This window comes from Primulina eburnea, chromosome 6 (genome assembly GCF_022965805.1).
Source record: "Primulina eburnea isolate SZY01 chromosome 6, ASM2296580v1, whole genome shotgun sequence".
NCBI classification, from domain to species: Eukaryota; Viridiplantae; Streptophyta; class Magnoliopsida; order Lamiales; family Gesneriaceae; genus Primulina; species Primulina eburnea.
The window spans coordinates 29,443,908-29,514,781 of NC_133106.1; the positions used below are offsets into that span (position 1 = coordinate 29,443,908).

Genomic DNA, 70,874 nt, shown 5'->3' on the forward strand with positions numbered 1-70,874 from the left:
TTTGTGTATACTGTAGTATTGATTCCTTGGCTGTTGAGGAATATGTTGATATCAGAAATTTCTATGACATATTATATACTACAGTTAGATGAGGATGGGACTGGATTAGATTATGATGTACTTGTAATTGTCTGATTTGGATTGCATTATTGACATGTATATGATAAACAAGTACAGAAATATCGTAGAATGCGTTCCAGAAATGGTAAGATTAAGACCAGATCTAGTTGATAAATGAGGATTTTCGATCCAGAAGTCCTCAGAAAATTGTAGGGTTTAGGACTCGATTAGTACAGAAAGGAACAGATGGCATCCTTATGTATTCAGTAGATCCACTGAAATCGAGTCTAAAATTTGATAGTAAGATAATAGTTAACTGGTGTTTGCTTAGATAAGATGTCAGATGGGTTCTCTATTAGAGAGAATTGAAAGAATTGACAGATTAGAGTATGGGCTAAAGAATCCAGTTGATTGTGTATTTCTCTTGAAGACATTTTAGTTCTGTTTCTAGATTGACAGATTATGTGTTCAGGGGTATTTTGAAGAATTATGCTTGTTACGTCTATGATTCCGGGATATATCCACAGCATCTGATTGTTTATATTGAATATTTGAAGACTGGGTTAAATATTCCGAGAACTGTGATTATTGTATACAGCAATGGGTCAGGTATGGATCCGAATGCAGTTATTGATACAGGTTTATATTCAGACTATGCGGTATCAGGAATGTCAAAATTAGCAGAATGTCAAAGATGTCAGAATTTTATTAGCTGGTTTGAGCAGATTGTCTTCTTCTGATTTTCTTATTCTCGTATTGCTGTATATCTGCTGAGTATTGTTATTGTTCTAAATCAGTATTTGAGACATTTTATATTGGTTGGGAGTATATTTGATTTGCAGATGAGATATAGCAGTTGATCTGGGCAGTATGAAGATTTGGTCAGCCAGCCAGAATTTATTATGTTATGAGTATTTTTAAACTCACTAGATCTGTATAAGTTCTTTCTATTCAGAATTCGATATGATATTACCGTTATTGTGAATCAGTGTAATACAATTTATTGTAAACAGTTGAAATCAGAGCAGAGTATCATTTACAGTAACAGATATGTAACTTTGTGTTTGTATCAGACAGACTACTTCTATTGTGTGATGTCAGAATGTTTCAGAATTATTTATAGCTTTTGATATGGGTAGTCAGAGCCGAATGCCAGGTAGGTATTTCTTCATTATTTTATATTATTAACTGATTGTTTATACCGGATAGTTCGAATCTGAAGTCACAAGTAGTGTCAGAAACGCACCGCAGGGGATTCAGTTTTCATTCAGATTTCAGAATGTATGATACTCGAACAAATAGTGTTGGTATAGACAGATTTGATCAGTTATAACAGAATTTGTACTGAAAGGTTAGTAAAAATAGTACTGATATGTCTGGATCGCTAACAAAAGAAGCCAGAAAGCTAGGAATCAGAAGATGATTACCGACTTAGTATATTCCTGAATAGAAATGGGAGTACATTTCTATTACTTTTGTGATGAAATTACCGCCATTTTCTTCAGACTGGGATATGGTATGATCGTGATTGATAGATTGTTCAATCTATATCTAGTAGTTTGTAAAGATGATGTACAAACAGAACTAGGTGACAGAGATCCCTGTCAAAGAAATAGTCAGATTGACTAGAATGATGATTTCGAGTAGAGTATATCAAACTATGATTACAATTAAGTGTGTACTTGTGGTAGATTATATCATCAGCTCTCTCTGGCAGATTGTTCACAAAGTGACAGGTAGTCGGAGTGTCTAGTTCAGAGAGTGAAAGATATTGGTAGACCTCTAGTGCTGAATGTCAGCACTAGTGATCAAGATAATTCAGAATGGATAGATGTAGGAAACCAATGTCGGATGATGACGATTGGTATTTGAAACCGAAGATGGAATAGGTCCTTGATTGGGATAAAAAGATGGAATAGCAACTACAGGTGGTATTGCTTTGTTATGGATTGCAATTGGCGTATATGGGTGTTGTATAGCCAGTAATATGGGATTAAGTTGGCTAGTGAAATGAGTTTGGATGTGAAACTCTGTCATACAGATTTTCGGATAGATGTGGTTTGATGATTGGTGAGTTCGAGGACGAACTCAGATCTAAGAGGGGGAGAAATATAATGCCCGAGAATTTAATTACTGTAATCTGAAATGATTGGAATATGATTACTGTAATCGGAGATTAATCCAGAATGATTTATTGAATTAATCAAGATGATTATAGACAGAACGGATTGGACTAGAACACATGAGAAAGGTGTAAATGTGTGTGCCAAGAAAGAGCCCCGCGCACATGCGCTGTATGGATTGGCGCACATGCGCGGAGCTGGCCGAGGCTTGCGCGCACATGCGCGAGATAATGCGCGCACATGCGCGGCAAGGCCAGAACCAGTGGCGCATATGCGCGAGTAGAGTGGCGCATATGCGCGGGAGGGCCAGAAGGGGTGGCGCATATGCGCGGAATTAATGGCGCATATGCGCGAGTAGCAGTTTCGCCGAGACAGTAGGTCTCGCGCATATGCGCGAGTAGTGGCCGCGCATATGCGCGAGACGTGTTGCGCGAAGGACGAGCCATGTGCTTTGCTGCATGTGAGTGTAAGTATATATATATATATATATATATATATATATATATATATATATAGAGCTCGTTTTCCTTCAGATTTCAGAGGAAAAATCGAGAAATGGGAGAAAGGCTTTGTTCTTGATTTTAGAAATTGATTTTCGAGCAAATCGTTTATCAGAATTGAAATCCGACTTCGGTACTGTGTTACTATCAACGCAGGATATACAAGGACGTAAGTTTCATTACGTTTAGACAAGATTTGAATTTATGATGTTGTTAGAATTGAATATGATTCAGATATGGTGTTTCTACTACCGTATATATTGTAGAATCGAAGTCAGATTTAGAAATAGACTGGTTATGGCATTGTTATGAATTTTAGAGTGGATTTGATTGAGGTTGCTATCAGAATTATGCTGTTATTCATTCTACAAGGTACAGATACTGAAGTTATAGATTGTACTGAGATTTATTAGGAATTCTGGTAGTGTAATTGTGATGTTAAGACTGACGGGATTACAAGACTGTAGTGTTATGCCGTCTAAACATCAGTTGGTACAGATTGATCAGATTCAGTATTGGTTTCTGTTATCTTGTGATATGGTTGATATGAATCAGATTGTAGTTTATTCAGATATTGACCAGACAGATTTTGAATTGGATTATACATTGATACAGTGTATTGATTATTGTCATTTCAGATCAGATATGGACAAATTCGACTTCGAGACTTCGTCTTCATCAGACGGGGACGACAAAGGTATAATTCATGTGATATTCTGGACGAACAACTCAATTGAGATCGCGTTGAGTTGCCCAATAAATCACATACTATACTCTTATTATGTGTTATGTGATTATGCTATGATTATAGATTGTTATTCATGCATTAAGATAGGACAGTCTGGAGATCAGGCAGACTTCTAGATGTTCGGTGTATCTCAGCTTTGGAGTAGCTATTACTCTTATTGCAGCCGTTGATACAGCTCAGACCGAAGTCTAGGAATAAGACGTACAGCACCACGATTGGTTGGGTAGGTGACAGTCAGTGACGTCTTATTCACCCCGGGATCCCTAGAGTTATAGTTGAGTCGAGTCTAGACATGATTTGATTAGGACTGCATGCTCATATGGATGTGGCTCCTAGATCATGGGACCCATCGTTATTGCTTTCAGTTATGATAGCATGTTTGTATGATTTAGATTGTTTATGTGCATAATTATTGATTTAAATGGCATGCGAGTTTAAATGGATTTCGTAGATTAGGAAATCTATTATTTTGATTCTAATCATGATTTATTTTGAATATATACATGCTTACCATGTTTTATACTGGGATTTATTCTCATCGGAGTTATCCGGCTGTTGTCTTGTTTTGTATGTGTGCATGACAACAGGTGGGGCTGGATCAGGGTCAAGATGATGATGAGAGAAGATGAGTGTAGCGTGGTGATTCCGGACTTACAGTAGACTTGGTTTTATTACTGGACTTTAGTAGTTGAACCTTAAATTAGCTTGTTGTACTTTAATACTGAAATGTATTTTATACAGACATGTATAGTATTTAGATTCCATTACCTTCCGCAGTTATATCTTAAAACGAAAAATTTTTAGACCCTGTTTTATCTTAATTGATAATTAAATCCCAAAGATGATTAGCGTCTGGGTCCCCACAAGAATGCTTATAATGAGAACTTGTCTCCGGTATATCGACATCCAATCTTGTGCAAAATGATTTTACATACGAAAGAAGAATATCAAAACCATTATTTCTTAATCTCAAGAAAAGTTCTTTAGTCGTAGAGACCAAATCCATTGCATTTATGATATCAAGAAATTTTTGTTGCAAGGCACGGCAAAGCAAATTTGTCAACCCCATAATTTTATGCATCAAATGAAAAATAAAAATGAAATCAAAAGACTTCATCACTATTAATGAACCACCAGCTTCCCCGATTATTGAAGTAGAGGTTCCATCAATGATAATGTTTTCGAGCACATTAATAGTGGCATCATACATATCTATCAAACAGCAAATAGAATCAAAATGAGAGCTCCAACGAGTAGTACTTTCTCAATGCAAAGTACCAATCTGATTAGCTCCTCGCCCAGTCTCGCGTTCACCGGCAACAATTTGAAACCTATTCACCTGTCGTCAAACTTGCTACGGTTAAGACACTCTTGGCTCTCGCTGCTATTAACAATTGGGTTTTAGTTCAGCTCGACGTCAATAATGTTTTTCTTAATGGAGACTTACTTGAAGAAGTTTACATGGATTTACCTCTCGGTTATTCCACAGCAGTATCGAAACATATGGTTTGCAAGCTTCACAAGTCTCTATATGGTCTCAAACAAGCATCTCGACAATGGTACTCAAAGTTCTCTCATTCTCTTCTTAGCTTTGGTTTTACTCAATCAAAATCAGATTACACATTGTTCACCAAAGGCTGTGCATCGACCTTCATCGCATTACTGGTCTATGTCGATGGCATAATCATCGTAGGTCCATCTCAGACAGCCATTAATTCTCTTAAGGCCTTTCTCAAAACACAATTTAAGCTGAAAGATTTGGGCAACTTAAAATACTTCCTCGGCCAGGAAATTGCTCGATCAAAGTCTGGAATTTCTCTATGTCAGCGCCAGTATGCCTTACAACTATTAGAAGATACAGGCTTTCTTGCTGGCAAACCAATCACTACTCCCATGGATCCAACACTTCGGTTAGCTGCCGATGATGGAGATCCACTTGAGGATGCTTCTGTCTATAGACGTCTCATTGGTAGTCTATTGTACCTCACCATCTCACGGCCCGATATAACATATGTTGTCCACAAGTTGAGTCAATTTGTTGCTCATCCCCGATCCTCACATTTGACAGCCGCCCATCATCTACTCAGGTATCTCAAATCATCACCTGGTCAAGGAATTTTCTTCTCAGCCGTGTCCTCACTTCAACTCAAGGCATTCGCCGATGCTGATTGGGCGTCATGTCCTGATACTCGACGCTCCGTCACGGGCTTTTGCATCTTTCTTGGTAATTCTCTTATATCCTGGAAGGCCAAAAAGCAATCTACCACCTCCCGGTCTTCTGCTGAAGCCGAGTACAGGGCTCTAGCTGGCACCACCAGCGAGTTAGTTTGGATTATTCAACTATTGGAAGACTTTCAAGTACCTATCTCTACTCCAGTCGTCATCTTTTGTGACAGTCAGGCGCCATTCACATCGCCAATAATCCGACATTTCACAAACGTACTAAACACATTGAAATCGACTGCCACTTTGTACGCGAAAAGATTGTCGATGGCCTCATCAAACTACTCCCTATACGCTCACACTTACAGCTCGCCAACATGTTCACAAAGCCACTTCCTTTTTCTTCATTATCCTTGCTCATGTCCAAGATGGCCATCAAAAACATTTTTTGTCCATCTTGAGGGGGCGTATTAGCACGTGTAATAGTTAGTTAGTTAGTTGTCCAGTTAGTTAGTCAGTTAATTGGTTCATTAGCTGTCATTAGCTGTAAAGTCGTGATTAGCATGCATATATAAAAATCAATTGTACAGACTCGAGTTTTCAGTTTTTCAAAAGCAAGCAATACAGAAGTTCATTCTTCGGGAAATTTCTCTCCCAACTCCAATAATATTGCTTCTTCATACAATCTAATAAAATGAAATAAATTAATTAATTAAATGTGAAAAAAAAACTTATAATTGTAATTTAAATTAAAATAGTTTAAAAATCATAAAATGTATAAAAAGTGAAGATTAGAAGTTGTATTGAAAATCATTTGCTAAAAAAAATCATAAAAATTTTAAAAAGTAAATATATAGTATTTTAGACCCCTTATTTTTATAAATCAGACATAAAACCACAAACCAAAGAGGTATGTATAGATGTGCCTAAGTTTTAATAACATATGAGTTATATATGTTTGATTTTTTTTTAAATAAAAATGTTTTAGCCTATTAATATTTTTAAAGATTTTTATATCTTTTAAACTTATCAAAAGATGCTTGCAGTAACTAAATAATAAAATAATTTATTTTTTAGGATTGAAGGTTGAAATGAGATATATATTGTATATACTCTCAAGTACTTTATAATAAAATAATTTATTTTTTAGGATTGAAGGTGGAAATGAGATATATATTGTCTTTGTTGGGTAGAGCAATTGAGACATAATGTTTGAACTGTTGTACCGTTTAAAAAGATTTGAACTGTACTATTATCATCAACTATAATTTTTGGTAAATCAGCATGCGCTCAAACCTACAATTGGTATCAAAACCAAGGTCACTGGTTTGATTCTCATTGATCGCAAATAGTGCAATTATTGAGAGAGAGATTGTTGAATGCAATAACAGTCTCTGTTGGGTAGAACAGTCGAAACGTATTGCTTTAGCTGTTGTACGATTTAAAAGATTTGAGTTGTACATTTACTACCACTAAATATAGTTTTTGGTAAAACGGTAAGCACTCGTTCTTATATCATGTGATTGTATTTACACCGATAAATAATAATTTCATTGAATTCTTTATTTCATTTAAAAATTTATGATATATTTTAAAATTATTCAAGGTTTTAAGAAATTATTAATAAGCACTGTTAATAACATAGACAAAAAAAAATTTGTTATTTAATTTGCATAATATTTTTGTTATATAATTCAATGAATGATATTTACAACACAATTTGTGTTAGCACAATTTATTGATACAATATATATATATATATACACACACTTTTTACAATATACATTTGACTCTGTTCTTCAGTTGCATAAAGATATACAAGCAACCTTGAAACAGCACTAAACCCTATCTATTTATTTGCTCCAACAGGTTCTGTCTCAATTCCAAAACCAAAGCCAAACAATGGATCATAATTCTCATCCCCAACATTCATCGGAAGCTGATCCACATTCTTGAACCAAGTCCTCGCCAACTTTCCGGTGAAGCCGTAGTCCCCAAACAGCACATCCGCCACTCCCTGGCCCTCGGATCCGGGCAGCCATGCTGCCACTAGAGCATCTATCGATCCAAGATAAGGCTCGATTACCAAAGGTCGACCGGAGACCAGAACGACAACACATTTGGCATGGCCACACACATTCTTTAATGTAGTTAGTCCTGGTTCAGGAATGGTTAGGTTTGTGTTGTCTCCAGCTGTTTCTGCATAAGGTGGCTCTCCCACAACAACAATGGCATATGAGAACTTGTTTTCCTCGACGAAATCGACGTCTGGGTTTTCTGAGTACACTATTTCAGTACTGGGATCTACTGCTGACGATATTCCGTTTAGTATGGTGGACCCTGATTCAAAAGAGAAGATTGTCATGTCAAAGAATGAAATCATTGTTGGAGTATGTCTGGCTTAGCTCGATAATTTATGTATGGAAACGACAATAAATATTTATGTATGTGTATTTCACCTGCGGTGAGATTGGTGGTGTTAAGTCCTTGCCAAGTGATAGTCCAGCCACCACATTGAAGTCCAAGATTGTTGGCATGGGTTCCAGCAACTAAGATTCTTGATGTCGTCTTAGGGAGTGGAATTACAGGGCCATCACCCTTTTGTCCATTTTTCAAGAGAACCAGTGATTTTCTTACTGCCTCTCTTGCCAAATCCCTATGAGCCTGCTCAATTAGGTAGTAAAAAAACATTCAAAAATTGTAGTGTTTAATGTTTCTTGGGGATTAGAAGAAAAGGGCTATTGGCAATTTCTCCAATAAATCTCAAGAGAACAAGTTCAAGAAGAGGGGAATAAAATGGTCACCTGGCTCCCAAGATACTGAACAAAGCTATAATCAGCCATAGGGTTCTCGAAAAGCCCCGCGGTGAATTTAACCCTCAGAATCCTTCTAACAGCATCATCAATCCTGCTCACCGGGATCCGGTTGTTCTTCACATGGGACATCAAAATGTCGGTGAACTCGGTATAGTTGTAAGGAACCATCACCTGTATTTTTCGACACATTAACATCCACGTTTAATCGCTTCAACACACTGCGTCGATCACGATGTTAAAACTACAAACTTCTTCCCTATAAAAACACATAACAAGTTTTTTGATATATTTTTTGAATTGAAGCAAGTCACACTAACCATGTCAATGCCAGCATTTACTGCTTTCAAAAGGGAGTCTGAGTAATTTGCATGTATGGGAAAAGTAAGCTTGTCTACTCCTTGCCAATCTGAGATCACGAATCCCTGGTAAATTCCAAAACATCGCAAAATTAGCACAAGACGATTAAACAATTCGAATAGATCCTTGAGTCCATCCCAAACTATACATACCCTGAATCTAAGAGTTCCCTTGAGGAAGTTAGTGATGAGATTGCGATTCGCGTGCATTTTCACTCCGTTCCAACTCGAGAAAGAGACCATGATAGTGGAAACACCCTTGATTATGGATTGATAGTATCCGGGCATGTGAAGTCTGAGTAATCCTTGCCAATCAATGATTGTATTGTTCTCATTTATCCCATTAACCGTCCCTCCATCGCCGACAAAGTGCTTGGCACAAGCCAAAACCTTGTCTCTATTGTCAATAAACAATCAAAGATTAGCCAAGTAAGCAAGAAAATCGTTATAAACTCATACATCTTATAAACTATTTTAGGAGCTTACGAGCTGCGAAAATTCCTTTTTATAGAACGATAGCTCGAAAAACATGATTAAGAAACTTACTTGCCACCGAGATAGGGGACACCCTTTTTTGCATGGGGAGGGATTTCTCCCTGTAAACCATTGATGATATCTGTCATTTGTTCCACAATCTCGTGCTCCTCACTGTAACTCTCATAGCATCTGCCCCATTTTGGATTTCTACATACCTATAAAACCATAATTTTTCGAAGCGAAACTTATAAGTTAGTTTAAATTTTATTTCTTGTGAAACCACGATGGGAATATCAGAAAAAACGTAAAAAAATATCCAAATTTGACGTTTAATCTTCTTCAAAACACCGATAAAGTATACATACGGCTATACAAGGAGCAAAGACATAGGGAATTCCGGTGGCTCTAGCTTCAAGGGCTGTGGCTGCGCCAATTCTCCTAACAAGCTCTGGATCTCTACATCATCAATCACATGCACCATTTAGCTTAAATTAAATTATTAGTACTATTTTTAAAATAAAACAAAGGATCGCATTATTTTGAAAACTTCATATGAATATATAAATTCATAAAACATAACAATATTTGATTGAAATACATAGAGTCCAATTACCAGAAAAAATTAAGCACGACTTCATTGTTGGGTAATTTTGAAATCAATCATAATTAACATAAAATACTATATAAATATGTTTGAAATTTAATATCTTACTTCTATAAATAACAAAAAGTACAATTGGATATATTTGAAAATCATCGATACGTAATCTAAGTCATTGTCTTAAAAACAAGATGTAAAAATATATACATTAAATAAGATAAAGGATTTATTAGATCTTTCCATTATCATATTTTTTAAAAACAAATGTGTGGAACTATGAAAAATGATGCAAATAAATTTTTTTTGAGATATTTTTTGAAAACGTTTAGAGATATTTTGATGTTTTAAAATCTTAAAATAAGGTTTTAAAAAATAAGTTATGATTAACCAGATTTATTTTAATACTTATTTAATTTCTCATATTTTAGAGAGAATAATATCCCAAATAATTTATAAACTAATACCCAAAATAAAATGTAATGTACCAACCTTGTGCAACCAAGTCCCACATTATGAGGGAAAATAGTTGCTTTATATACATTATTGTGTCCATGCACAGCATCGATCCCATAGATCATGGGAACCCCGAGCCTACTCGACAACGACCCGTTTTGAAAGTTATTCACCATATCCACCCAGTCCTTCGCGGTGGCTCGCTCCCGAGGGGTGCTGCCTCCGCCGCTGAGGACGCTTCCAATGGCGTGATCTCGCATGATCTCCGCGGTCAGATCTGTGATCTCTATCTGGGCCATCTGTGAGATTTTCTCCTTCAGAGTCATCTGGCTCATCAGGTCCTCTATCCTCTCCTTGATGGATCGCGTCGGGTCCTTGTACACAGGGGTCGGTTTCGGTCCATGGGTCGTGGCTTCGACTCGGAGGAGGAGGAGGACAAGGAGTCCCAGTATTGGGAGGGATATGAATGTTGGCTTCATTGTTCGATAGGTCAACTAATTAACTATGTTCCTATTGGTCTAAATTAGTTGACCTGTTTTGAATTCTGAAAAAAACAAGTTTAATGAAAAATTTTAGCTTGTAGAATTTACAATAAAAATATAATAACATCCATGTAAGGGTAATTTACGTCCTATCATTTATATAAAAAGAAAGTGCACTCTATATATACATAATACATATTTTCAGACACAATATGTGGACGTAAAAAATGACAGAAAGTGTAATAAATATAGCACTTCAAAATTTTAATCGACAGATTTTAGTCACGGAATGAAACCCTTCTGAGGTTCAGATATTGCGACATCGAACGCAAACTCGGATTCGCCCGAGCAGAACGATCCTGTTTGAGTTAAAACTTTTTAAAATTTTATGATTTAACAAGCTAGCTGATTAAGGAAAGGTTGGATAATGAAGCAAAACTCATTAATATTTATAAAAAGATAGAACAAATTGAGGGGAAAGTAAGAGCAAATACTCACCTGAGAGGAAAAAGGGAAAAGAAAACGTAAAGATAAAAAAGAGTAAGTGAAGATTAGTCGTGCAAAGTTTGGGTTATTTATAGCATCAGAGACGTTAAAGTCGGTATATTAGAATTATATGTTCCACTAAATGTTTTTTTGGATAAAATTAATTATGGATTATCCAAACATTGAGAAATCACATATTAATCAATCCTTTGCCGGAAAATGTTCTCATACACACACAGAGAGAGGACATGTGTGTGGCAAACATAAGAATATCCACACGATTTTTTTGAATAAAAACATGTGCGGTTCAGTGTGTTTTTTGAAAAATAAATGAATAAACTTTTATATACTTGGCGTTGAGATTGAGGTTGTCACGCTCCGAGACTCGGGATTGACACCGGCGTTGTTTAAAAATCACACAATCAAAACAACAAGCCTTTCGTAGCACAGTATAAACCGAACCAGTTTATATATCATAATTTCAACGAAATAAACATTGTTTTTACAAAACCGAAATCTCACAAAGACGACAGAGTTAATGCGGAAACGTAAACTGCATAATAATAAACTTAAACATAATCAATTTCCTTGAGCATTCACCATCCCCAGAACTGCTTGGACTCTTCCTCCTCAATCTGTTCTTCGGGCTTATCTGGTGAGGGTTGTAAGGGGAGTGAGTATTTGGGAATACTCAGCAAGCGGGGGAATATCGAGCACAATAAAAACAACATGCATAAATTTCGAAACACGTGACTTTCATACGTACTTCATAAACATGCATAACATTTACGAGCCACTGTGATTTATCTAACTTTCTATGGTTTACTGACGTTAGTCCCTAATTTTTACTCCTCTAAGGGGGCGAGGCCGTATAGCGGTTATATTCCCCACCGCATAAGGGTACGTCATGGTTGGGATTCCCACCCATATACAGTCGACTCCTCACAGTGCTTAAAACAGTATGACAATTCGATACAAGAAAAGAAGTAGAAAAGGACATGTACTCAACTGTATTTTCAAAAACCGAAAAATTCACATATGCATAACCGAAATTGTTAGATTTAAAAATAGCCCACTTACCGTATTTGTTTACGCTAGAGACGTAGGTGTTTGGTTTCGAGAACTGGATCGCTTCTCCTTCTTTCTCGGACGGCTTCGGCTTCGATTTATTGGACAACTTTGAGACGATTTTTGGACAGAGTTTCGGCTATGTAAAAGCTGCTGAACTATGTAGGAATGCTAGGTGTTGATGGACTATTTATATGGGAGAGGGATGGGGCTAAGTATGGCATCTAAATCATGCTCAATATTGCCTCAAATCTCACAATATTTGCCTCCAATTCTCCTTGCTAAAATCGAAAATTCAGCTACCAAATTGGTTAGATTTATTCCTTGATCTCTTGCCCCTCAATATTTTCGAAATATGCTAGCTAGGTGAAGGATTTTGTGCACAAGTTTGATGATTTGCCTCCACTTTTCCTTGCAAGTTTACGGTTAGTTCGATTATGGGTGTGTGGGCAGTGCCCACACCCCATATGAGTGGTTGAGATTCCACCTCATGGGGAAAAAAAATTAAAAAAAAATAAAATTGAGCCAGAAAAAATTCTGGCCCTTGGATGTATCCCTGTAGGCAGTGCCTGCAGGGGTAGGATGAAATAATCCCAAGTTTACATGCATCCATGCATCACAATATCTAGGCATATATGGAGGATTTCGAAAATATCTAGCAAAATTCATGCCTTAATTCTTTTAATCATATGATATTCAAATCTTGCAAAAATTCCTTCCCAATTTCGAAATTGCATGCCTTAGTATATAATATTGACTTAATAATAAATATTTCCAATATCCAAATCTTTACTCTCAGTACAAAGGTCACAAAGGTCCAAGGTCCTAATTTCCTTGCAAATGATTAAATACATGGGGAAAAATCCGGTTCTTACAGAGGTTGTAAGCTATCACTATTTTCTCATATTTTTATATATAAAAAAAGGGAGAAATAAGGGTATTGAGATTTTTTTTAAAATAAAAATAAAATTCTATTAGTTTTTAGCAAAGTAAGCAGCAGTGAAACAATATATTAAGTAAATCCAATTAAGAAACTGGATCGATATAATAATTTTAGTTTGAATTAGGCTAGATTATAATAAAACAGATCGTTCAAATTGTAAATAAAAATGCTACTTCTAGTCATGATGTCGAGTAATATGACGATCAATCTCAATATGTTTGGTTGATTCTTAAAATACAAAATTGCTTACTATCTAAGTAGCATTTTTGTTACCGCAATATAATGAGCAAGAAAAATGTCAAGCAAAATTAATGCAGTTGTGGGAGATCATTGGTTGGGAAAAAGATGGAAACACGTTTCATATTAACGAGGGAACTCTATAAATAGAACTTCTTTATTTTATTTCATATTATCCCTTCATCGAGTTCTCTCTCATCTTATATCATTTGAATGTTTAGTTTTATAACATTTGTGAGGTGTTTGTTCTCTTGTATAAAGAGAGTGTGTGTTTTCTTTGGAAACACAGTGAGTGGTTGTGCACCATAAAATATTATACTAAAATTCTTTTTATCTTGCCCGTGGTTTTTACCATAATAATTTTTTGAGGGTTTTCACGTAAATCTCGGTGTCCAATTTATTCTTTATTTTTAAATTATTATATAAAATAGCTGCACATGGGACCAACAAGTGGTATCAGAGCATTGGCTTAAATTTTTTTTAAATTTTAAGTATGCTCTGTGGTTGCAGCCTAGACTGATCTTCCACGTCAGAAAAGAATTTTTCGAGATCTTTTTAATAAGTTTGCAGACTTCAATGGGTTGATGAGGAACCAGGAGGAGGTTCCATGCAAACTTATTCATGAAGTACCAATGGTTCTCTGACCTTGTGGTGGAGGTACCAAATCCAGAGTAAGAGTATGAGACAAAGCAGTGAGCTCCTTGGCCATAGCATTCTACCCATGTCGATCACGAGTTACGTCTCTATGTCACACCGGAAGTGTTGATTCGTTTTTACTTTTATATAAGATATTAATATGATCATCTTGTAAATAACGTATATTTTTATTTTAATTCAGATTTTCACAAAAACATGTTATACGAAAATATACATAAAATTACATTCTCAATGTAGCATAAACAAATATGACCATTCCAATGCCAAATTTATTTTTAGCGTGTGAGTATGCATACATTTTATTTTATTATGACTGACAAAACCGTGTCTTTTTTTAAAAAAAAAAAAAAATTAATGCATCCTTATTAATTTTTACTATTTGTTATCATTTTTTGCAGCAATTAGATCATTGTTATCTTATTAAATATATTCCCACCTCTCAAATATTAATGTTTTGTATTTTATTTTAGTTTTGGTTTGTTACACTTTTCAACTCCCAATACGGCGTTTCAACAACAACAAAAAATAGTCAAGACGTGCAAAATACAAACGATCCAATCCATAAACATAATATATTTAATTATGAAAATATGTTTCAATATTAAATTTCAGGAAGTTGCAAAAAAGTTAAGGATAACTAAAATAATTAAATAAAGGATAAATAAGAATAAACTTATGGAAAGTTGTGTGAAGTAAAAAATTATGGAAAATATGATATAATCTAGTATGATATGATGAATGTATAATAATATTTTAGTGCATATTATATTGCAAAAAAATGATTTTATATTATTATATATATATATATATATAATAATATTTTAGTGCATATTATATTGCAAAAAAATGATTTTATATTATTATATATATATATATATAATAATATTTTAGTGCATATTATATTGCAAAAAAATGATTTTATATTTTATATATATATATATATATATATATATATATATATATATATATATAGACACACACAAATTAGAATGTCTCTACATGGGGCCAGGGGCGGACTTAGTGTAGGGCGAACGGGGGCCACGGCCCCCCCAAAAAATTTAAAAAAAAAATTTAGTATATATTTATTTTTTTTAAACTAAATATATAAACATATATATATATATATACATGGCCCCCCAAAATGAATGATACGTCCATGTATCTCAGTGGCTAAAGCCAATTATAACGTTTGCTCCGCCCGATTTCGAAACCTGATCCCTCTTTTTTTTTTTTGGCTTAGCGACGGTTGTGACGAAAACCGTCGCAAAATCCGCGACGGTTCCGTCGCAAAATAAACTAAGTGGCCCCCCAGTGTCGAAATCCTAGATCCGCCCCTGCATGGGGCTGGCTACTAACGTTCTCTCTTAGGAGTAAGCAGATTCAATATTATAGTTTGCGAGAAAGATTACTCAAAAAATCAGTGGATGGGAATCCAGATTTTCTCCGCAGATCAAATCGGTTTTGCAAGCTATCTCATCTAGTTTTAAAATGCCAATCTTTTTATGTCAAGAATTGGAGCGAATCTGCGCTGAATTCTGGTGAACTTCGAAAGCTGGTGGAGGGGGAATGCATGGGACAGTTGGAGGAAATTATGTAGACCAAAAAGCATGGCGGCATGGGATTTTGGAGCCTTTATGAGTTCAATCAGGCACTAAACAAGTTTGGCGGATAATCCGATATTCTACGCCACTGATGGCACAAGTACTTAAAGTACGTTATTTTAAAAATGTGGATGTTATGGATGCAAAAATAGGATCTAATCCATCATATATCTGGCGATCTATTTTGTGGAGTCGGGATCTTATTCATAAAGGATTAACGTGGAGAATGGGAAATGAGCATCATATTAAGGATTATTCAGATTGCTGCATTCCAAGGCTGGCATCTGGGCAGAGTTCTTTGAGTGGATTGAATGGTAGATTGATAGGAAATGGATTGAGGGAAAGGTGCGTTCTCTTTTTCCTTCTTTTGAAGCAGAATACATACTGAACATTCCATAGCAGAGCCAAGATTCGGAAGATAGTCAGTACTGGAAATGGGGAATTAAAGGTCAATATTCTGTTAAAACTAGATATCTTCTTGAGATGGTCAAGTAATTTACTGTCTCTGTCTCCAAATTTTGTAACAATTTTGTTTGGCTTGATCGACAACGGGAATCTTAATTTGGTCGAGAATGTAAAGCAAGCATTACAAGGATCAATTGGATGAAAGAAGAGTGGTCCTCTAGAATTTCTCATGTTCAGAGTCAACTGAGACAAAATATGTTTTTTTCACCAAGGATTTTAATGATATGTATGTTTTTGTATTTATTTTATGTCTCCGATTTCAATTTTTGACCGAGATTGATATCATTTAATAGAACCAATGCAAACTTAGGAATATGTCTAGATGTTTGATTTCATGTGAATGAGCCAGCTGCAATGTGATGACATAAACACTGAAGCATTGTTTTAAATTTAAAAATTATGCTCACATTGTCACCTGGTTTAAAAGTGTCTTGATCATTCATCGTGTATGTGTCGTTCGCTAGTTTAAATGACATTTTTGCAATATAAAAAAAGAAATAGGTAACGAAAAGCAAGAACTTTAAAGAATTAATATTCATCACAGTATAGTCCATATATCAAGAAAGGAAGTTTTACATTGCTAGCTCGGTCCTAAAACATACCATTCTTTGTAGTTTTCGCAAATTGGAACAGAATAAGACACAATAAGAGATCGAAACGCTCACAGATTGATGAGTTTCCTATGCTGATGATGTCCAGCATCTCCATCGTGATCATGGAAAATAAGGGTCAAAACTCCGACCAGACAGAGAACTGAACCTACAAGAAGCTTGTCATACCGTTCTACCCAGTGGAACTTGAGCTGACTCGCACCATAGAACGAGAGTGCGACTAGTGAGGTCATCACCATAATCGTGCTGCAAAAATAAAATCATAATGTAGTAAGCCTAACGTTTTTGTGACAAGATAATACCAAGTTATATAGGTAGTCATAATATTGCAAAATTTAACAACAAAATCTATACGTCTGGTTATTGACGAAACTTGTTTAGACACCTGTATTACCATGATAACCTTAAAAACTAAATGCTATGAAAGATAGAAAAATAACAATAGTTTCCCTGCACAAATACAGATGATTAAAGGTAAGATCGTCTCCAATCTATAGTCATTGGTTACACAGTAGGAAAACACTTCAGATCTCATGGTCCTGTTATAAATCAAAATCTGTCCAGAAAAGCGACATTTTATTTTAAAATGCATTTTGGACCACACTATGTCTTGACCTCAAGGCAAATGTCCTGGAAATCAATAGCTCTACGGTGTCATTTACTTAGATGCATGATCAAATACGGTCATTCAAATAAAATACATGAAAATGACATCGGAGCACATTTGAAAAAGGAGATCTACAGTCAGTAAAAACAGGTCATCGCTGCAAGGCAAAAAACTGGCCATAAGTATGTAATAAAATGACCATAAACCATTTATTGTAGTAGCCACAACTAAATAGTTTATTTGGTATTTGTCATACTATTAATATATTTATCCTTCTGATGGCAGATTCACAGGCTCGTGCGGTTACTACAAAAAGTTCAACAATGTAAGCAAAAACTACAAATTAAAAAGCAAAATGATACCTGAATAACAGAACAATGATGGCAAGTACCATCATCGATGATGAGTTTCCAACAGCAAGGAAAACTGGAAGAGTGGTAGCACAAGGAGATAATGCAGGGACAAGAACAAGACCGGCAACCGCCATTTTTTCCATAGGTTGGTTGTGAGAATGACTGTGACCACCCTTTCCAGACAGAAACATTACTATGTAACTGCCACCAAGAATAACGAGTAACAAAGATGCAAGTTTATGCACAGTTTCCTCTCCTGCTATAGTGTTTGATATGGTGATTGCTGTTATACCAAGCAGCGAAGTGGATATCACATGTAATACAGCTCCAAATGCAGCTGCAGACCAGGAGATGGTTAACAGACCACTAAAACTATGAAACATAATTATACATCAAATTTGGCATAATCGGGATTATATTATGAAATCATCCTAATTAAAGAATTAGTCCTAAGAAACATAATGACTAGTCAGATGTGATAAGAGCACCGAAACTGAGGATTGTAAATTTATATTTTTTTCGTAAACCAACTATATAATCATCATCAAAGTAATAAAAAAGATTAATGCAGCAAGGTCCAGCAAAATTGTGGCATTTCATCACCACTTTTAGAAGATACCACATAGGGAAGATTAACTAATTCAATGCTCCTGTCGTCTGCCTGCATGTCTTTAAGAATGTTAAGAATGTGTAGCTTTTGTCCATTAAAATCAGAAGAAGGTTAGGTTCTAAATGTATCGAAAATTTGTAGCTTAAGTAAAAAGCTTGCTATTATTATCAACTGATGTTAAACGGTGTACCGGTTTTCATAATATAATTTCTAGCAGAAGTGCATTTATGCTGCTAATTCTTCCTTATTGCTTATCTTTCAAATTACAGAATGCAATTCCATAAATCTCTTTGAGGAAGAACAAAAATTACACCAATACGGCAAAGAAAGCCAAATAGTAGAGCAGTTAGTTCATCAAAACTTGGGTCTTGATTCGAGTTCAACAAGGTTTGTGTGTGAAAAGCAAATTAGAGTGAAAAGATCAGCTTCAGTTATCAGGAAATAGCGCGACAATTTCTGACAATAAAAGCACAAGATTTACAAGTATGTTACTTTTCACGAGAACCCCATGCTTAAACAACACATGATCATCAAGATTATTTCAGAACATCAAATTCAATCTAAACTGGACACTAGTTCGGCAATCATAGCAATGATTGACTAGTTTCCATACAATAAATGTCTGGTGCGGGTAGACAACAGGCCGGGTGACTCCTTAAATTTTCTTGAAATGGTAGCTTGATGTAATGTTTGCCAAAACCCCGTGGCAGAACGAGAATGGTTCCCCAAAATTTTCCATTTTGGTTACCCTCGCAGCTCTTATTGGCGATGCTATATCTGAAGAAAGAGGAGAGACGAACGCTTCTCGATAATTCTGGGACCGTAGGCGGCAGGGGAATCTCCTCATTTGAACATATTTTCAGATTTCGTTAACAACATGCAGTATACACCAAAAATCCAAGAAAAGAAGTCCATGAACATAAAACAGCTCACAAAATCCCTGTACTAACGAAATCATATAAGAAATCATTTTATATCCTTTTCTCCTTCGAATAACCAAGAAATCCACCACCAGATCTTACAAAACAATCAAAAACCCAGAAGACCCCTTTTCCCTAACATTAACAAAATCATATATTTCTCAAGATTCTTCGCAAAATAAAATAAACTAAAAACCTAAGTTCCATAAATAACCAAAACAAAACCAATAATTAAAGCATTACTCACTGACTAGGAGAGTACGAGAAAGCGTCCATTTCTGGCGCGGCCCACAATGGAGAATGGCAGCCAGTGGGTTGGAATGAAAGAATGCAGAAGCGACACCGTAGCTATGCCGCCGATCGTCGACAAATCTTCGGCAGTTATACTGAATTTCCCAGCTTCCATTGCCGATTCCCCGCTTTTTCTTGAATTTACTCGCCGATACAATTATCCGCGAATCAACCAACTATAGCGGTTGCTAGGGATTTTCAGGTGCTTCAAATTATAAATTTTTATATTTTATATGAAAAAATAATTCAGGTATGTACGAGATTTTGGAGAGAAATCTGAATACAGGCAAATTGGTAAGTGTGTTTCCTATTTTATTTTGGAAAAATTAGGTGGAGCAGGTAATTTCCGACGGGTGTGTCATTTTATTTCGTGATTAGGATTAGGATTAGTGAAGTTGGAGTAAGACTGTCATTCTTAAATAGTATATTTATTGTCAAATAAAATGTGGGCACGTTTTGGAGATAACAAACATATTCCCAGTTGTGTATAGCTAATTAAGAGTCAGGATGGTTCAACTCTATCGATATTCACAATAAAAAGTAATATTCATAGTATAAAAAATAATATTTTTTCATGGATGACCCAAAATAATAGATCTGTATCACAAATACAACCCGTGAGACCGTCAGACAAGTTTTTGCCGCTAATTAAAGTCCGAGCTAGACTCTCGTGAACTTGTACTTTTACATTCATCCGGACTACAACGCTAGAAGAACTCAAGTTATCTTGTTTGGTTATCTTAGAGAATGAATTCAACCAGACTGATTTTATGGTACCTGCAGACCTTGCTAGCTAAACATTATATGGACACCAACGAGATATATCAGAGTTTAACTCGAGAATATTATCATATGAGACAAATTATTAAAATATCATTCTCTCACATCTAACACATATAAAGAGTCATATATTATCGAATCCAAATAACATCCAAGGTATTCAACGTCTCATACAATTTTTATAATGGAGACAATGGCATGTGTCATTTTCGAAAAAAAATTTGGCTAATCAATAAAGTTGTGTGTCATTCAAGAAAATGTTAAAATTGGAAACATTGTTTATAAAGAGATCAAAATATTTTTCGTTTTGGTCTACTGATCTTTTGCGCACACAGAAACATTCTCAAGAATTAGCAATCTTTCTCTAGATTTTATACATTATCGGTTGTCCATCGGTTGTCCATCGGTCGTCAATATGCGTTTTTCTATTATTTTTTTTTACGATTTGTGAAGGTAAAAATATATAGAATTCTTATAAAATGAGGCCTTATTCGAAAAATAAATCTTATTTTGTTTTAAACATGTAAAACATTTTTGTATAAAAAAGAATGCCCCTGTTCTTATATTTTAGCAGACCAGTGGAAGGCTATAAAGGTAATTTAACAGGATAACATATTATCCATATCTCTTGAGACCTCAGATCTCGCATTCTTCGCGGTCCTGGAATTAGGGTTTTGCTGCAAGTCTGATCGCCATGGCTGAAGTCTTGAATGCTACCGAAGAAAACCTCGATCATCGACCAGACGAGAACCCCGACACCACCAACAGCACCAAACTCACCACCACTGACCTTCCCGACGCTACCGCCGACGCTGCGTCATCGCCTCCTCCTCCTCCTACGCAGCCGCGCAGAGGCATTAGAGAGCGTGACCGCAGCTCTCGAGAACGGCGTGAAGACAGAGACTTTGATCGGCCGCCGCGGCGTGAATTCTATGATCGGAATCGCTCGCCTCCGCCGCCCCGAGAGAGGGATTATCACAAGCGGGGCAGGCCGAGTCCCAGTCCTCCACCACCCCCTTACAGAGAGCGACGTGGAGGAGGGCCTCACTCGCCTCCACCTCGGCGGTCTCCTCCGTTTCCACCGTATAAAAGGAGGAGAGGCGATGGATATGAAGGACGGAGAGGTAGTCCTAGAGGAGGGTTTGGGCATGGGGATCGAAGGTTAGCTTTCCGGATATAAAATTTGTGCGCACAGTTGGAGGGCCATGTCAAGTATACTAGTTTAGTTGTTTCTTTCAAAAACTATAGCAGATTCACACTATCTTTGGATGGTAAAAAAAATATGATCTTTTGATGGAATAATAACTCTTGTGGTGAAGTCGCTGGTTTAGGTTTGAAATTATGGTATAAGTTGGGTGTCGGTGCGATTTATGTTCCTGATTATTATTGCATTAGCTGTGTGCCCTTTAGTTGTCTTCTAACTTGTTGTTTTGTGATTTGGGCGGAGGCTGCTGGGGAAACTTCTGAGTTCCAAGTTTTAGTGCACTGTGTTGATGGCTGCAACAGTTCATTAAGTTACTAGAACTGAATTTTTTGAAAGTATTTTTTAAATAAACTAGAACATCAGACAAGCATGAATTCGTTAACTGTAAGTACTATAATAAGAAAAATATAGTATTTAAATTGCTGTTGTTAAAATGCCCTTATTCCTCTAGACAAGTGCAGGGTTGACTGCTAGCAATAAGTTATAACATGATAGCCATTGCAATGTGAATTTCACGTGTATCAAATATCCAGTGGGGGATGGAACTATTGCCATTGTTATATCAGAACCCACTACTCTTGTCGGTATTGCCGCCATATGGAACGGAGGCATCATTCAATTCTGAATTCATCTGTTCTGATCTTAAATGACCCACGTGAGAAAATTATGATTTGGATAGTTTAGACTTTAGAGATCACCTTGATAAACTGGCTTTTAACACCTGATCACATTTTATGTTTTCAGAGCTCTAGTAAAAAGTGAAACACATGAAAGTACTCATTACCTTAAAATTAACTGCCTATGCTTTAGTTTATATTTGAAGACCTGCAATAGCTGCAGTTTACGGGTTTTTGGATGCCATGCATAGTAATCATATCTGGATCCAGTTTTTGGCATATTTTTGTGTCTCTGCTTGCTGAGTAAAGTTTTTGATAGAGAAGTGTTTTTTTTTGTTTTTTTTTTCTTTTGTTTTGCAACTTAGGACTTCTGATCATGATTTCTAGTGTGGATGTAATAGAGCTTTTTTGTTCAGGTTTGCGTATGATTATCCTGGTGGATACGACCGTGAGATGGGGGGTAGACCTGGTTATTTGGATGAAAGGCCTCATGGACGACATATGGGCCGGTCATCTGGAGGTTATCAAGGTGGTCCTATAGTGGTGATAGACTGATAGACATTTAAAATTTTGCCTTTATTCTTTACGAGAACAACAGATTGTTTTGTTCCTTAGCCATTCACGTTTCGTGGGTCGGTTTTTGTGTATTATATTTTGTGTTTTTCCTAGATAACTCTATTGGTTTGATCATATCTTCAATTTTTATTGTATTTTTTCCTGCAGATTGGGATCCTGGTCGTGGAGGTTTTGCTGATGCTTTCCCTACTGGGGGACCCCAAAGGTATAATTATATTCTTTTGGAATGTTGATTTGTCTGACTTTGCGCATTCGTCATCATTCTCAGCTTCAATACGTGTCCAGTTGTATGTAAGTTCCTGTTCTTTTTTATCATTTGTGGACTCTTAAGTGCTGATTAGCTAGCTAGATGACACTGTTAAATTGAATTAACACATGAAAATTGAAGAAGTGAACTTTGTTCGATGTACGAACCTGCATTCTTTATTTGTATTAAGAGCTGATAATACTGTTAGCACGGTCTTCATGATTTTATGTGGCTGTTTTTTTTACCTTTAAAAGGGGTGTTCAGAAGGTTTAGCTTTGCAATTTGGATATACATGTGGATCTGAATTTAAGCTAATCATATTTCTTAAGAAAATTTTGTTTGGGATATGGTGTATGGGCTTTATACCTTAAGCTTAGATAAAATGACATATAGTGTCTTTTCAGGGAAGGAATGATGTCTTATAAGCAGTTCATTCAGGAGCTTGAAGATGATATTCTGCCAACTGAAGCTGAGCGCAGGTCAGACTTTGACTGTGTCAGTTTTATGGGTTCAACTATTTGATATTTTCTATTTATTCTATGCTTGTTATTACCTTTCATTTTTGTTGCACTTCCTTTTATTTCTAATAATAATAATAATATGAAACTAATATGCTGAGCATGATCAGGTATCAAGAATACAAGTCAGAGTACATATCAACTCAGAAAAGAGCTTATTTTAATGCACATAAAGATGAAGAATGGTACAGATAATCTTTGTCTTCGTTTTACAATATTTATCCAGCTTTTTGTGCCTCTTCTCTCAGTTTCTTTGCTTGTTCAGGTTGAAAGATAAATATCATCCAACAAACTTACTTGCTGTCATAGAACGGTTAGCATATAATGTTTATTTTTTTTTAAGTTTGCTTTAATCCATTTCATACATTTCATGAATCTTGTGGACTGCTTACTAGATGCCTGTTGCTTAAGTTCTTGTATTCCTGGTTTGCATTTGATTTTTCTGAATGCATCTTCATTGTAGGAGGAATGAAGTTGCAAAGAAGTTGGCCAAGGATTTTCAGCTTGATCTGCAGAATGGGACCTTGGATTTGTAAGATAATCTCATGGTGTTTCCATATTTAAACCACGATAATTATTTTTTGTTGAATTAATGTGAATAACTTTTCTATGTGAGCAGAGGTCCTAGCTTCAATCCTTCTTCAAACCGAGCAGAACAGTCCAGTGAACCTAATTCTGATGATGATGCAGATGTGGGTGGCAAACGAAGACGGCATGGTCGGGTTGGTGCTAAGGATTCTGATCTCTTGGCTGCCCCAAAGGCTCATCCCATCAGTTCTGAGCCGAGAAGAATACAGGTTGATGTTGAACGAGCACAGTCTCTTGTTAGGAAGCTTGATGCAGAAAAGGGGATCGAGGATAATGTTTTATGCCGAGCTGATAATGATAGAATGAGTAGAGATAAAACCCACAGCAGCTCAAGTGGTCCAGTCATTATTATACGTGGCTTAAGTACGATTAAAGGTCTCGAGGGAATTGAGCTTCTGGACACTCTTCTCACTTATCTCTGGCGCATTCATGGGCTTGATTATTATGGATTGATTGAATCAAATGAAGCCAAAGGTCTCCGGCATGTTAGAATTGATGGCAAGAATGCAGATGCAAATGGGAAGGATTGGGAGAGCAAATTGGATTCCCACTGGCAAGAGAGACTGAAGAGTTTGGATCTATTGGAAATAATGACTGCAAAGGAGAAGATAGATGTTGCGGCTACTGAAGCTTTGGATCCCCATGTTCGCAAAATTAGAGATGAAAAATATGGATGGAAGTATGGATGTGGAGCAAAGGGTTGTACAAAGCTCTTCCATGCTGCTGAGTTTGTTCACAAACATTTGAAGTTAAAACATCCTGAAGTGGTAATGGAACTGACATCAAAAGTGCGTGAAGAATTATATTTCCAGAACTACATGGAGTAAGTGTGCACCAATTGTACTGTGTCAATTTATTTGGCATCCTGCTTGAGGTTTATAACTGTCATTTATTACAGTGACGAAAATGCACCTGGAGGGACTCCTATCATGCAACCATCTTTTCCGGTATGGTTTATTCATGAGCACCATAATTCCTTTATGGTACACTGTTACAAGTTATTGGCATGTCTTTGTAGAAGGAGAAGCCTCATAGGCGTGGACCTGGCCGCCGAGAACGTGATGAAAATCCTTTTGATAGATCTGATGAACTTCAGTCAGGGGATTTTCCATCCAACAATGATGGTGCCCCGGGAAGCAATGGTGATGAACCAATGTTTGATGCTTTTGGAGGGCAAGGCATAGCTGTGGCTTCCTTCCCTTCAGACATAGCTCCACCTTTATTGATGCCTGTTCCTGGTGCGGGGTAAGGCCTTTTCCCCTTGCTCCATGAAAATTACATTTTTCCCTCTTTTCTTCTGAGGTTTACATATTCTCCCTTGTAATCGAAATGATCATCATGACATTCATATTTCGTTATTATATTTTTGTTCACGGGTATATATATAATCATGGATTGCAGTCCGCTTGGGCCTTTTGTTCCGGCCCCTCCTGAAGTAGCAATGCGCATGTTGCGAGACCATGGAGGCCCATCCCCATTTGAAGGTGGTAGAAATGGAAGGTCAGGGTCCCCAGTTAGGTGGACCTGCCCCCATAATTGCATTACCCCCAACATTTCGACAGGATCCTCGACGTCTCAGAAGGTTCAGTTTAGATTTTGAGTAGCGAATACAGATTTTGAATTATATCAATGGCGGCCTCCGTTTTATGCTTACCTTACCATATCTAACAATGTTGCAGCTATAATGACCTGGATGCACCTGAAGACGAAGTCACCGTAATTGATTACAGGAGTTTGTAGATTCACTATATGGTTAATCAATGGCCAAATAAAATCGAATCAACTGCCGTGATTCAAGTTATCCCGATATGGAAAAGGAAGCAACCCGTCTCACAATTCTTCCCACACTCGGGTTATCGACTCCTTATTTTTGAGATTTTGCTAGAGCTTTTGGCGTTGTCAAAAAATTTACTGAATTATTTTTCTCCCTCGCCTTCACCGTGTTATCGTGGGAGGAAATACGGTGTTCACACTGTTCTGTTCATGTAATATCTTATTACTTAGTAGACATATGATTGAGTTATTACAATCTCCTTTAGTGAATCAAATCCTTTTGTGTTTGTGGAAAAATCGATGAAATTTCATCGATGTCGGTGAAATATTTCTAGCAGTATGAATCACGTAAAACAATGATACAAGAGATTTTATGCTTGTGATATTTTTCTGTGTTCGATAATTTTTTGCATTTTTCACGTTTCCCTGGAGTAGGGAATGCAATTTTCCGCTAAAACCATACGATACGCAACTGGGAATGGTCCTGTATGTTAAACTTCTATCGACAAAAAATGGAATATTTCATTGTTCTGTCCTATTGTTTACATTCATTCTCATTTTCGTCCTTTAAGTTTTCATTTGTCGTTTATATACTTAATGTTTTCTATTTTGACCCAATTATACTTTAATTCCACTTTTACCCCTGTTCTATGTTTTGGTAGTTGTAGTCCATCCATCATTTAGTGGAGTGGTTGGATCTAAGGTGAGATCGGGTAAGGACCCATCCCGTAATTCATTTATCCAGTCCCCATCCCAATAAGAATTTGAAACATTTTTTTCTTCCAATCCCATCCCCAACACGTGTCGGGACCATCTGTGTGAGACATATCCATAGTCCTCAACTCCTCATGTTTTTCTGGTGGAGATGTCATCTACAGTGAGTGATGAAACAAGAGGTGTTTCATTCTCTGGAGAACTTGATGAACTTCTGAATATTCAAGTATGGTCTTCTTAGCTTGATGACGTGGAAAGCTTCGTGTGAGCTTTTCCCAGCTAGTTCTAGTATTTCACTGAAAAAATAGAGCTTCAGAATGTCTCAATTGGACAAATAATAGTTGTTTGCTCATATTTCATGAACAGCTTCATGAATCCACTTAGGTAGTGCAAATATTTTTGAAAAACTAGGTGATGTAGTATAGACCGACATATTAACCTCAAATTCATATCATAGCTTGACCTCCTCAAAGTATGAATTTAGTTTCACCCATACATTCGAATATTTTCCTACTATATTAACCCAAAATGTGACTTGGCTTATTCTCATTAAATAATGAATAATAATGTTAATTAAATATGACTGTTGTCAGATTGTAGTGGTTAACACCAAATTTAAATTTTAATGTATTGTACTTCTTCACATGGAGGCCACAGTATTGTAATGGTTTGTGGAGTAAAATTAGAATTTCGGTGTTCTGCGTAATTAATATGAAGAAAAAAAACTTAATATTTTATACCCAAATTCTATTTTAACTTGAGTAAAGATGCCAAGTAATCTCTAGCCATTATTTAAAACTGACTCATTTCTAGCTACAATACATGCATAAACGAATGAATAAATAAGCAAAATTTATTTTTTCTTCTCTCAGCAAAATGGTTTTGCTGGGATGACCTAACGACAGCGAACTCATGTTTGATTCTTTGGTCATTTAGATAGGATGAGAGAGCTTTATTCGTAAATTTAGTGCACATATCAATTCTTCCAATCTATCACAAGAGATTTCTCATTTTACAAATTTTTTAAATTCTTTACAAGTTGGATACTTGTCTGGTCTTTGGATAGTTGAAATATCACCCAAATATACCTGGAATAATCATGTACTATCACTAGAGTGTACCTCATCCTCCCTAATCTATTCACTTGTATAGAACCAAATAAATCATTGTGCAGCAGATCAAATAAATTAGTGGAAAAATTATGCACTCCGTTTTTAGAAGTAGATCTAATTTTCTTGCCCGACTAGCATGCAGTACAGATCTTATTTTTAATAAAATCAACTTTCGATAGTATGTTCACTAACGTTTTCATGCTCAAATTGAAAATATATTTGAAATTTAAGTGATTTAGTTGCTTGTGTCATAACCAATGTTTATTAGCATTTAAAGCAACAAAAACATGTAGGAACAACAATTTGATAATCAATCCAACTTTATAGGCGTTTTGTTCTATTAGTCTGGTTAGCATGATGGTACCATTGCTAGATTTTATAGTGCATGTGTGCTTATGGAATTCAACAGAATAACTATTATCACACGACTGGATAATGCTAATCAAGTTGTAGCAAAGATTTTCAACTAGGAGCATGTTATTGATAATAAATTTTTTCGTGGATAACTTTACTCTTACCAACAGCCTTATCCTCGGAGTTGTCACCAAAACAATATTTTGGTATAGCAACGGCTTGATCTCTCCTTCATAAATTAGCCTAAGTGGCATACGTCGCGTATTTCTTTCAATTATTGTCGGTTTTAATTGAAGGGATTGAATGAATGTCAGATGAATAACGATAATATAAATATACAATGTATCGTTTGATGTACTTGATGAATGTGATATCATATATAATTTTTTTTATTAATCGATCTCATTTTTTTTTCTCGTTTTTTATTCATCACAATTTCATCAATTGGTCCACCATGACACTATATATGGTTGCATTAGACATTACTCTTCACACACATGATGAGCATATGATAAACACGATAATAATACAAATTTTTATTATCTCTATTTGGGAATTCAAAAACAAAAAAAAAATTGAAGGAGTGACAACATAATTATCATGACACAAGGACTGAGTAGCGATTAATATTTGAAGATTTACTCATAAAATATTATTAGTAAAAAAATGTAAATTCTTTCAAATATTTAAGGAGTGGGTCTCATGTGAGACCGTCTCACGGATCCTAATCTGTGAGACGGGTCAACTTACCCATATTAACAATAAAAAGTAATACTCTTAGCATAATAAATAATATTTTTTCATGGATGACCCAAATAAGAGATCCGTATCACAAATACGACCCGTGAAACCGTCTCACATAAATTTTTGTCATATTTAAGACCCTAAAATTAAGTATGATCCCATTTATCCATGGAAAATGATAGCTGGAAATTATGGTCACTGGTGGAATTGCATATTCCGTATATGCTGTCGCAACACAAATAAAAAATTGCTGTGCATTGTAGCTTTCAAGAACCAAAATATTTCGGTTATGCCGACAGAAAAAATCGAACCCGTACGATTTTCATCGTTTATTAAATCTCACTTATCTGTCAAATGGAGAAAACAATTGACCAAACAAAAAAGATTATATAATACTCAAACTTATGTATAAATAAGTATATTATGATTAATTTTAGGTTATTTTATGCTACATCTGAAATAACATTTTCACAAAAATTAATTTTGTGAGACGAGTCTTCTATTTGGTCAATTTATGAAAAAAATATTATTTTTTATGTTAAAAATATTGTTTTTATTATAAGTCATGAATAAAGATCTGTGAGACCTGTCTATCAAGAAAATATCAGGTATAATCGTATAAAGATATGTGAAATCATATCATAAGAAACTTACTTTATATTTTTTATACAACATCACAAACAATTTTTAGTCCAAGTAAAATCTTGGAGCATCGTCCGGCATTGTTATGATTAATAATCACAAAAACTGTTGTGAGACGGTCTCACGGATCAATTTTGTGAAACAGATATTCTATATAGGTCACACACACAAAAAAATATTACTTTTTATATAAAATATATTAATTTTTATTGTAAATATGAATATGATTGATCCGTCTCACGAATAAAAATACGTAAGACCGTTCCTTGCTCATTAATAATCCAGCGTAGACAGATAGAAAAACACAAACAACAAATAAAATTAGCCACCACCCCCTATTATCGGGTTGTATATAGATTATTTAAATATGGTCACCATCATGCACCTCCGCCACTCCAATCACCATTATCTCCATAAGCCACACACTTGGAAGCTTAGCAACTATTCAAGAATTGCAGAAATGGGTCAGCAAACAATGAGGTGAACACCATTAAGACCAATTCTATAACTGTATTCATTTTCCGTGCTAGTCGGATTCAAATTCATCGGGGGTCGTGAAATTTATCGGTTTCGAATGAATTAAGAAAGGTTTTTTTTTTTTACAAGAGTGAGATTTTGTTGAAATTGAATACTTAGTTCCGGATCTGTTTAAATGTGATGAATCTGTATGGGTCTTTATTTTCTAGCATATTCAGCTCGAAGGATCCAGTAATTTGTGAAATTTTATGGAAATTTCTGATTTACCAGTCCACTTGATTGATTTCTGATTCAACATGAATCCCATATTTTTGGTGATCTTGGAAGTCATTTTGCGGAACCATAGATAGTATTATATTGAGGGTTGACTGTGTTTTCACGTAGGTACGCAGTGGTGACCGGAGCAAACAAGGGTATCGGTTTTGAGACCGTCCGGCAGCTTGCAAAAGCTGGAGTCACTGTTGTTTTAACAGCAAGAAATGAGAAGAGGGGTACCGAAGCCACGAAAGCAGTGATCGAATCGGGTTTCTCGAATGTAGTATTCCATCAGTTAGATGTTCAAGACAAGCAGAGCATTGCAGATTTGGCTAAGTTCGTAACAACCGAGTTTGGCAGACTTGATATCTTGGTATGTGTAATGATTTATGTTAAATAGTTGCCACTCAAAATCATGAATAATTTAGTTCTGTTTCTAGATACATGGGTAGAGTTAATTATGGTTGGATCAAATAAATTTCATATGTTTTCAATGTCTGTATTAATATGGGATTCATGTACATCGCACAGTCGTTCCTCGTAGAATGTTGACAAGATTTAATGTCGATGCTTAATGGAGACTAACTATTCTTGATCTTAACATTGTACAGTTTATATCAGACTTTTTCTTTATTTATTTTACTCAAGTACTGCACAAATTAGGCGTTTCTGAACCCGTCAAGAAGCAAAATTCTGGTACAAACCCTGACTAATTGCTTCCCTTTCAGACTAGACTAATCCAAGTTTACCTGTTTCTGCAGGTGAACAATGCTGGAGCTTCTGGAGTTGTAGTTGATGAAGATAGACTAAGGGCTTTAAACATCGATCCTGTACATTGGGTGAGAAACAGAAAGCACATCGCTTAAGAATCCTCGCTACACAGTCCAAATGTTTAGTCTAAAATAGTGTTTCTAGATGATACGTTAATTCATCTACAGACATATTTAGCTCACACGAAAAGATTGCATCTCTTTTTATCTATGCAGCTATCAGGGAAGGCGACAAACATGGTTCAAGATTCAATGATAACAACCTATGAAAAGGCAAAAGAATGCTTAGAGACGAATTACTATGGTGTCAAGAATCTAACCGAAGCTCTTCTTCCTTTACTAGAGCTTTCAACCATGGGTGCAAGAATCGTGAATGTCTCTTCCCTGAGGAGTGAACTAAAAGTAATCATATTATCATCGTAGATACTCTACTTGCCATAAGTCAGATCGATTTGATGACTTGGACATCTGTTTTCTACGCAAAATCTAAATTAGTCTACTGATCTTTAATCTTTACTCTGTTATTATGCAGCGTATCCCAAATGAGCAGAGAAGACAAGTACTTGGCGATCTTGATAATCTAACAGAAGAGAAAATTGATGTGATACTGCAGAAGTTTTTGCAAGATGTCCAAAAGGATGCTCTTGAAGCCAATGGGTGGCAAAAGATGCTACCAGCTTACAGCATATCAAAGGCCAGTCTTAATGCATACACTAGACTTCTTGCAAAGAAGTATCCAAATATGTGTATTAACTGTGTACATCCAGGATATGTCAAAACCGATATTAATTGGAATACGGGAACAATGACACTGGAAGAGGGAGCTGAAGGCCCTGTCATGCTGGCTCTTCTACCCGAGGGAGGTCCAACCGGCTGTTATTTCGATCGTACCCAAGTGGCTGAGTTTTGATTATCCATGTGGCTGAGTTCTGATCACTTCACATTTAAGAAAATCATTTGAGCTTCTTATCTTTTCAAGGATCAGTGAGGCAGCCCTGATGTACTTAATGCTCTGATACTATTTCTATATGAATAAAACCATGTTGGAACTTCTATTTTTTTTGCTTTTATAGAATCCAAGGAGGAATAACTTCTCGGACTAGCCTAATGGCATTTATCAGTTTCTGCTCAGATTCAGTTAACACTAACACTTATCATCCCATTTGTTGTACAGAAAATATGCAGAGCGATAGTGCCAAATAACCAACAGACCGCAATATTAAAGCTCCGGAAAAAAAAAATAACACCTTTCTATATCTATAATAAATATTATCTATATCTATCTATGAGTTAGTTTTTTTAGAGACGATTTCACGAATCTATATTCGTAAGACGAGTCAACATGATTTATACCTACCATGAGAAGTCATACTTGTGGCATAAAAAGTAATACGTTTTCATGAGTTGGGTTAGATCGGGTCGGTGATCTTTCAACCAAAATTAACTTGTGAGACGGTTTTACAAGAGTTTGTGTCAGACCGATATTTTCAAAATAATATTGCTACTATGTGATTATACCAAACACCAACACCAAACAATTTGTATCAGTATATCAATGCAAATTAGAAGACAAAATAAACTCTGAAGTGGTTTCCCATAAATGTTATCAAATGACACTGGATGCAGAGCCAGCGTATCAATATTGTCAATTTGAAACGCATGTATAGTTGAGTTTAAATAACAAAAAAACATAAACACCAGAGAAGAGAATAATGTCTGCGCCGTTGGCCCACAACCACCAGTAACATGATCCAAGATTTTCTCGTTTTCTTCATTTTCTCGACGTAGGAATCTATTTGAAGAGAAATGGGGACTGCCATTTGTGATGTCATTTATTAGGCAATGATAATTAAGTTTAATCACACATATAATAATACATAATATATAAATTTAAATGCAGTGAGGAGTTGGAAATTAAAAAATTAACAAAATAAAACTCTTAACACACGTAAATCTGACAAGGAGGCTGATTTACAAAGTTAAAGTGTGGCTAAGGATATCCGTTTTGATACGCTGACATACCTACCGTACACACCTATGTGAACATCGATGAGGCGTCACTCACCCATTGGATGTGATGAAATATTGAAAAATTGTGTATCAATGGATGAGTGACACATCATCTGTGCTCACATAGGTGTACACGATAGGTGTACAACATATCAAAACTACTAAGGATATTATGCTAATTTACGCATTTAATAACACCACATATTTTAATTCAAGTTACTTTTGCATCAGACATACATAGATTATATAGACTATGATAATTATAACTTTGGTGATTGAGTTTGTTCGACATCTACTGCATATATATCTTATTTAAACATGTATTTGATTTTGGGTATTAAATTTTTAACTTTTATTGTATATAATTAGTATTTATCTGCTTCGCACATCCTTCATGCTAGTTACTAAAAAATGATTCAAACTCCAAGTTTAGCTACGCGAGTATATTCTGTTGTACAGAGGAGTTATGTATATCACCCACAAGAACATTTAAGAGTTACATCATTCAGAGGGTCGATAACCCTGCCAATAAATTCACAGCAAAAAAAGAGTCATATTTGCCTTATCAGGCTAACCTGATAGATTATATGAACATATCCTGCATATCGATGATATCAGCAAGGACACCAGCTGCAGTAGTATCGTTGCCTGCTCCAGCACCTTGAATAACCAGGGGTCGTTCATTATAGCAACGGCTATATATTTCCAGCTGCATGTATAAAAGTCACTCCGTGAATGCCGCATATTATCAAAATAAACTCCAGACTAGTAGGAATGGGAAAGAAAGAGAATTATATCATGAACATTGGTGAAAAATACCAAATACCAGAACCTCTATAAATGAGAAGTTATCGCGAATTGTGCAGAAATTTTATGCAAGTATGATGATGCACATAGATCTTGAGATTAAAAAAATATTTCTTTAAAGCACCAGTGTATTCAAAGCACAAGTTGGGTTGCTTGATGAAAGCATTCAGATTCACTTGATTTTTTTAATTTTATACATCATGGTGTCCCATAGGTAGGTTAATGTTGGAGTTAATTACCAATCACCAGGCGGATGCTGTGCGCCCCCCACATCAAAATTATATTTACAGCGTGATATCAATTGTCATTTACATTATAATATTATAATTGGAGTGCAATGACATTGACTAGCTCTTTTCACATTAAACGACAAGTGAAAAAAATGTCATGGATAGGCATGCAAGTTAAGGTACAAAATTTGCTTACCACGTTGTCACTTCCCCTCAATCTACCAAGAGGAGAATCTTTTGGAAGTTCTTGTATGCCAACTTCACACCTATTACAGTTTTAAAATGGCATGTCAAATGACAAACTTGGTTTTATCTAAATTTAAGCCAAATGAATTCTAATTAATTGCAACAGCATGAACAAAGTATTGACTTGAATCATTACCAACTGAAGCCATGACGACGAGCAAATTACCAAGTAAGAACAAATCACACACAACTATGCATGCATCAAGACTTATATGATGATCTCAGTATTTTTTTCCACAATCAGCTATGCACAACACTCTGGAGTAAGAAGTACCTGGACTTCTCAATCAAACAAACATAGCGTAGAACATTTCCATTTGAAGAAGCTTTTTCGATCCTACGCTTGATATCTCTATCAAGTAATGGAAGCCCTTTTGCCAAAAATTCTTCGACAGTCATTAAATTAGGTCCCATTTCTATAGGATACAAGCTTTCAACCTACAAGGTTTTATTGTCATAAAAAATCTAATCCTGGACAAGTTTGATAGACAAAATGCAACATCAGGAGACATTACACACGTACTAACCTTAATGTTGTCCAAGCTGATACGGTGCCCAAGAAGGCGGGCAAGGATCAGAGCCTATCATGAAAATATAAAAAATAACATTTTCTTAAAGTAAATCAATGGTTTCCCATGACAATGCAGACCAAACACAAATGCCCTAGCAGCCAAAATAATGGATATGTCAGTATAGCATCTGAAGAAAATACATCAGGTAGGAATTCCTGATTATGTAGATTGAATTGTAAAAAAATAAAAACAGAATAATGAAAATGCATGACAGCCCTTTTAGCATGGTCATCTGCAAGATGACAATCACAGTAGCCTCAAACTTACATTACTTTGATTTAATGGATGAAAAAGAGTTCAAACTCCTTGTTTCGAATTCTTAGTCAACATTGAGCTACGACCGAGTTTCAGGATATGAAATTTTAAAGTGAGGACCACCAAATTTTTTGGCAGAGAGACAGCATAAGGCAGTATTCATTCTACCAATCTATGATAACATAGAAAATTACCACTTTTTGAAATCAAAAGAATGACATTAGCAAATGTCCACAAAATGAAAAGGGATGGCATCCACACCTTTCGAGCTACATCCAACCCACTAAGATCGTCTCGAGGGTCTGAAAGCGAATACGAAATTCAAAATCAGGAAAATCATTGTTTTAAAAAAAATGTGGCAAAAACTGCATGAAATTGCCAGCCCAGAGCCTCGTGTCTTTTCTGTGTTGTCTTGCAAGCCTTTGAGAAAGGTTCAGTGACTACGTAATCCTATATCACAAGATCCAGTCAACAATTGAAAATTCATTTGTTGATTTGTCAGCGTGTACGGCTACTTGCTAGCTGTCGGCAGATTGATTCACATACATCAAATGAATTTTACAATCTCATTTTCTCCTCCTTTAGACACGAACATTCTTATACCTTAGCAATTAGCATCTAAAACTATTTGAGCTTCGTTTTTCTTCTCGTGTTTCTGTTTTCTAATATTTTGGTTGCACTAGATAATCAGTCACAAGCCTAACAGAAACAGAAATCAACCCAAAGATATGCCTTCAAAGTATATGAATAAAGCAGTTGAAGATTCTAATATGGTTTCTACTATTTGGCTACTGCAAAGCCTCCAAGTAATTCCATGTACGGTAAAAGACATGGAACAGAAAGGCGTACAAATGTATTGATTTACCAATTTTTCCATCTAGTTATATGAGTTTTTTGTTGGAGGAATTGAACTGAGATAAAAGAGCCCCTTTTCCATTTTTCTAAAACCAATCAATTAATGCACAAACAAACTAGTTCCTCGTTTTTGTTTTAAGCTGCATGCTATTAGAAATACAATTTGAATCCTTTTTTCTCATAAGATCTCAAACAATTTCATATTGAGTTTAGAAAATAAAAAAGATAGTACTCACCTGTGGCTCTGAAAGGGGAAATTCTTATAGTTCATTAGTTTCATTTAATAAAAACCAAACAACCACCATAATGCAGCATATCAGTTCATAAATAAAAGCACTTCCCACTCAAGGCTAATGTTGCAGCCTTGACCAGATACTAAGACCAATGAGTAAAAATATCTTCTGTTCGAAAGTCCCCATCAATCATCATCACAAAAAGATAATGTATCATTGTCACAAGAAATCTTGACAAATCACTATCAATTTCTATGACCAAGAGACATCAAAAAGTGAGATGTCACCGACCTTTACACTATAGGGGAAACACAATGACTAAATTTATCTTACTCATAATAAAGCTTGTCCATATTAACAAACTGGAAAAAGAAATCCTTAACCTGATAAGAGGAATAGCATAACAGAGAATTTGAGTTCTTATTATTCTTCTTCGTGCAGAATGCAGAACATTGTTTAAAGCCCTCAAGTTTGACAGAAAAAGTAATACAAGCATGGTATGGTTGCATTTCATTACCAGGTTCAGTGTATCCAAGGCGTTTTGCCACATTGACAACATCACTAAAGGGTTTTCCAACTTCAACTTCACTCATCACATAACCCAGTGTACCTGAGAATCAGAAGAACTATATAATTATCATATGCATCTTTTGATGATCAAAATAAAGCAGGGTGGGTGTTGAATAAAAGAAAGCAAATATCGGTGAAGTTGGAAAAAGCACCGCTTAGACTTCCAATGATTCGATGAATGGCATCTCCTGATGAAAGCATACGATTTATTGATGATATGACAGGAAGACCGGCACCAACCTAGCACATTATATGAGAAGTAATAAATGAAGTCCAGATTGCCAACATAGTGGATAATACAGACTATAATTTATTAACAAAATGTATATGAATCTATTAAACACGATGGAGATATTAATTACACGCCCGTCAAAATTTCCACTAGAAAAGGGATGTACCATGTTAACCTCAATTAAGCAAAATTATCCCCAAACAAACTAACTGATTACTAGATACATATGGGATTTTTTTAGAATTATTATAATAATGTGACTTTCTCATTCTAGACATTAAATAATTAGTCAGCCTCCCGTTAACTATTAAAGGCACATAAGAGATTAATGAAAAACTTCAAGCCAAGAAAATAGGAAAGGAAACTATCCGAGTAATAGTGCCCTAAACAAACATTTCTAAAACCAATACCTTAAAATAGAAATTAGTTTCTTGCCATTAATTTGAAGAAAACTAAAGTGATTTTATTCAAATTCAAATAAAAGACATCATGGGGACATGTGTATTTTTCTAGAATAAAGATTTTGGATTTTAAAAATGAAGCTAGAATCAGGGATAAAATAGATTTGATCCTCGTCAATTTTCCGCTAGTTAGTAAATAAACTAAAACCTCATTCCACAAACTTCATTGTTCATATCAATGCCTGAGATAAAACTAAAGCTGATGGAAAGAGAAACCAAGTAACTCACAGTTGACTCATGCCTAATTAATCGAGGGTGTGAAATCAATTTGTCATAATCTTCCTGCAAACCAATAGGAAAAACACTACATGGTTAATAATATTGTAGCAAATTAGACAGCTCACCCTGATTACTTGACAATTGCAACATATATTGAACAACAATATTGAAAGATGACTAGAAAGTCAATGATTAGTTGTCAAGTATCTACACGAATTATGATCTCAAAAAGACTATGATAGGTACCAAAGATGTGCTAAGCCAGTACAAATACACAGTACCAACGAAGAACTTAGGGGCTGCTTGTTGGCCAGAACCACACAACATTCTAACTCCACAACCTTTATTAGCAGTGGAATCGTGTTGCAGCTGGCTGAGCAGTCAATAAATGTCAGTCCTGTTAAATTATGCAGACTTATAGTCAACATGTTGGTGTATAACTTATAGTCAACATGTTAATGTATAATCACAATATCAAATGCAACAGCGAAAAAAGTCTTATAACTTTGTACCTTAGTTTACAAAAGACTGGAAAAAAGGGTGAAGAATTTTAGTTATACCTTCAACATTACTTCCAATCCCACTCATCAATGACTCACACGCACACAAAGGAAAAGCAAACAAGCTAATGAAAAATGGAAGTAAAAGAATTCGGTATATAAAAGTGCCAACTCGTATCATTTCTTCGATCAGTCATCTACAAGGAATTCAGCCACAAAGTCTAATCCATAGCTAAAAAAAATGCATATACAAGAACCAATCCGCTATTCGGAATTCAGCCACAAAGTATAATCCATAGCTAAAACAAAATGCATATACAAGAAGTCAAGAACCAATCCACTATTCATGGATCTCCCTTAACATGCCCTTCTATCATGTAAATATCTTGGATTTCAAGTAAATGTATGTTTTGTGACGGCCGAAGCTATGGCTAAACAGAGCTCAAAACAAGTGACAAAATAAGTCATTAGAATGCACTAATAAAAAGAAAAATCGTGCATTCCAAGTTCCAACTTGGTAGAGTCTATACTACACCGACGGAACTGTTCACCAAGATCAACAAACGAAAACTAAAAAAGCAAACAGACCTGTTGTCATTCTGCGGTAAGAAGCAGCAATATCAATGGCTTTGCTAGCCATTTCTTTACTTGAATATATTTCACATTGACCTAACAATAGAAACACAAAGTCACGCACTTGATGCTCAATATTCAAAGCTAACTGCACACACATTGGTGAATTTTCAACAGAAAAAAGTCCCCATTTTTCCCCCAATAAACGCAGGGATAGGATTAGGAGAGAAGGAAAAAATGTACCACCATCAGAGAGGGTTTCCAAAGAAGAACCACTAGACTTTACTTCGCAAATTCGAAGCAAAAATATATCATCCAATTCTGATCTGTATACATCGGGTGCAACCACCATTGATTTGCTGTCACACACACCCACCACACTCAACCTCAACCTCTGTAACATTAAAATTTCCCAATCCACCAACACCATAGCAAACAAATGAATACTCCCACAACAAAATCAAGAAGCGCGCATTCAACAGTTCATCAATAAGTATATATATATAATAAAAATACAAATACACTCTGGTCTACCTGATTGTAGTGAATGATGCGGCAGGAAACAATGTGGCGGAGAAGTTGACGGCCAACGCCGCCAATACCCATCAGCAAAATTGGTATCTTTTTCATTTTCTCTCCCGCCCTCGATTCTTCGATCAATTCTTGGCCCGGCCTCTGAGATTCGCCCTCTGAACGAGGCCAAATAAAAATAATGGAAAATTTAAACCCCTGAAAAAAAATTATGGTCACTTGATTGATTTATTTATTTGAAAATTGAAATTTTTCGCAAGATATTGACGACATTCTAGTTAGGCTGTACAGGTCGTGTTCGAACGATAAAATAGAATAATGATTATTAGATAAATTATAAAAAAAAATGATCGTCTATAAATATAATATATGATATAAAATAGTATTATATTTCATAAGATTTGTCAATATAGAATAATTTTGAATTTTTTGATGAAATGACAAAATTGTCTTCTTTTTTTCCCTTGTTCCACTCCAGCGGGAGATCCGACAGCCGAGGTGGCAGCGACTGCGGTGCGTGGCGGTCCGTCAAAGGTCCGGCAGCGACGACGGTCCGGCGGCAGATCCGAAAACCGAAGAGGCGTCGACGGTCCGCGACGGCGGTGCGACGGTCCGCGACGACGGTGCGACGGTCCGACAGCCGAGGTGGTTCAACAGCGATGAAAGAGGAAAGGTAAAATTGGAAAGATAGTACGGATATATGAAAGATTAATAATCTTATGAAGAAAAGACATATTATTTAATCACACGTAAAACAACACAATCATTTATAAGAAGGACTGAGTTGGTTAAATAAAAATCATACCAAACAATAAATAAAATGTGATAAAATAATATATCCTACTTAATCACTCTAACCAAACGCAGCGTATTGGGTTTTGGAGTCTCAAATTTAATCCAAGAGCAACAAGAGATCCTCGACGCTAATGAAATACAGTTCCATGGACAAATAGGATGGAAGTGTAAGGGACAAAAGCTTCTTTTATTCTTAAAATATACACTCAAATCTTATATTTAATTCTCATGTAATAAAAATAATCTACTTCCTAAAAAATGATAATCCCTGAATGTGAATAGCATTACAGGATTCAAATTCAAGTGATATTGAAAATTATGGCATATAATATTACTTTTAAATTTATTTTAATTGGTTCAATAATCCATTTCAAGAAATAGATTTTTAAGCTTTTGTGCACGGAAAAAATATTGATAGTTTGCATTTAGAATGACTTTTTATTAAAATAAAAAATAATTAGGAATTAGTCTTTATGAGTTTTTTTTTTTTGGTTATTGAATTAAACCATGGTGTCAAGTTAACTCTCTCCATTTGTTTTGCTAAGGATCAAAATAATGTCCATTTAAACAATATGTGGAATAAATATAAATAACTTTCTCCATTATGTTATATTTTTAACATTTAATTTTAGCCATTTTAGATAAATTGTTTGATTAATCTATTTTTATTAAAAATAAAAATCGAAAATAAGGCAACAAATATTCATATTTTGTCATTTACTAGTAAGGGTCAACTAAAGTGATTGTTTCATCCACCAAAATCGAAAATATGATTTTTTTAAAAAAAAAAAAATCAAATCTCAAAAACAATATTTTAAAAAACCTACTAACATAATTATATTTCATATAAAAATTTAATATGTTAATTAAATTTATATCAAAAATTAATATTTATGTACATACATACAAACACACACACACACACACACATTTATTACTAATATCTAAAGGGAAAAAATCTAATAAAAACTGTAATTTGGAAAAGCCTTTAAAAAAAATCAAATCTCAAAAACAATATTTTAAAAAACCTACTAACATAATTATATTTTATATAAAAATTTAATATGTTAATTAAATTTATATCAAAAATTAATATTTATGTACACACACACACACACACACATTTATTACTAATATCTAAAGGGAAAAAATCTAATAAAAACTGTAATTGGGAAAAGCCTTTTTTTTTTCTAATCCCAAAAATACCTTCCACCCTCCAAGTTCCAATTTCCATGTTTTTACTTGTGGAACAATATTTCTCCTAGGCAGTTTACCTTCAATTTTAAAAATAGAAAATCATGTTTTTCATTAAATAAAAATCCTCATATCTGTGCATTCATATGCACTAACTTCATAATTTTAATTTTTAAAAATTGTCTTTATACTTTCATCCACTTCCACATATAGCTTTAATGTTAATGTCTATGTTTATTTGTTGTAAATATATATATATATATATATATATATATATATATACACACACACACAAATATATATATAGAAAATTCTCGAGATATCGCAATAGCTTACAAATCAAGTTATCCAGGTAAATCGCATTGGGTCAGTCCTATGCGATAGGTTAACTCTAGAAGTTGTTGATTGAAGAAATCGAATTTGTTCTATTAAGTTATTGATTAGGTTAGAGGTGTGTAAATATATTTGAATTAATTTATTCGAATGTTTATAAAATATTTTTTTATTTATTTAGGTAAAAACTTGTGTGATATGGTCTCATGGGTCGTATTTTGTGAGACAGATCTCTTATTTGTGTCATCCATGATAAAATATTATTTTTTTATGCTAAGTGTATTACTTTTTATTGTGAATATCGGTAGCGTTGACCCATCTCACAGATAAAAATTTGTGAGACCGTCTCATAAGAGACCTACTCATTTATTTATTCGGCTCATAAAAATTTTGTAATGTGTGTTCCTGTTCGACTATTCACGAATTTCGATTGACATCTTATTTGATGACTCATTATCATGTAAATTCGTATCAATTTACTCTTTTAGGTTTAGCATTCGTTACTTGATCGCTTTTATATCTAAATCCCAATTAATGAAAAATAAATACATTTGACACAATCTGTATATAATAGTAATCGTGGCACACGTATGCATGGGTATACAAAGATGAGTGAGTCTCATGTGAGACCTTCTCACAGATCTTAATATGTGAAACGGGTTAAGTCTACCGATATTCGGAATAAAAAGTAATAATTTTAGCATAAAAAGTAATATTTTTTCATTGATGATCCAAATAAGAGATACGTCTCATAAATAAGACTCGTGAGATCGTCTCACACACGTTTTTGTCTACAAAAATTTTGGACATATTGGACCAAAAAATTATGGAATTACCTGTCACGCCCCGAAACTCGGGATTGACACCGGCGTCGTTTAACAATCACACGATTGAAAACAACCAGCCTCGTAGCATAGTATAAACCGAAAACCAGTTTATTTCATAATTTCTCAAAAACTTATGTCTTTACAACTGAATAACTAATGCGGAAGCGTCTTACATGAAATTAAAAGTACTACAATTCAAAAAAAAGAATAACATAACTAAACTAAATCGCAAAATTCACCATCCCCAAAATTGTTCAGATTCTTCTTCTTCAACCTGTTCTTCGAATTTATCTGGGGAAGATTGTAAGGGGGTGAGTATTTTGGGAAATACTCAACAAGTGGGGGAATTTGAATACCACATAACATTTTATAACAATTTCGAATCATAACATAGCATGCTTTTCATAATCGTAACATCATATTCATAACATAACAACACTGCGATTTTTCACCTTTTATGGTTTACTGATATCAGTTCCTAAGTTTTAATCCTCTAAGGGGGCGAGGCCATAAAACAGTTATATCCCACTGTTAGGGGCCATATGTTGGAATTCCACCTATTTTCAGGGAATTCTCACAGTGTCAATAAAAAACGTATCAACTTTCGTAAAAACGTATAGACAAAACGACGGTACTCCACTGCATTTTTAAACCAAAAACCGAAAATTCATATGCATAAAACCGAAATTTAAAACAGCCCACTTACCTTAAATTCTTGAAAAACTAGGGTTCTTCGAAATTTCTACTTCCCTGGCTGGACGGCGGCAGCGCTTCGCTGTTCTCGAAAATTCCTAAGGAGACTAAGCACTATTTTCGAAAATTTGAGTGTGTTGTGAGGTGTGATTTTCGAATACAGGGCCCTCCTATTTATAGGGGTTGGCTGCTATCGGGATCGAGTGATATCGCGTTAAAATCTGACTTAAATCTTTTATCTTGAATCGTGATCTATCTGTGATATTGTTCGAAATTTAAATCTTTTATACCATACAAATTTCGAAATTTGCATATATATCTATTGATTAATTTCGAATTCTAGGGATTTAATCATTTTATTATCTCTTGCCTGATTTTTTTTTTATCCCGGTATCTCTATATCAACTCAAATCTTAGATAATATCCAAGATTACACCATCAAATTATTAATCTAATATTATTCTGATGAGATCACGATACTTCAAAATCCCGGGTTTTACATTACCTAATTAAATTTTCTACACGTACTCCCATATTTTCAAAATCAATACAAAGAAAAAAGACTAAAAAATAAAAAAAAAAATTGTAAAAAATGGAAATTGAGAGAGTTTAGCGGGAGAAAAAAACGGCATTGCCATTTGTAAAAGTACGAGGAAAAAATGGATAGCTTTTATTAGCATTTTGCCCCTTGAATATGTGATTTTCACGGTAGTGTTTATGTATTTATGTATAATTACATTGGTGTAATTAGATTGAACCCAAGAGTTGGTGAAAAGTAATAATTTTTCGGGAAATTGACCTTCAGTCCCCTCGATTTTTTTGTGCTCAGTACTTGGGTACTTTTTTAGTACCACATTTTCACATGAAGTGTACCACATTTCCACATAAAATATACCACATTTTGTATGACACAGTACCACAATTTTGTGGGTAGGGAGTCAACCCGAAGAAATGTTTTGATTGGGGATTTTTCACAAAATTCTCCATAATTTTTCAAAAATTAATATTTTTTATGAATTAGGCCGGAGATCCGTCTTACAAATTTGACCCATAAACCGTCTCACGAGAATTTTTGTGTTATTTAAAAATCAACAGATTATTAGAAGCTACTTAATATTTTTTTAAAAAAAAATCAGTAATAAAAAATAATACTTAAAAATTGAAATGATAAATTTTGTAGTTTGACAAATACATATAACTGGTAATTTGGCCTTCAAATTAAATGAAACTACAGATACTCTTGCAAATAATTAATGTATTGGAAAATCATAATGTTCAGATAACTTCTTTTATCAAAATTAATTATATATATATATATATATTTTAAAATCACAAAATTTATCATTTCAACTGTTAACGTATAATTTTTTATTTCTGATTTTTTTTTTTGAAAAAAAAATAAGTAACTTCTAATCAATCATATGTTGATTTTTAAGTAATACAAAAATTCTCATGATACAGTCTCGCGGGTCATATTTTTATGAGACTTATCTCTGACTGACTCATGCAAATTATTAATTTTTATATAAAAAATACTTCTTTTCACTATCAATATGAATCAGATTGACCCATCTCACGAATATAAATTCGTGTATCCGTCTCACCGAAAAAACTACTCAATAAGTAAATATCTACATTTTTTCAAATATTAAAGAATTATATCTATATCTTTTAATGGCACTTCGAAAATAAAATTAATTTAGTTCTTATTTAAATATCACATGAAACACGTTTTGAATTTAAATACTTTGGATGTATGTATAGATATATTTGTCTGTCATTTGTATTAATATAAAATTAAACACCTTTTGAATTTAAATGATATTGAATATATGTATGTATATTACACACGAGCAATCCAGAGAACATCTCTTGTTAGATGGGTTGATACGATTCACAAATACAGTGAAAAGTAATATTTTTTTTCTTGAACAGATCTGGTCGAAGATCGATTTCACAAAATTAATCACTGAGTCTGATAAGATTTTGTGAGCAGTCTATGCATATTAAAATAATTTTTTAGCTATTACTCGTGATTAATTAAATATATTTTATATTTTTTTATAAATACAAAAATATAGAGAAAAATAACGAAATTTTCTAAAATTTCAAGAATATGTTGAATATATTGGAGTCGATAGTTATAATTAAACAGCAGATTTATTAAAAATATATTTTTATAATAATTTTTAAATGTTCATTTAAATAGGTAATACCCCCTTTCCTCTCTCATGTGAAACAAGTCGTCCATAATTTTAGGCATACTGCTAGCTGGTTTCTCTCCTCTTTCTCACACACGCACAATCAAGAATGGAATTTTACTTGATAAATCACATGATAATGGTCACATGTAAAGGTACTAGAAAAGAAATTTTTGGGTTGGGAGAGTAGTTGGTATATGTTGTTTGATCTTCAATTGAGCTGTTGTTCAAGCCTTTAATCTCTCCCCTATTTTCTCTCCAAGCTTGCCATCTAGCCCCACCCTGTATTTGCCTTCTGTATCTTTTTTTTTTTTTCTCTTTTCCCAAATTTAATTCCATCAGCTGACACCTCATTGTAAATTTCACCACCCCTTTTGTTTTTCATGGCTGTTTCTCTTTCCATCATGGTAAATGAGTGAATCTTGTGACATTTTCGTCTCATGGGATTTTCTTTGTTTTTCTTTCTGGGTGTTGGAGATCTTAAAAGAATCGAGCTTTTTTTGTTTCCTTTTCTTTTCTTTTCTTTTTTTCTTTTTCTTGAGCGTTTATTTAACAAATTATTCTTCTAGGAATGATCTGCATTTGTTTGCTATTGTATTGAGTTCTTGTGGGACGGATCATTTGCTTCTGCGGAGTGCCTTGCATTTCCTGCAAGAGTTTTCTGCATCAAGGTAGTTGGCATAATTGAGATTTGGCATTAATGAGTAAACTGTATTGCTGAGTTTAATGACAGTTAATGTTTTTACATATGTGTTGTCGTATAGGCTTCATAAATTCTGTCTTTTGTGTATTTTAAAATTCTAAGCAAGCAATCCCAAAATAAGTATGGGGGTTGAAAGTTGAAGTTTTAGAAAATATATATATATATATATATATATATATATATATATATATATATATATATATATATATATATATATATATATAGAATTTGGAATTATTTTCATGAGACTGCCGCTTGTCTGGTGAAGTCTGCCACTGCGCATGTTTCTTACCCACTATTCATTGCACAGAGAGTCATAGAACACAGTTCTGGACATTTAGATCTCGGGCACGATAGACCTGAAACTTAGCAAGCTCTTTTCTTACTGGTTTTTTTTTTTTTTTAATCTATATGGTATATGTGCCAATACTTATGTTCAAAACTCCGTTATCAGCTGTTTTTGAATCTTAATACTTTCAACACTGCCTATTTGTTATGTAACGGTGAGTATTGATGTGCATTTGTTTTGTTAGCATTGCTTTTACGTGACTTCGATTTTTGGCATTGCCTTATTGTTCTAGAGTATGGAGAGTTCTTGTGTAGATTTAGAGGTTGATGATTGACAACTTTTCTCACTTTTGTCAAATCATTGTGTAATATGTACTCCTTTAGTCCTTCATTTAGTGTTTAGCCCAGATTGTATGAAAACTTTTCCAGATTCTATTATTAAACTTGTTAGTTGAGATAATGGGGAAAGGATGGACATAATTCAATTCAGTCACCTCAAGGGGTGGTTTTTCAAGTATTAGCTTCTTTCTTTCTTTTCTTTGTGTGTGTGTGTTTGCATTGCTTGAGTTGTCGTCGTTCTATAGCAGTAATAATTGCGGAAATAAATGAAGATTTGTTTGTCCAAGCACCCGGAATAAACCTGTAGCTAAAGAATTGGGCTTCAAGCGCTGCCTCGGTTATCTATTTTAACTTCAAATGGTTTTGATTTTCTTTGTCTTTTATTAGCATGGTCTCTTCCAAAGAATGTTGCTATGTTTTTTTTCTGTGTTGATGGGAAACAATTTTCCATTGTCATGGCTTATCTGGAATCACTCGCGCTATCGTTTTCCTAACACTATAATAATTTTTTTAATGTTCTTCTGCTTTGTGTACTAAACTAGAAATTTCTTTTTACTTTCTTTCTTTTTTTTCAAGAACTGAAGATGAGTATGACAAGTGAAAGTGAGGAATGGATGAATTCCAAGAACGGCATGGACTCACCATCTGTTGATGATATTAGTAGCAGTGGAAATATGGGAGCGAATGGTCCACTTAAAAAAGGTCCCTGGACTACTGCAGAAGATGCGATTTTAGTTGAATATGTTACCAAGCACGGAGAAGGGAACTGGAATGCAGTTCAGAAACACTCGGGACTTGCCCGCTGTGGAAAAAGTTGTCGTTTGAGATGGGCAAACCACCTCAGACCAGATCTTAAAAAAGGTGCATTTAGTCCGGAGGAGGAGCGCCATATCATCGAACTTCATGCTAAGATGGGAAATAAATGGGCCCGAATGGCAGCTGAGGTACGTGCTACCCTTTCAAATCATTACGTAAAAACATGCTGCAGATTTCCCTTGTTGCCGTAAAATGTGTCTGGGAATGAAAACTCCTGATATACATATGTCATTAATATTCAAAAATAGTAATTCTTATTTCATGAAAATAAATTGTTTTAACTTTGATGACCAGTTTCCTTGAATCAAATTCAAGAAATCCCCAAATTTAGTAACTTTAGTGAGCTGATAAATGTCTGATCTCATTTTTCATCGTTTAATCTCATACGTGCCATACCGCCTTACCAGAGTTTTACAAAACCGTTTTGACAGGCATTACAGGCATATATTGTTAATAATAGGAAAAACATTTCCATGACAATGTCTGCCCTGCAGTTATACCTTTTCTCATTCATATTCTTGTTCTTATTTTTTCTATTTAGTTGCCTGGTCGCACAGATAATGAGATCAAGAACTATTGGAACACAAGAATCAAAAGAAGACAGCGTGCTGGCTTACCGATCTATCCACCTGATATCTGTCTCCAAGCATCAAATGAGAACGAACAAAATGAAGAAATGACTGCTTTTTCATCTGGTGATGCCGATCATCCCGATTATTTGCCAATTAACAACATGGAGTTTCCTCCCGTGGAATTTAAAACAATGGAATTAGATCAGCTTTTGTATCCTATGGCATTTCTTGATCTTCCATCTGAAAGCTTCCTTGATGTCCCTGCAAATAGCTTTTTATCACAAGGTCCCGATTCTGCTTACCCTGAGAAATATTTCCTTTCTATGATTTATCCATCCAAGAAATTTCGAAGATCAGAAACTTCGTTCCCTGGTTTGAATACCACTGTAGGCAACACTGCACCAGATGAAAATCATTATCAAAGTGATGGTTCTATGCAGATTTCTCAATCTTTTGTGTTCCCCTCCGCCTTTGATCATAATTCATATGATCATAATGCGACACCTGATCATGCCTCATCCTCAAGTGCACTTCCTGTCACCCATGCCATTTTAAATAGCAACACCTCTGCTTCTGAGCCTACTTGGGCAATGAAGCTGGAGCTCCCTTCACTCCAAACTCATACGGGTAGTTGGGGCTCACCCTCGTCCCCGTTGCCTTCCCTCGAGTCTGTTGATACTATGATCCAAACTCTTCCAAATGAAAATGCTCACTCGTGTAATCCCTCACCTCGAGACAGTGGATTGTTGGATGCTGTACTGTATGAATCACATAGTATGAGAAACTCGAGGAACAGCTCTTTCCATCAGGCTTCAAATGCTTCCATTATGCCAGTTGATATGATGGACACCGCATCTCATGATATCCACGAAACCGAATGGGAAGCAATCGCAGAGCCAATCTCTCCTTTATGTTACTCCTCGTCGTCCATGTTCAGTGAGTGCGCCCCTATCAGTAGAAACTCATTTGCTGACCTCCATTCTTCAGAGACAATTCCAGGTCTGAATATTTCTAATACTGCATTTTCTTGATATTCATTGTTAACCCTGACTGTGGAATTCTCGTTTCTTTTCTGTTTTGTTTTTTTCTTCATATTTTACTCTCTTTCTGGTGATCATGCTAATTACTTCTTCTGTTGATCTGAATGCTGTAAAGTTAAGGACGAAGCTGCGGATGACCTGTTTCTGATGAAACTTCACAACATGACTGAAGTAAAAAACCAGATGGTCTTCTCCACACCAGATTTCTTGCTAGCTTCCGACTTTTTTGCTCCTAAGAAAGATCAGTCGAACAACCATTATTTGCTGAAAGATGCACTAGGCACACTTCTTTGTGATGATTTAAGCAAGGATTGCAAGCTAATGGATATGACCGATTCATGTTCATGGAATGCTATGCCCACCGTTTAGTCACTTTATATTTTTACTTTTTGCTGCAACTCTTACTATACCTGCTCACACAGTTTTCTAGTTCCCATCTTGATTTTGCTATGAACTGCAGTTTTTTCATAAATCTGGAACCATTCCGTGATATTTGGTTGCCCTGTTTAGGTCATCCGGAAACCAAGATAAGGGCATTTAGGAGTTGCACGCAGAGTTTTATAATTTCTTGGAGCTTGGCTGAATATTATCAGTGTTTTTGTATAATTTTGCTTTCAGTTGAGCTATCAATTGATCAGTTCGCGTTGATTCTTATGGGCACGGTCACTGGTCCTCTGTGTTTGTGTCAAAAGCTTGTTATAGAACAGGTCAATGACAACCATGGAACGGTATGCATGCACTTGAATGAACCAGAAACTTGGAAGAACCAATGCCACATTCTTTCGAGCACATAACACACTGGACTCAAATATTCTCAAAACTCGGTTCCATATTCCAAACGACACTACATTAATTGCATTATCTCATCAAATGAGACAACGTTTCAAATATTACCCAAACACGCATCTTATTGGAAACAACACATTTCCATGCACGAAGACGACACCTAATGAATTTGGTAATTTAATTACAGGAGAATTGACAATTGATCATCAGAAATGCCAAGAGCAAAATCAGGATCCACGAGTGAATAGTATAGAAGAGGAAAATCAGTTATATTTCATTAAAAACAATGTCCTCGGTAGAAAAGTAAATAAATGTATGGATAATATTGGGAGCAGAATATTGATTGGACAACATGCATGGATAGATGATTCTGAAGCTGTCCTGAAAAATACAATTACAGTCTGATAGAAACAATTATCCAGAATCAGTTCCTGAATGAGCTTTGCTCAGCTAAAGTACGGAATCTCTAAACATTGCAGCAAATATGGAAATTTCAGTTTACTGGTATTGTTATAAAAGTTGAGGACTGTGTTTCAGCATCCTTTTGGTTACAATTTTTCACAAATAATAAGGATCATTTACTGAACAAGAAGTATGCATTACCTTATAATCCAAAGTTAACTCCGTTGTCTTACCCTCCTTCCACTGGTATCACCACCGTCTGACAGCTGAGCCCAAACACTTCGAGACTTGCCACCACCACCACCACCACCACCACCACCACCACAATCCTCATCACAGCCAGCTACAGTCTTCAAGAGCTCGGATTGTAGAGCTGAGAAATTTTCTTTCAGGTTTTCAAAGCCATCCGAACGCATAACAGCTGAAAAGGTATGATAAGAGGATATGAAAAACTGAGGAATTTATCAGGATTTTTTTTTGTTTTTGAAGCTTTTGAAAAAAAAAAATAGATTTCAGTAAAAAAAATTAGCCAAAGATTATGAATATTGCACAATTTTCGTTTAACCTTAAATTTCAAACCAGTTATATTTTCGACTTTGAGCACGCGTAAATATGAATAAGAAACCTATAAGATTTTAACTTTAAAAATACAATTAAAACTAAAACGCACATAGCTACAAACCACAGAAGTGACCTCATCAAATAGAATCATTTAATTTAGAAATGAAATAAATTCGAAGTACAATCAAATTTAGTTAGTTACACAGCCCCACCCCACCTTTAGCCCTTTTTATGTTGGTTACACTTATGGGTGCTCTTCGTTATCATTAAAAATTCAAGGTTGTCTTTGTAGTTACATTAAATGGTTGGAGAAGTCAGGATCTAACAGTGAGTAAGCACAAGAACAACCATGATGAGAATGGGAATTATCATGGTGAAAACAGAAAAATGCAGGCAAATAAGACTTCATAACCATAAACTACTGGAAATTGATTTATACACAAAAATGGGCTTATTCCTATACCTGCCAGGTTCTCGGCTGCAAAATTAAGGCAAACTCTTTTCAATTCTGAAGCATGGTAACGATCTGCCAAAGCAAGAATCTGTGCCACCGAATTCACAGATATATCCTTGCAGAGATGAGATTCGCACATCCGTCTAAGTCTTCCCAAACCATAACGATCAGCCGCTGCCAGCAACTTTGCAGTTAATGTGTCAGTTACCAAGGGAGAAGAACAGGAGCTAGATGCAATGAGCTCATCTTCTACCAAGGCATCTCGGTATATAAAGTGCAGAATAGCCTAAAAATATCATGTAACTTTAGTAATCATTTAGAGCAGCAGAAACAAACAAAGTTCATTGACGATCCTAAAAAGATATCTCCTCCAGTAGAGCAACTAACCATCGAGTAAAAAAAGCAGAGTAAGAGATAACAAAACAGGACTAAGAACACATCAACAGATATAAAATATTACCTTAAAAACTTCAGGTTCCGTATCCGAAACAATAATATCTTGTTCGTCGCTATCCAATCCATCCAAAAGCTCAGATCGAAGTGTGGGGGAACGTGCAGCAAGTACCAACTTGTGGGCATGAAATTTCTCCCCAGCCACATTAAAAACAATGTCAGAACCTTCCCTATTCTCCAGAAGCATTCCAAAATGTGACCCAATATCTGAGTCAGGGACATGAATCGAATTTAAACTAGAAGAATCTATGGCAGAAACCACAACTCCGACAGTACAGTTGATCTTCAAGCAATCATCTTTAAGATAATCTGAACTTTCAAGCAAAGCTCTTCTGAAAAACCGTTTATATCCCCTGCATTCAGTAAATTAATCACAACATATGAGAACTCAAAATTGGGTGAGGGGATTGAAATCTTGTTATCTTAAGAATCTTAATAATTCTTTCTAAAATTTAAGAAATAGGAAAATTTTCCAAACGAGGTTTCAGAATGTGTGCTCTCGTCATTTTCTTCAAGAGAAAGCAATCCTTATTGCATTATTTGTGATCTAGACTCCCATTCCGCACGAATATTTTTCAACGAAGAAGGGAATTTATAGAGCATCACCCAAACTTTTCAATTTACAGGAATCACTACAAAAACTTAACCATCTCCGCATCTATCAAGTCATTAGTACTGATTACAAAATATAACACGTCTCAAGAATTGATAACCAAAGTAAGGGATCCAAAAGCTCATTCATAGAAAAAAAGTTGATCTCCAGCTATTTTACAAAAGAGCTTTGAGATCCAGGAACCGATCTAACTTGGATAAAATGCCAAATTCTATAATGACACAATTACAGACACCAAAGTGACAATGATATCCAAAACGAACACAGGGAATGTTTTGGTTTACATTCACATACATTGTTTTTGCACTGGTGAAGATGGAAGATGGAAGAAGCAAGTCACTGCCACAGGGTTACTAGCAGACAACACCAAAACTAAATTGAGTTTATTGCCTAGCTTGGTTTCAGGATCAAGAAGTATTTGATGAAACTAATTATTATTCACCGAGCAATCTATATATATATGCTGTCACAAAAAACTGCAACAGGAGTTGGGAAAATAAGTACCCATTTTTATTTAAACTAGGCAATCATCCTTGGTAGCCCCATAAAAAAGACAGGGTGCATTGATAGACCTGAAACTGCGCCGAGCATTTCAGAAATCACATGTTCGACAAACTTCATCAAAAGATAACCATCGATTTAATCCTACAATCAGAAACTATAATTCCACAAAGTCATGAATTCCTAAAGTGATTATTCCAAATTTTTAGCGTAATAAAATCAAACCATAGCATTCAGATGAAGCACATTTAAGAATAGATTGACTACTTGTTCCGCTGAGTATTTGTTTGATAAATGTTATGACATCTACCAATTTTTTAAGAACACATTTTTCTTGACACAACATAGTGAAACTGAACATTCATATGGTTTCATAAGAGTAAAGAAATCACTAAATACTTGGTTGGTTAGTCCAATATTTCAAATAGGGTATCAACTAGAACAGCACACAAAAGTTAAACTCTATAGATTACAGTGGAAATTTTTTAAGAAAATGAATACAATAATTTTCTCAACTTGAATTCCAAGCATGCCACAATCCTTCCCCGATCCCAATTGTCAAGATAAAACATGGTCATCAAGAGACCAACAGAAGCCAATCTAAAACACAATTCCTTTAGCAAATATCCCAAAAAATTTGCACTTCTATCGTTCAAAACACAAACAATCAGGATAAAAAACAAAGACCATCATCAAGAACCAAACGAAAATTCAATGAAACGACAGCTTGCCCAACCCACGGTAATATCAACAAAACAACAAGCCAAATAATGAAAAGAAAAGACCTAGGATACAAAGGACTTTACCACATGCTCCCACGATACTTAAGAGTATATGGACCGCTTTCTAGCGACCTCTCAAAATGGCTGTGCACCTTGTGCTTCCCTTTGCCGCTCTGGTCAACCAAAGTAAGCTCGAACAGTGCCCGCACATCCGTACCATCGCTAGCTAAGGCAATGAAAACAGAGACATAAGTAGAATTATCCTCCACGTTTTTACCATCAGGATAAAAGTAAATTGCCCACTTATAGCCTCCAATGGTGAAATCTTCGCTGGCAATGTGTTTCCCGACACCCAAGCCTTTGGCGAGGGAGTACCCCTGGATCACGAACCTGTGAGAACCATTAATCGTCTCCGTTACGAAGCGAGAGCTCGTGGGCGAAATCAGAGAGTTCTGATTCGGGACTTTTTCCCGCGCGACTGACATCAATGGACCCGTCTGCGATTTTCAGGGTCAAAGTGGCTCAGATATTTACGGTGGATGATTGTCGGAAGGATAAAGAATATTGATTTCGTATCGATTGAGGGAGGTGGTCTAGGGTTTTGTATAAGAATTTGGGGAATTTCTGATCTTAGGCTTGGGGATACAGGAGACGAATTAAATTTGTGTTCGGTCACCTTTACCACTTGAATTTTTTATTTTTTAAATTTTTGTTTGTGAAATTTTTAAGCATAATAATATTTAACTGATATAATATTATGTATGATAATAATAAAATATTTGATTATTTATTAGATGGGAATGATAATATATGTGGTAAACTAAATTAATTCTATTTAACTAAGTGAAAAATATCATAGATAAACTTCAGATATTAATAACCACCTCGACATATTTTAAAAAGAGAAGATCTTATATAAGACGAGTCGATTCAGTTCATATCTAGAACGAAAAATAATATTTTTTGTATAACATGTAAGATCTTGCATCGCTTGATTTAGATAAGATATAAGATATTTGTCTCATAAAATTGATCCGACGGTTTCATAAATTTTTTTATGTTTTAAAAATAAAATAATTAATAATATATCAAACTCCAATTCGTCTTCCTTGAAATCACTTCGTGAATTTTGCATAATTAGTCATTTTTTTAAAAGAATCAACGAAAAAAATTTTGATGTGAATTTTCTTGAAAATATCAAGAAACTTCAAAAATTTCTCATCCAAAGCTTTCTTAGTACACTGTTGAGGGGAGGGCAGAACAACTTTCAGCACTAGTGGCTTCTTGAACAGCATCACAGGCTCACTATTGTCATCTTTCTTTGGTTTTTATTCTTCAACTTCAGTTTCTTCCACTTGCTTCTCATCATCAATCACCATTGGGTTCATAAACCCATTTTCTTTTATTCCTCAAAGTAATGGCTTTGCACTTCTCTTTCGGATTCACTTTGGTATTGCTAGGAAAAACTCCTATCTGCTAATTATTCATGGCACTTGCAAGCTGAACAATTAGGATCTCAAGAGATTTCATAGAGACACCCATACTGGTCATATGAGTCTCAATATTATCCAACCTATTCTCAATTTTTCGAGTCTCTTTGAAGATTCAGATACAAAATCATTCACCAGATCCTATAAAGATGGTCTATCTTCACTCTTTTGATTATTGAACATTGATATAAGATTCAATACATTCTTATTGTTGGCATAAGAAACAAATTCATGCTTTCGTGGCCAAGATGATAATGATTGGGTACAGGGTTACTTCGATAGTTGTTTAAGTTATGGTTAATCACATACTAATCTTGCTCCATAAATTCACTTTCATCAGCAGATGTCATTCCGACAGCAACTAAAACTGATTCATTAGACGATTGATTTCCCTTGCTCATCGCTGCTAACTGTGTGGCAATGACAGGCATTTGGGCAGAGAATGTTGTGAATGAACCTATCTCATAGACTACAACAGGTTTCCTTATCATAGATCCTTCACTCATCCACTGATAATTGTTGATAGTCAACTGCTCTAGCATATCATAAGTATCCTCAGGCAATTTGGCAAAGATGTTCCCTCCAGGAGTAACATGTTGGGGAAAACCCATAAACCGCAGAATCCATCATGCTAAATCATTAAGAATTTGACTGAAAACTTAAGCGGAAGCGTACCTGAAGCCATAATTCTGAATTGTTTAGAACGTGTCTTGATCTTCCAGATCTACGCGCTCTTTCCTTGAGAGAATCCTTTAGTTTTCTCTTCAGAACTATTTTCTTAATGGGGGAGAGAATAGTGAAAGTGACAACGCGAGATCTGGGGACCATGACCCTTATTTATAGATAATATCTTCTGATATTTCCGTTTTAGCCCATCATAAAAACAGAAATTACACTTATGTCTCTACACATTAAAGGCCCACAACCCATTAGATACATTAAAGCCCAATAACCCGAAACATTAATTGATCACTTTATTTTGGGCTTAACTTAATAGACAACCCACAACACATAATTATTCGCATATAAGCCCATATAAATAAATTGATCCAACAATCTCCCACTTGGGCTATATGTGCAACTTTATAATTATGTTTGTGAAAATAACCTTATGAGCTCAAAATTGTTGTCATTCCGAAATGTATCTATAACCAATCCGGTCCATCAATCACATCAACATAGGATCAAAGCAGTCTTCGCTACACTCAAGGTAACTCGACCCTTCAATGGTCACATATGCCAACACAACTGAATGACATGGATCATGAAGTGGATGTGTAGCATGGAAATTTCATGCAATGTGACCGTAACATGCCTATTTCCAACTGGTCCTCCCTTTAACCTTATTGAGATCAAACTTTAAATCATAATCAGAGTGTGACTTAACTTGAAATTTATTTCTGCAGAAAATAAATTTACATGACTGTAACTGAAGATGTCTACAACTGAAAAAAGCATTTAAAATAACAAACTCCCACTAAAACTGAATTTCCTCAATTGACATAACACCCATACTAGCAGTGTGCTCATGAAACTGTTTGGGTGGTAGTCCCTTAGTAAGCGGATCCGCAACCATGGAGTTTGTACCGATATGCTCAATAGACAACTTTCCACTTTGAATTCTTTCTTTAACAACCAGAAACTTGATGTCAATATGTTTTGACTTCGTCGAGCTCCTGTTGTTATTGGAATACATAACTGCTGATTTATTGTCACAATATAATCTTAGTGGCTTTTCAATGCCATCAACAATGCGCAGTCCCGTGACAAAATTTTGCAGCCATATTCCGTTATTAGATGCCTCATAACATGCTACAAACTCAGCTGTCATGGTGGAAGAGGCTATAAGTGACTGTTTAGCACTCTTCCAGGAAATGGCACCTCCAGCAAGGAGATAGATGTAGCCCGACGTAGATTTCATACTATCTTGGCATCCAGCAAAATCGGAGTCAGTATACCCAATGATCTCAAGCTGATCCAACCTCCGATATATGAGCATGTAATCTTTTGTTCTCTGAAGGTACCGTAAAACTCTTTTGACTGCTTTCCAATGTTCCACTCCTGGATTACTTAAATATCGTCCCAACATTCCTGTCACGTACGCAATATCTGGACGTGTACAAACCTGAGCATACATCAGACTCCCAACTGCAGATGCATAGGGAACCTTCTGCATTTCTTTTTCCTCAAAATCATTCTTTGGGCATTGTTTGAGACTAAATTTGTCTCCCTTAGCCACAGGGGTATCCGTTGGTTTACAATCTTGCATCCCGTATCGCTTGAGAACTTTCTCGATATAGCCTTTCTGAGATAATCCAAGAATACCCCGAGAACGATCCCGATGTATCTGAATACCCAGTACAAAAGATGCATCACCAAGATCTTTCATCTCAAAATTCTTTGATAGAAATCTCTTGGTTTCATGCAACAACTCTATATCGTTGCTAGCGAGCAGAATGTCATCAACATATAAAACCAGAAAAATATGTTTACTCCCACTGAACTTATGGTACACACAATCATCGACCAAATTCATCTCAAAGCCAAACGAGATGATCACTTGATGAAATTTGAAATACCATTGTCGCGATGCCTGCTTGAGCCCATAGATGGATTTCTTTAATTTGCAAACCATATTATTTGTGTCTTTGGACACAAAATTTTCTGGCTGCACCATATAAATCGTTTCATCAATGTCACCATTTAGAAACGCAGTCTTTACATCCATCTGATGAAGCTCAAGATCGAAATGCGCCACCAAAGCCATTATAATCCTTAAAGAGTCTTTCGAAGAAACCGGAGAGAAAGTCTCTTTATAATCAATGCCTTCTTTCTGTGTAAAGCCTTTAGCGACAAGACGAGCCTTATATCTTTCCACATTGCCTTTCGAATCCCTCTTGGTTTTAAATATCCATTTGCAACCAATGGACTTCGTACCTTTAGGCAATGGGACAAGATCCCATACGTCATTGTCCTTCATGGACTTTATCTCCTCATTCATGGCATCATTCCACTTTTGAGAGTTAGAACTATCCATGGCTTGACGGAAGTTAATAGGATCATCCTCCATCAATCCAATGTCTGCCTCATGTTCTTGAAGAAATACAATGTAATCGTCCGGAACTGCATTTCTCCGCTCTCTAGTGGATCTCCTTAATGGCATAGGTTCTGGAGGTGCTTGAGTTTGTTCATCTGGAATGGGAGGATCTCTAATATTGTCTTCATGTATTGTGTCTTGGTCAAAGTGAGGAATATGATCCTGATCAATGTCCAAGACACCTGTGGGAATATTTACATATTCCTCTTCAAAGACAATATCCCTGACTTTATCTCCCCCCGCAAACTCAACATCCTCAAAGAACCTGGCATTTCCTGACTCAAAAATCGACTTACTCGTGGGATCATAAAACTTGTACCCCCTGGATCTTTCAGAGTATCCAATAAAATAACAACTAACCGTCCTTGAGTCCAGTTTCTTTTCATTAGGCTTGTAAGGCCTTGCCTCAGCTGGACATCCCCAAACGTGCAGATGCTTAAGACTGGGCTTTTTACCCGTCCAAAGTTCATAAGGGGTTTTGGTCGCTGCCTTAGTTGGAACCCTGTTAAGGATATATGCTGCGGTCTTTAGTGCTTCTCCCCAGAGCGATTCTGGTAAGGTAGAATGACTGATCATACTCCTCACCATGTCCTTAAGCGTTCTGTTTCGTCTTTCAGCAACACCATTCATAGTGGGCGAACCCGGCATAGTGTACTGTGGGACGATACCGCATTCCTCTAGGAATCTAGCAAAAGGTCCTCGACGTTGTTCACCTGAACCGTCATATCTACCATAGTATTCACCACCACGGTCAGATCTAACGCTTTTAATCTTTAAGCCAAGTTGATTTTCAACTTCAGCTTTATAGTTTTTGAACACATCCAATGACTGTGCCTTTTCATGAATGAGATAAATGAAGCCATATCTTGAAAAATCGTCTGTGAACGTTATAAAATACTGTTGACCATTCCAAGAAGCCGAAGGGAATGGTCCACAAATATCAGTATGTATAAGTTCTAAGACGCCTGAACACCTATTGGCTTCAAATCTCCTTTTGTTGGTTTGTTTTCCCTTTATACAATTAACGCAATTATTAAAATCTGTGTAATCTAAAGGTTCGAGAATTTCGTCTGACACAAGTCTCCTTATTCTCTTTTCAGATATATGACCCAATCTTTTGTGCCATAACGCAGCTGAATTCTCACTGGTTAATTTTCTTTTAGTGCCTCTACTTGTTTGCAGGGATTCATTAAATGAAGCAATAACATCCAAAGAATAAAGATTATCGTATCCTGATAAAGAACCAGAACCAACCAATTTTGAATCGAGAAACAAACTGAATATTCCATTTCCAAAAGAACAAGAATAACCAAATTTGTCCAGTGCAGAAATGGAAATCAAATTCCGTCTAAAAGACGGCACAACAAATGTTTCATAAAGATCCAAATATATTCCAGTCTTTAACAATAATCTAAATTTTCCTATTGCCTCAACTTCAACTTTGTTGCCGTCACCAACATAGATGAATCTTTCAGCATCATTTGGTTTTCGGCAATCCAGGCAACCCTGCATAGACACACTGATGTGAGTTGTTGCACCAGAATCTATCCACCATGTGTGTCTAGGCACTGAAGTTAAATTAACCTCAGAACAAACCATATTCAGAAGCATACCTTTCTTAGCACGCCAAGCGTGATAATTACTGCACTGCTTCTTCATATGCCTATCACTGCCACAGAAAAAACAACCAGAACTTTGAGAATCACTAGGATTCTTCTGTTGTTTCTTCGGAAGGCTGTGTATCCGCAGCAACCTTATCCTTCCTTTTCTTTCCTTTATCCTTCGAGGTAGAGGCATAATGAGCACTTTCTGTCTTGTCTTGCTTCAACCTTTCCTCTTCCTGGACACAGTGCGAGATGAGCTCATTCAGAGACCAAGTCTCTTTCTGACAGTTATAGCTCACCTTGAACTGGTTAAATTGAGTAGGAAGAGATATTAAAACCAGATGCACCAGCAAGTCCTCAGAGAGGTCAAGCTTTAGTGCTTTCAACCTTGAAGCAAGATGAGACATTTCCATAATGTACTCCCTGATGTTGCCCTTACCCCTGTACCTCATTGAAATGAGGCTTGCCAAAAGTGTACCAATTTCAGACTTTTCACTTTTAGCAAACCTCTTTTCGAGGTCTTGAAGGAAAGCCTTAGCCGTAGCAATGTCGCTAGACATTGTGCCCCTGAATGTTTCCGGAATGGCCTTCTTCATGATCATCATACACATGCGATTTGATCTTTCCCACCTTTCAAACTCCCTCTTTTCATCAGAGGTACTCTTATCAGTAATGACGGGAGGAGAGTCAATCCTTATCGCAAGGTCTAAATCCATGACTCCGAGAACTATCAACAAATTCTCTTGCCATGATTTAAAATTCGAGCCATTTAACATAGGAATAGAATTTATGTTGGAATGAATATTTGCAGGAGTCAAATCTGAACAGAGAACAAAAACAAAACATACATGCTCAACCAAATATCCAAATAAAATAATCAATAAATTCAAATAATGTAAACCCCCATAAACAGAATATCGAGCACTCCATTAATGTTTCATCTTTGGACAAAAGATTAACTTGTAAGTGATATCCTGGCGCAGCAGTCAAACACTGATAGTAACTATCATGTCAAATAACAACCTTCCTTTGGGCCGATTTATTATTCACATGAAAAACCGAACAACTATCACATGTTTACCACCACAATTGCATATGTGATTATATTAAATATTAACCTTCCTTTGGGCCGATCAATATTCATATAAATCACATATACCCAAAATCTTTTTGTATTTCAAAATAAATTTAATTTCCATAAAAGAGGTCACTTTGGCGACATTTTATTTCAATTAATCAATTTTAAAAATACATATAACCTTATCATTATTTGAACTAATGAAAATTTAACCTTAACCGAATAAACCTGAAACCAAAAAAAAAAAAAATTTTTTTTTTTCGGAAATTCCGTACGGCCCGACCGACCCGAATCCGTACGGCTCGGGCCGACCCGGGTCCGTACGGCCCGACCCAAACACCGTATGGGTCGGGCCGACCCGGGTCCGTAAGACCCGACCCGAAACCATATGGGTCGGGCCGACCAGTTTCGTACAACCCGACCCGAACCGTACCTTTTTTTTTTTTTTTTTTTTGAAAAAAAAAATATCCGACTTTTCGATTTTCCCTTTTTTTTTTTTTTTTTTGAAAAACTGGAAGAAAAATCGAAATCTTATACCAAATCTTTAAAATTTACAACCAAATCTTTTTACCAAAACTGAAACTTTAAAAGATTTGATTTTCAACCAAAATATTTTCCAGATCTGAAGCCATAGAACAAAAATTTTCAGATCTAAACCAAAATATTTTTCAGATCTGAAACCGTATCAAAATATTTTCAGATCTGAAAACATATCAATATATTTTTCAGATCTGAAGCCATATCAAAAAAATTTTAAACAAAATTTTATTTTCAGATCTGGATCCAAAAAGTATCCAAAAACTTTAAACAAATCTCAATGATTCAAACATGAATGGCTCTGATACCACTTGTTGGGGAAAACCCATAAACCGCAGAATCCATCATGCTAAATCATTAAGAATTTGACTGAAAACTTAAGCGGAAGCGTACCTGAAGCCATAATTCTGAATTGTTTAGAACGTGTCTTGATCTTCCAGATCTACGCGCTCTTTCCTTGAGAGAATCCTTTAGTTTTCTCTTCAGAACTATTTTCTTAATGGGGGAGAGAATAGTGAAAGTGACAACGCGAGATCTGGGGACCATGACCCTTATTTATAGATAATATCTTCTGATATTTCCGTTTTAGCCCATCATAAAAACAGAAATTACACTTATGTCTCTACACATTAAAGGCCCACAACCCATTAGATACATTAAAGCCCAATAACCCGAAACATTAATTGATCACTTTATTTTGGGCTTAACTTAATAGACAACCCACAACACATAATTATTCGCATATAAGCCCATATAAATAAATTGATCCAACATAACACACATAGACATTCTTGATGGTACATTTACCCATTACAAAAAAAAAACAAAAACAAAAACAAAAATAAAAACAAAACAAAAACTTAATATGAACTGAGTCTTCAAAGTTATGGTTTGATCATCTCTTGAGTAATCTTTATAGCGCTCTCATGCCTCATAAAGCAACGGACTCGAGTTCGCCCATCGCGCCAAGGACTAGGTAGCGACCGTTGGATGATGATCAAATATGTTGGATTTACATAGATCAAGGAGATAGAATTTGGATCATTAGATGACACCTGGCGTTGGAGATATGTTAGATCTAAGTTTTGCATCCAAAGAAGGTAATCCATCTTGAAGAGATGCGATTAAGATCGTCCAATTCAAAATGGACACACCGGATTAAATTTGATCATGATGTATGATAAATGGATATGGCTTACCAAATGTGACGTGATCTACACTATTAAATTAAGATATGATAGATCATATTAATTCTAAGCCAACAATCATATCTATTCACTAAAACCTCTTCCAACCCCGAGAAAAGTACAAAATGGACTATTATCTCATAATCAAATTGTTTTTAGACGACCGGAAATTTCAAAATACATATATTATGTACATTGCATAATGTTGCATAATATTTCTATTCTCATAAAGAGAGTTCGAAAAGCATATAAGTTCGTCCGGTTTTATGATTTGGAATTATCCTATCACAAAACATAATTCGGCGTAACTTGGAAGACTATTGCCGTATTCCATGAGTATATTGTGTTGCAAATTCGTCTGAAAAAGTTATAGTCTAACTCTAACATCGACTTATATTATGTCCGTTGCATAAGGTTGCATAATATTTCCATTCTCATAAAGAGAGTTCGAAAAGCATCTAGAAGTTCGTCCGATTTTATGATTTGAAATTATCCTATCACAAAACATCATTCGTCGTAACTTGGAAGAAGGTTATCGTATTCCATAAGTACATTGTGTTGCAAATTCGTCTTAAAAAGATATTCTAACATTGACTTATTGTCAATTCATGTTCTATCTCAATGTTTGTTGTGACATCTCTTGCCATAACTTACTGAAAATTTAAGAGTCACACATTTTACCGACCCATCATCTTCATAATTTACCAAATGAAGAACAAGTTCATTTTTAACATTGTTAAAAGTAATTTAGTAATTCCAAAAAATAATCTCCTGGGATCAGGTAAATTTACCTGAAAGGTTGGTACTTGAAATTGCTTTACAATTAAATAAATATGAAGATAAAATATGGTTGTTGAAGAAGTATTAAAAAAAAGACACGTATAAATAAGCTTTTTGAAAGAAAGATTTACTCGCCTTAGTACATGTAGTTCCTTTAATCCCACAAGTATCTGTAGTCTTTATAACAAGAAGAAAAATTAAACAAACAGGAGTACGTCAGACCAAATTACAAGGCGAAAATAAGATAAGGAAATAAGGTAAATCACACTAGGTAAACTATGTGCGACATGTTCGTCCGAGAAGATGTTGGTAGAAGGAATTGTTGGACTTATATAGGCACTTATATAGGCCTATTGGGCTTGTTCTTTGAATGAGAAATTGGACAAGGCCTAGTAGATGGCAAGTGGGAAATGTCCCACATTGGAAAATGAACATAGCATTGGTGAGTTTATATTGTGTTACATTTATGAAGGTGTAACAATGATTGGTCAAGAGACTCTCTCTCGCGCGCACAGGCTCAGGGGGGGTGCAAATCATGGGCCCGATTTGCAGTGAAAAAAGGCTTGACTTGTGTGCAAGCGTACGAGCGCGACCTGGGTGCGTCGGATGTCGGACCGATCAAGGCAAAATTTCCCACTTATGGAATGAATGTGACCTTGTAGACCTTATCTTTGGCCTTTCGGATGGCCAACCGTTGCTCTGCTATCTCGGCTGCTTCTGTTCCAACCAACTGCTGTTTCTCTACCGTTGTTCTGCCCCGTGATAAAGTTCAGGTGCTTCTTCAGTTTGCCGTCGTGGTGCCTTGTGCTACGGTACTACTGGTTTTCCGTTGTATACTGGGAAACAAACGTCCACGTTCATCCTCGCAGCACACATCGGAGGGGACGAATCTGTTTTAAGGACACTGTATTTTCATACAGGCCTCGGTTTGATTTATTTTTTGCACTGTCCTGCTGCTTTGTTCATCATACTGATTCGCTTGTTTTGCACGTTGCTTTCTACTCTGTACCGTTCCATATGTTTTGGATAACAATCTTAAAACAGAATACTCATTACGTGCTGTTTCAGATATGGCTACTGAATCCAGTGTGCAAAGGGAAACTGCTCAAGTTGTCCCTCCTCAAGTTGTCCCTCATGGTACCCCACGTGCTGCTGCGGTTTCTGTTCCAGCAAGTCACGGTGAAAAACCCGAGAAGTTCACTGCTGTGGACTTCAAAAGGTGGCAGCAGAAGATGCTGTTTTACTTGACGATGCTGAACCTGGCTAGATTCCTCACTGAGGATGCTCCTAAACTCAACGAGGGTGAGGGAGATGTTGAATCTGTTAGTGCGGTTGAGGCATGGAATCATTCTGATTTCTTGTGCCGAAACTATGTACTAAACGGGTTGGCAAATTCGCTCTACAACGTGTTTTGCGAAAAGAAAACGGCTAAAGAGCTGTGGGAATCCCTTGACAGAAAGTACAAAACCGAGGATGCCGGGGCCAAGAAGTTTCTTGTTGGTCGCTTTCTGGACTTTAAAATGGTGGATTCAAAGCCGGTTATCAGTCAAGTTCAAGAACTACAAGTGATTCTTCACGAGATTCACGGTGAGGGGATGACTTTGAGCGAATCATTCCAAGTGGCTGCTATTGTTGAGAAACTACCACCAGCTTGGAAGGATTTCAAGAATTACTTGAAGCACAAACGAAAGGAGATGAATGTTGAAGAGCTTATTGTTCGACTTCGTTTAGAGGAAGACAACAAGAGTTCGGAAAGAAGATTGTTCTCTCCTGTTGATGCTAAGGCAAATGTTGTCGAGCATGGTCAAAGCTCGAAAAAGAGAACCTTCTCTTCCTCCAACAGAAAGTTGAACATGGGACCCAAAGGAGGCGTTTCAAAGAAGAAGTTCTCGGGAAAATGCTATAACTGTGATGGCATGGGTCACAAGGCATCGGAATGTAAGAAGCCAAGGAGAAACCGAGAGGCAAATGTGGTAGAGAACATTTCTCAGGAGGTTTCAAACATGAATCTCTGTGCTGTAATATCAGAGGTTAATCTGGTGGGTTCGAATCCAAGGGAGTGGTGGATCGACACGGGTGCCACTCGCCATGTTTGCTCGGATAAGGAGATGTTTGCAACTCTTGAGGAATCTGAGAATGGGGAAAAGCTGTTCATGGGAAATTCCGCCACTTCTGAAATCAAGGGTCAAGGAAAAGTTGTCCTAAAGATGACATCGAGAAAAGAACTGACTTTGAACAATGTTGTATGTACCTGACATCCGCAAGAACTTGGTGTCCGGGTCGCTTCTTAACAAGCATGGTTTCCGCATTGTGTTTGAGTCAGATAAGGTGGTTTTGTCTAAGAGTGGAATGTTTGTTGGCAAAAGTTATGTTTGTAATGGTTTGTTCAAACTAAATGTAATGGCTATTAAGCCCGTGATGAATAAAGTTAACATTTTTGCTTACTTGCTTGAGTCTTCTTGTTTATGGCATGGTAGACTTGGACACGTTAATTACGATACAATTCGTAGATTAATTAACATGAAAATCATTCCTGCATTCCAAATTGATAAACAACACAAATGTGAAATTTGTGTTGAGGCAAAACTAACGAGATCATCTTTTCGAACTATTGAAAGAAATAGTGACCACTTGATATAATTCACAGTGATGTATGTGATTTTAAAGGTGTACAAACTCGTGGTGGAAATAAATACTTCATTACTTTTGTTGACGATAACACAAAATTTTGTTATGTGTATCTCCTCAAAAGTAAGGATGAAGCTATTGATAAATTTGTGTAATATAAGAGTGAAGTTGAAAATCAACTTAGCAAGAAAATTAAGGTGCTAAGAAGTGATCGTGGAGGTGAATATGAATCACCATTTGCTGAGTTTTGTGCTCAACATGGTATCAAACACGAAAGAACTGCACCTTATTCTCCTCATCAAAATGGCATTGCAGAGAGAAAGAATCGCACTTTGAAAGAAATGATGAATGCGTTGCTATTAAGTTCTGGTTTACCACAGAACATGTGGGGGGAAGCTGTTCTAACAGCAAATTACCTTTTAAATAAGGTGCCCCGAAAGAAGCAAGATAAAAGTTCATATGAGTTATGAAAAGGTAGAAGTCCTTCCTACCAATACTTGCGAGTGTGGGGGTGTCTTGCCAAGGTAGCAGTACTGTAGTGACCCGTTCCAGAATCACCTACTAATCAAGAACTAAGCATGCAATCAACCTAATTAACAATAATCAGAGATAACAGCGGAAAAGTCAACAACAATACCGATTATACAACCCAATCGAAGTCTAGAATAACTCAAAATAAAATATCCAATACAACCAAATCGAAATCAAAACAATACCGATAAACTAAACCAACCAGCTACTCAACGTCCTCCTCCTGCTCCTCCTGAGCTGTCCAACCTGAGGCCTGCCCCGAGGGAATGGGGTGTCCAAGAATAAACAAAACCGAGGACGTGAGCGATAAGAACGCCCAGTACAAAAGTATGAGTATACAGACCTATATGAAATGCACATGCTATGATCATGATACCGGGGTAGTCAAGAAACAGGAATCACAAAAGGATCTCAACAATGCTCAGTCTAGAGGCGCCAAGTGGATAGTGCCGCGCGGTACACCTCTGGGTCACTGCATCCACTACAAGACAGACGTGGACCTAAAATGTCCCGGACCACCGAAGCCCTCCCGACCCGTCGGCCACTGTGTATTCTCGGTGTCCATGCGTCCACAAGACAGGGCTGAGCGGTCCCAAGATATAGCTTATCTCGAAAGAGATACAGCTCAACAGTAAAGGCTATCTCGAAGAAGAATACGGCTCAACATGAAATGCAACGTGCAGTAATAAACGTGACATAATAGCATGCATCATATGACATATAACAATGCACCACATACTCATGCAACACATATATGAATGTATACTCAACCAGGATATCTCGGATAGTACTTTCGTACCTCTAACACAGCAATCCTAATCCACTGGAACCACCAGACAACAGGTCTAATCCAAGCCTATTCATCAAGTGAAAACCATCACTAAACTTATCTACCAGACTTAACTAGATAATCCTGAGATAAATACTGATAAAATTCCAAACCTTCGTCCGTCGCTAGCCCGCTGATGCCGCTAGCTCCCAACTAGAGCACAGCTCTGCTACAAGACCAGCAGCTCCCCGCTAGTGCCCAAATCTCGGAACAAGACTAGAACCTGTCAGAAACGACTGAAATGCTATGGAATTCTCTGAATTGGCGAGTCAAAATGAGGAAAATCCGACCACTATTTATAGGCCATGTTCGGATCCTCCGAACACCACTTCGGAACGTCCGAACTCTTACGTGTCCATTGGCTCTTGACAGCTCATGATCGGATCCTCCGATCATACACTTCGGACCGTCCGAACATGCACGTGTCCAGCTGCTCTTGACACCTCATGATCGGATCCACCGAACCTACACTTCGGAACGTCCGAACTCCCACGTGTCGATCAACTCTTGACACCTAATGATCGGATCCACCGAACTCACTTCGGACCTTCCGAACTCTTCGGTGCTTCCGAACCATCTTCAGACCTTCCGATCATGATTAATCACCATTAATCCGTTAATTACCCAATTTGGGATTCGGGCTACTACATTCTCCCCCTCTTAAAAAGATTTCGTCCTCGAAATCAGGCTTAGAGAAGGAACAAAACGAAATAACAGCATTGTTATTACATCTCAATTGTTGCTAAACACAACTGATATTTGGGTTACAACTGAAAAAAACATACATACATCCATAGTACAACTACAGTACTACTCAAAAGAGCTCTGGATGCTCTGAACGCATACGATTATCTAACCGGAGGAAAACCAGGAATCTCATCTGCAGCCTGATCCTGGTTCAGCGCAAAAACCTGACCTTGGGCACGAGGTCGAAGATTCGAACTACCCACTGCCTGACCTTGCCTCCTCTGATGAACAGTCGTCTGGGATCCGGAACCAGATCCTGCTCCACCTCGCAGCTGAGGACAATTCTTCTTAATATGCCCCATCTCTCCGCACTGAAAACAAGCTCCTGCTGCTAATCGGCATTGCTCCGATGGATGGTTCTTCCCACAATGCGCACAAGCATCCTTCTTCTCACCAAAGCGAACAACACCGCTAGACCTTGATCCAGATCCAGAAGAAGAAGAACCAGATTTCTTGAAAGACTGAGGTCGAGGACTCAAAGTACTCGGAGATCTAGAAGACAGAATAGCCCTACCACGCTGGAGACTGATCTCTGCTTGACGACACCGGTTCACCAACCCATCATAGGAAGTAGGATTGTCACAGACTGTGACACGATCAAAAATCTCCTGGTTAAGCCCCTGGAGGAAATGGTCATACTTAGCCTCAGAACTGCCACTGATATGAGGAGCGAAGGGCAACAACTCGAAAAACTTCTGCTGATACTCATCAACAGACATACTACCCTGCTTCAGATTCAGGAGCTCAATCGTCTTCGCCTGGCGAAGGGCTGGAGGAAAATACAGCTGCATGAAAGCCGTACGGAAATCGGCCCAAGTCACCCTACCCTGGGACTGGACTATCGGCGCAGAAGTCGATCGCCACCACCTGCGAGCACGGCCCTCGAGAAGAAAACTAAGGGTCTCCACCTTCTGCTCATCGGTGCACTGGAATGCACGAAAACAACTCTCCATGCGCTCTATCCAATCCTCCGCATCATCGGGAGTCTCACCGCCAACTAAAGGCTTAGGCCCCATCTGCATGAAACGATGCATATCGAAACGCCTAGGACCATCCCGACGATGACGATGCTCACGATTACGATGACGCCTACTACCGTCCTGATCGCCCCAACGACCTACACTCCCCTGACTACTCTCGTCATCAAAATGGTCAGCCATTGCTACAACATAGAATGGGAAACTAGTAAAATGGTCAACGGAAATCCCAAAATAGAAAACTATATCCCAAAATCATACGCATGCTCTGATACCATAAATGTAGTGACCCGTTCCAGAATCACCTACTAATCAAGAACTAAGCATGCAATCAACCTAATTAACAATAATCAGAGATAACAGCGGAAAAGTCAACAACAATACCGATTATACAACCCAATCGAAGTCTAGAATAACTCAAAATAAAATATCCAATACAACCAAATCGAAATCAAAACAATACCGATAAACTAAACCAACCAGCTACTCAACGTCCTCCTCCTGCTCCTCCTGAGCTGTCCAACCTGAGGCCTGCCCCGAGGGAATGGGGTGTCCAAGAATAAACAAAACCGAGGACGTGAGCGATAAGAACGCCCAGTACAAAAGTATGAGTATACAGACCTATATGAAATGCACATGCTATGATCATGATACCGGGGTAGTCAAGAAACAGGAATCACAAAAGGATCTCAACAATGCTCAGTCTAGAGGCGCCAAGTGGATAGTGCCGCGCGGTACACCTCTGGGTCACTGCATCCACTACAAGACAGACGTGGACCTAAAATGTCCCGGACCACCGAAGCCCTCCCGACCCGTCGGCCACTGTGTACTCTCGGTGTCCATGCGTCCACAAGACAGGGCTGAGCGGTCCCAAGATATAGCTTATCTCGAAAGAGATACAGCTCAACAGTAAAGGCTATCTCGAAGAAGAATACGGCTCAACATGAAATGCAACGTGCAGTAATAAACGTGACATAATAGCATGCATCATATGACATATAACAATGCACCACATACTCATGCAACACATATATGAATGTATACTCAACCAGGATATCTCGGATAGTACTTTCGTACCTCTAACACAGCAATCCTAATCCACTGGAACCACCAGACAACAGGTCTAATCCAAGCCTATTCATCAAGTGAAAACCATCACTAAACTTATCTACCAGACTTAACTAGATAATCCTGAGATAAATACTGATAAAATTCCAAACCTTCGTCCGTCGCTAGCCCGCTGATGCCGCTAGCTCCCAACTAGAGCACAGCTCTGCTACAAGACCAGCAGCTCCCCGCTAGTGCCCAAATCTCGGAACAAGACTAGAACCTGTCAGAAACGACTGAAATGCTATGGAATTCTCTGAATTGGCGAGTCAAAATGAGGAAAATCCGACCACTATTTATAGGCCATGTTCGGATCCTCCGAACACCACTTCGGAACGTCCGAACTCTTACGTGTCCATTGGCTCTTGACAGCTCATGATCGGATCCTCCGATCATACACTTCGGACCGTCCGAACATGCACGTGTCCAGCTGCTCTTGACACCTCATGATCGGATCCACCGAACCTACACTTCGGAACGTCCGAACTCCCACGTGTCGATCAACTCTTGACACCTAATGATCGGATCCACCGAACTCACTTCGGACCTTCCGAACTCTTCGGTGCTTCCGAACCATCTTCAGACCTTCCGATCATGATTAATCACCATTAATCCGTTAATTACCCAATTTGGGATTCGGGCTACTACAAGTACCCACTCCAAAGAAAGTAAAGATAGGACCAAAAACTGTGGATT

At 36.3% G+C, this 70,874-nt stretch overlaps 9 protein-coding genes across 15 annotated transcripts; 4 read left to right on the forward strand and 5 right to left on the reverse strand.

The window, feature by feature from the left end:
- Positions 1–7,364: 7,364 nt before the first annotated feature.
- LOC140834101 (uncharacterized) lies at positions 7,365–10,860 on the reverse strand. Of its 2 annotated transcripts, XM_073198738.1 has the most exons (8): positions 10,334–10,860; positions 9,609–9,699; positions 9,313–9,458; positions 8,920–9,163; positions 8,728–8,832; positions 8,399–8,581; positions 8,054–8,258; positions 7,365–7,934 (listed from the first exon to the last, which is right to left on the reverse strand). In XM_073198738.1, exons 1-8 carry the CDS (start codon positions 10,774–10,776, stop codon positions 7,444–7,446), a joined length of 1,908 nt encoding a protein of 635 aa, XP_073054839.1. In that variant the 5' UTR covers positions 10,777–10,860; the 3' UTR covers positions 7,365–7,443. The 2 variants fall into 2 exon arrangements, with proteins under 2 accessions (XP_073054839.1, XP_073054838.1); XM_073198737.1 differs by having other exon boundaries at positions 8,728–9,163.
- Positions 10,861–16,738: 5,878 nt separating this feature from the next.
- Positions 16,739–19,999, reverse strand: LOC140834102 (uncharacterized). The gene is given in 4 exon segments (XM_073198739.1): positions 16,739–17,093; positions 17,817–18,144; positions 19,585–19,620; positions 19,623–19,999. Coding segments are annotated over 4 exon segments (681 nt in total). The 5' UTR covers positions 19,744–19,999; the 3' UTR covers positions 16,739–16,897.
- Positions 20,000–21,035: 1,036 nt separating this feature from the next.
- LOC140834103 (serrate RNA effector molecule-like) lies at positions 21,036–26,228 on the forward strand. The gene is given in 13 exon segments (XM_073198740.1): positions 21,036–21,569; positions 22,646–22,758; positions 22,953–23,010; positions 23,457–23,531; positions 23,681–23,755; positions 23,836–23,883; positions 24,034–24,102; positions 24,190–24,981; positions 25,057–25,105; positions 25,177–25,403; positions 25,560–25,656; positions 25,658–25,740; positions 25,838–26,228. Coding segments are annotated over 13 exon segments (2,214 nt in total). The 5' UTR covers positions 21,036–21,102; the 3' UTR covers positions 25,899–26,228.
- A 3,590-nt stretch (positions 26,229–29,818) lies between these two features.
- LOC140834104 (short-chain dehydrogenase/reductase 2b-like) lies at positions 29,819–32,054 on the forward strand. Its single transcript, XM_073198741.1, has 5 exons — positions 29,819–29,977; positions 30,359–30,602; positions 30,991–31,068; positions 31,216–31,401; positions 31,532–32,054. The coding sequence occupies exons 1-5, from the start codon at positions 29,865–29,867 to the stop codon at positions 31,907–31,909; spliced, it is 999 nt and encodes a 332-aa protein (XP_073054842.1). The 5' UTR covers positions 29,819–29,864; the 3' UTR covers positions 31,910–32,054.
- Positions 32,055–33,418: 1,364 nt separating this feature from the next.
- On the reverse strand, positions 33,419–39,516 carry LOC140834106 (homoserine dehydrogenase). 3 transcript variants are annotated; one of them, XM_073198743.1, is made up of 12 exons: positions 39,297–39,516; positions 39,009–39,156; positions 38,778–38,858; positions 37,971–38,086; positions 37,699–37,752; positions 36,930–37,017; positions 36,725–36,817; positions 35,381–35,421; positions 34,820–34,873; positions 34,567–34,730; positions 34,243–34,312; positions 33,419–33,718 (listed from the first exon to the last, which is right to left on the reverse strand). In XM_073198743.1, the coding sequence occupies exons 1-12, from the start codon at positions 39,390–39,392 to the stop codon at positions 33,593–33,595; spliced, it is 1,131 nt and encodes a 376-aa protein (XP_073054844.1). In that variant the 5' UTR covers positions 39,393–39,516; the 3' UTR covers positions 33,419–33,592. The 3 variants fall into 3 exon arrangements, with proteins under 3 accessions (XP_073054844.1, XP_073054845.1, XP_073054843.1); XM_073198744.1 differs by having other exon boundaries at positions 39,006–39,121; positions 39,297–39,456; XM_073198742.1 differs by having other exon boundaries at positions 33,420–33,718; positions 39,006–39,156; positions 39,297–39,515.
- A 5,852-nt stretch (positions 39,517–45,368) lies between these two features.
- LOC140834107 (transcription factor GAMYB-like) lies at positions 45,369–49,508 on the forward strand. Of its 4 annotated transcripts, none has more exons than XM_073198747.1 (5): positions 45,369–45,491; positions 45,906–46,007; positions 47,243–47,610; positions 48,024–49,053; positions 49,210–49,508. In XM_073198747.1, the coding sequence occupies exons 3-5, from the start codon at positions 47,251–47,253 to the stop codon at positions 49,461–49,463; spliced, it is 1,644 nt and encodes a 547-aa protein (XP_073054848.1). In that variant the 5' UTR covers positions 45,369–45,491; positions 45,906–46,007; positions 47,243–47,250; the 3' UTR covers positions 49,464–49,508. The 4 variants fall into 4 exon arrangements, with proteins under 4 accessions (XP_073054848.1, XP_073054850.1, XP_073054847.1 ...); XM_073198749.1 differs by having other exon boundaries at positions 47,251–47,610; XM_073198746.1 differs by lacking the exon at positions 45,369–45,491 and adding an exon at positions 45,509–45,743.
- Positions 49,509–50,225: 717 nt separating this feature from the next.
- On the reverse strand, positions 50,226–54,260 carry LOC140834108 (BTB/POZ and MATH domain-containing protein 4). The gene is made up of 4 exons (XM_073198750.1): positions 53,671–54,260; positions 51,758–52,103; positions 51,307–51,583; positions 50,226–50,703 (listed from the first exon to the last, which is right to left on the reverse strand). Exons 1-4 carry the CDS (start codon positions 54,069–54,071, stop codon positions 50,498–50,500), a joined length of 1,230 nt encoding a protein of 409 aa, XP_073054851.1. The 5' UTR covers positions 54,072–54,260; the 3' UTR covers positions 50,226–50,497.
- Positions 54,261–59,878: 5,618 nt separating this feature from the next.
- LOC140835457 (uncharacterized) lies at positions 59,879–60,493 on the reverse strand. The gene has a single exon (XM_073200949.1). It carries the CDS (start codon positions 60,491–60,493, stop codon positions 59,879–59,881), a length of 615 nt encoding a protein of 204 aa, XP_073057050.1.
- Positions 60,494–64,429: 3,936 nt separating this feature from the next.
- Positions 64,430–65,614, forward strand: LOC140835458 (uncharacterized). The gene has a single exon (XM_073200950.1). It carries the CDS (start codon positions 64,430–64,432, stop codon positions 65,612–65,614), a length of 1,185 nt encoding a protein of 394 aa, XP_073057051.1.
- The last annotated feature ends 5,260 nt before the right edge of the window (positions 65,615–70,874 follow it).

What these genes read in the sequence shown, in the direction of transcription:
- LOC140835458 (XM_073200950.1), top strand. Translation starts at nt 64,430, where the DNA reads ATGGCTACTGAATCCAGTGTGCAAAGGGAAACTGCTCAAGTTGTCCCT.
- LOC140834106 (XM_073198742.1), bottom strand. Translation starts at nt 39,392, where the DNA reads ATGAAAAAGATACCAATTTTGCTGATGGGTATTGGCGGCGTTGGCCGT. An exon ending in AGCCCCTAAGTTCTTCGTTG is followed by an intron (nt 37,753 to 37,970) that starts GTACTGTGTATT and finishes ATTGGTTTGCAG; the next exon opens with GAAGATTATGACAAATTGAT. An exon ending in TCAGCTTGGACAACATTAAG is followed by an intron (nt 34,731 to 34,819) that starts GTTAGTACGTGT and finishes AAAACCTTGTAG; the next exon opens with GTTGAAAGCTTGTATCCTAT.
- LOC140834101 (XM_073198737.1), bottom strand. Translation starts at nt 10,776, where the DNA reads ATGAAGCCAACATTCATATCCCTCCCAATACTGGGACTCCTTGTCCTC. An exon ending in GTCCCCTATCTCGGTGGCAA is followed by an intron (nt 9,164 to 9,312) that starts GTAAGTTTCTTA and finishes TATTGACAATAG; the next exon opens with AGACAAGGTTTTGGCTTGTG. An exon ending in TAAATGCTGGCATTGACATG is followed by an intron (nt 8,582 to 8,727) that starts GTTAGTGTGACT and finishes CGAAAAATACAG; the next exon opens with GTGATGGTTCCTTACAACTA.
- LOC140835457 (XM_073200949.1), bottom strand. Translation starts at nt 60,493, where the DNA reads ATGGATTTAGACCTTGCGATAAGGATTGACTCTCCTCCCGTCATTACT.
- LOC140834108 (XM_073198750.1), bottom strand. Translation starts at nt 54,071, where the DNA reads ATGTCAGTCGCGCGGGAAAAAGTCCCGAATCAGAACTCTCTGATTTCG. An exon ending in AAGTATCGTGGGAGCATGTG is followed by an intron (nt 52,104 to 53,670) that starts GTAAAGTCCTTT and finishes TACTGAATGCAG; the next exon opens with GGGATATAAACGGTTTTTCA. An exon ending in CGGAACCTGAAGTTTTTAAG is followed by an intron (nt 51,584 to 51,757) that starts GTAATATTTTAT and finishes TGATATTTTTAG; the next exon opens with GCTATTCTGCACTTTATATA.
- LOC140834107 (XM_073198747.1), top strand. Translation starts at nt 47,251, where the DNA reads ATGAGTATGACAAGTGAAAGTGAGGAATGGATGAATTCCAAGAACGGC. An exon ending in GGGCCCGAATGGCAGCTGAG is followed by an intron (nt 47,611 to 48,023) that starts GTACGTGCTACC and finishes TTTTCTATTTAG; the next exon opens with TTGCCTGGTCGCACAGATAA. An exon ending in TTCTTCAGAGACAATTCCAG is followed by an intron (nt 49,054 to 49,209) that starts GTCTGAATATTT and finishes AATGCTGTAAAG; the next exon opens with TTAAGGACGAAGCTGCGGAT.
- LOC140834104 (XM_073198741.1), top strand. Translation starts at nt 29,865, where the DNA reads ATGGTCACCATCATGCACCTCCGCCACTCCAATCACCATTATCTCCAT. An exon ending in TTGGCAGACTTGATATCTTG is followed by an intron (nt 30,603 to 30,990) that starts GTATGTGTAATG and finishes CTGTTTCTGCAG; the next exon opens with GTGAACAATGCTGGAGCTTC. An exon ending in CCCTGAGGAGTGAACTAAAA is followed by an intron (nt 31,402 to 31,531) that starts GTAATCATATTA and finishes GTTATTATGCAG; the next exon opens with CGTATCCCAAATGAGCAGAG.